The sequence below is a fragment of the Liolophura sinensis genome, chromosome 6 (assembly GCF_032854445.1).
Source record: "Liolophura sinensis isolate JHLJ2023 chromosome 6, CUHK_Ljap_v2, whole genome shotgun sequence".
Classification (NCBI taxonomy): Eukaryota; Metazoa; Mollusca; class Polyplacophora; order Chitonida; family Chitonidae; genus Liolophura; species Liolophura sinensis.
The window spans coordinates 76,042,412-76,114,500 of record NC_088300.1 but is presented as its reverse complement, the minus strand read 5'-3'; the positions used below and the strand labels follow the sequence as shown (position 1 = coordinate 76,114,500).

Sequence of the window (72,089 nt, the reverse complement as noted above, 5' to 3'; positions counted from 1 at the left end):
ATTGTGAATTGGGGCATGTCTGATCAGATTTCCCACCACTGTCTCAGCACAGCCCACTGCCCATCCCTATTATATTTGATTAAGTCCTGCAGTGAGATGAAACTTCATAAGCTTGATGCGATGATTTGGATGACATTTTTGATGGGATGATTAAGATGATAAGAATGAGCTCAATAATTGTGGTAAAAGGACAGTTTCTGGATGATGTCCTCTCATTGATGAGTTGATATGAGAAGATGAAAACACAATGGCAGATTGCCCGTCTGGCCAGTCCAGCGAGGGTAGCATTTTCCCACCCTACCAGATAATGTCTAATGTCTAGTAGCTGGCTCAGACTAAGTTCTCATGGGCACTTCCTCTCCACACAGCCTTTCCCACCCTCCTCGTACTCCTGCTTGGATATCCACATCTGCTGGAAGGATCCCTACAACACAACCAAGATACATTAGTGTGATGTTTAGGACTTATCCAACAGGGAGTACCAGTAATGTTAACACATCACCAGAGGAAGACTGGTGAAATCACTAGTGATGTTGAGTATACAGGAATTAAGGCCAATACAACAGTCAGACCCACTCGGCTTAGAACACCTAGGTTTGTCTGCATGTAAAGTCAATATGATGTTTTACTATTCTTGTATGCTAGCCTATACTCATACTGCAAAGTACCAGCACTCTGAGCAGTACAGAGAGAAAACTCCCGGGATGAATCGCTAATGGTGGCAGTCCCAAGGAATTGGGGACAATACAGCAGTCAGACCCACTCAGCTTAGAGCACAAATGGGCTTGTCTGCATTCAAGGTCAAGATGATGTTTTACTATTCTAGTACTCTATACTGTATACTCTTAAATACCACCAGTCTGCATAGTAGAGTGCAAACCCCTGTGATAAAACACAATGGTGCCAGTGCAGAATCATAGCAAAGACTCAACCCTACACAGACTAGAACATAGGTGTTGGTCTGGTATACACAGGTTTATAAAATGCAAATAATGCTCTCTTTACTTGCGTGATACACTGTATACCCATAGAGAGTTCCCACAGTAGGGCACTCACTTGGCAAACTCCTCCAGATGAACTCATCAATGATTTGAGCAGTGACGAACTCGAAAAAATAAAAACAGTGAAACACACACATACTAGAACACATTACATGGGTTGTTCAAGATAATGCTTTAACTACTGGCATGCTATGTACGGCCAATCTGCTCCTAGGACCAGCACACCTGTGAGAAACTCACCAATGATGCGAGAATAGAGCCTCCAATCCAACTGCTGAACCGCCTCTCTGTGCTACCACTGGCTGAGATGATCTTTAAACGCATATTCTATCAAATCAACAAAATAGAAATAAAGCCAATGAAGGCCATAACATAAGGTGAATATCTGTCCTCCAAATTTTTGACTAAACCAGACAAAAACATAAATGCTCATTGGATGAAATAAGAAGCATCAAAAAAAAAAAAATTCCTACAGAAGTGGACACAGATGTTTACTTCTTATTAGCTTGGTGTTGTTATTATCTCTGGCAGACATAACCAGAATCTGACAGAATTACAAGCTACAGCAGGTACCATATTTAAAGTCTTTGGTATTACTCAACCTGAGTTTGATCCCGGGGTGTCCCAACTTGGAGGGAGTGAGTGAGTGATTGGGGTTTAACGTCGTGCTCAACAAATTTTCAGTCATATGACGACCAAGGAATCCTTAGGGTGTATGTAATGTACCTCTTTGTTGCAGGACGGATTTCCACCGCTCTTTTAACAAGTGCTGCTTCAGTGAAACGACTTACCGAAGGCAAGTAAGCTGCCCCACCCGAGCCATTATACTGATACGGGTCAACCAGTCGTTGCACTATCCCCTTCACGCTGAACACCAAGCGAGGAAGCCACAACTTCCTCTTTTAAAGTCTTAGGTGTGACTCGACCCAGGATTGATCCTGGATCTACCGCTCCCGACGCTCTACCAACTGTGCTATCCGGGCCGGTCCCAACTTAGAGGTGGACGCTCTAACCACTTGTCCACCAAAGCAGTTAGGGTATTATACTAACGTGACTACTTCTACGATCACAGACCAAGTTAGCCAGACAAGCAAGCTTACAAATTACGGGGCATATTCTAAGTTGTTTATTTACAAAGGGGTAGATTAAATATTGCATTTATCAATGCTTCATTTCCAACTTGTCAAAGACAAACTAAGAAGTAGGCAATACTCACGGGTGGTGTTTTCGTACTCAAGTCTCTATTAACACGGTCTGTGAAGCCACTGAGTAAAGAATTTCCTCCTACAACTATAACACTGCTGTAGAGGCTCTACAACAACAACAATATTTCACTGTTAACACTTCAAATAATATCTGGGGCAAAAATGATGACAAAATATATTGGGAAGGAAATATCATAACTAAATGCGATGTTTTACAGATGACAAGCAGTAGATTTTCAAGTTTGAAAAAAAACTATTTGACACACAACCATCTGTGCATAGCTACATGTTATATGCTATACATATATATATATACATACATGATGTGTATATATTAAATTTATATTATTCTGTGTTAAGTGATAAAATTATACTTTTGTGAAGCCCTGAAATTGGCCAATCCAACCAATCTAGTTTTGTCTCCAAAATTAAATTAAAAATGCACATAAATTGCACTGAAATTTGATCTTTCATATGCGACCAGGTTGAGGTATTAGGGTAGGCCTACTTACTGGTCTGACATCAATATCACACATGCCCACGCTTGTAGTGGCCACATGACCAACACCCAACATCGTATTGTTTCCAGAAATATCCTGCCAAAAAATCAACATGTTTGTACAGTAACACATTTGTAAATCAACACATACATAAATATACCAAGGGCTCACTTCATTGAGAACTATTTGACTGAAATTCTTACGTTTATGCAACAAAAGTCACTCACTGACATAAACTGAAGTAAATTAAGTGAAGTAAAGTCCTGCCTCACATTTAAGGCAAAACACAGTCAAATGAGTGTGAATACAAAGGAATTTATGAGCACTAAACTGCATGAGTACAGTTTTGAAGTGATGATGTATAACAGAAGTAAGGAGAAATCAATTGTCAAATTCCATCTGAATTACCCGTATGTAGGATGGGTCAAATAAACCTTCACATATTTTGAACCTCTCCTCACTAAAGTCCTTGTTATAACCATTTGGGAACTCGAAGTGAACAGTGGGCATGGACTCGGCAGTACTGAAATGAAAACACAATGTCAACATGAGTCTGACAGATATCACTTCCGAAGTTTGAAGTTTACATGGAACAGAGTGGAAGGACAATATTACGATTACCAGCTGTGAAGTTTGAGTGAAGGGGCATACCTACAAGCTGCCAAGAGTTTGGTAACATCCGTTGAGTTGTCATCCAAAACCAATATGACAAAATGAAGCAATATTTGGCAATAAGCACAGCTGCAAAGGCCAGTGTTTACATGACAATAGAGGCACAGGCCCAACTACCTTAAAAACAGAGGTCAAGGTAAATGGAAAAACAGGTTTCTTCATCACTACTAGTGTTACAGATTTGATTAAAAATGCTTGAAGAGTTCAAAAAATATCATGTTTACCAGAAAGACAAAATATGACTTAAATGATGCCAATGACCTCCAAACAAATTGGCCAAGGTCACAAAATATCATTAGAGTTCTTCCCAATGCCAAAGTATACATGGGGTATGAATTTGATAACCCTAGCAACAAGTATATAAAGCGTTCACAAGGATATGCACAGACGGTTGGAAGGACAAATGATGACTTCTATGACAATACCCCGAGGTGCTAAACAGATGAGCAGAGATAACAGCTGCTGTACCTTTGATCATAGGGAGTATCTGAAACCTGAAGAACTGACGCCGCAAAGTCCTGTAAGACATCCTAAAAACAAAGAAGATGGCCATGAGACACCAAAATACACAAGAATACCCAGTATACTAGTACAACGAAAGGCACTCATAATGCCGTACTCAATAATATTTCACTTATATAACAGCCGCCAGCATTATGCCGAGAGGAAACCCATGGCCATCAGCAGGCTGCTGTCAGATCTTCCCACGTACAGCGACCGCTTTGGTGAGAGGCTCCTGAATCATTGCCTCGCGCTGAGGTGCTAACCACCTCAGTTACAGAGGCCCCTCTCATAACCAAAGATTACTATACACTAACACAGACGAGAAATACAGAAATAAAGACAATGTATGGAAATTAATAGGAAAACCTGCTATCAGGTTACTTCCCCCTCTTTGTATGTATGTATATATGTATGCTTGGGTTTTAACTTCGTACTTAACAATTTTATGTCATATGATGACGAGGGGTCATTAGGTGCATGTGTATATATAGCGCGTCTTCTTGTGGCAGAGCGAGTCCATGCTGCAAAAGTGTTGCTGTCACTGAAGTATCATGCCGAAGACACCAGACATAACATCCCACCCAGTAATATTATACTGGCACTGGGCCAACAACAAGTACCATTTTTAAAGTCTTTGGTTTGACTCAATGTAGGTTTGATCCCGGTTCTCCTGACTTTGGCAGAGACGTTCCAACTCTTGGGCCCCTGAAGCGGTCTCTCCCTTCATGATATACTACTTACTTTGACCATAAGGTTGTGAAAAGATTTAGGAAGCTCAGGAAGGTCTTTCTTCTTCCATTTCGGCATGTCTCCATCCTTTACAGCCTCCTGAAATGATCATCATAATCTATGCAAATTACCGTATTAATACAATTTCATTTTTCTGAACATTTTAGCTGTTTTATACTGACTCAATAATTGCCAATTATTGAGAAGAGCTGTCAGAGTTACTAAAATATAAAGCAATCATGTCAAAAAAAAAGTTAATCTGGAAGTATGTGTATGAAACTGTAGACGTACCTTGCTCTGTATCTGGTAAGCTGGCACCACCTCCACTCCAGCTTCTTCCATCAGCTTACGGCATTCTATTGTGATAAAATCTCCTGCTAATGGAGACTTAACAATGGCTAGAAGAAAAAACACCACAAAGTTGATAAGCAATAGTAATCACATTTTTAAAAAGGATGTATTGTAATGTAAATACATGTACAGCACAGCATTGCAATACTGATTTTGGTCTTGCAATTTGATTTCTGTGCATGTTCTTGTAAGTACATTATACTGTAATTCTTCAACCATTTCGCATGTTTGCAGGAAGTTTATTCAAGCCTATTCTGAAGCCATTATTCTTTGTAGACTAATAAAATTATACCTTTGCATAAGCTCTGTATTTGGCCAATCAAACCTAAACCAAAAAACCAAAATCTATAAATAAATGTGCATAAATTGCACTGAAATTTGCTCTTTCAGAAGGGAAAAGGTTGAGGAATTAGGGTACATATATATCCTTGTTACAGGAAAATGATGTGGAATACAAGACCTTTCTCCCTGAGCCCTATCCGAGGCAGAACCAAAGGAAATGCTTACCTTGCTGGAAGACATAGCCGTCATACACCGGAATGGCAGACGTGTGGGTGGCTCCGCTGTCCAGGATGAGGCCTGTGGAGCGGCCATTAGCAAAACTAATACAGGTCAAGGTTAACACAAAGTGAGAGTGTACCATGGAAGCGAATGCTTATAGAGCAGACATTCCAGAGATAGTATGCGTTACATCAAGGAGTAACACCTGGCACTAAGAAAAAAAGCAAAACAAAGGAATGTGTATGTTTCTTTTTTGTTGTTTAATAATTAAAACAGTACTCAAGAATGTTTCACTAATATGACAGCTGTCATGTTTACAGGTGGAATTGTGTTTAAAGTTGTAAAAAAAATCCATAAAGTCTGCTACTATATATTTATAGAAAAAATGGTATAGGGCACTGGTGTCACAGAAAAATACATAAAAAATTCTATAAAGTTTTGAAAGCCAAGAAGAGCAGAACTAGCACAGATATGGCACTGACGAACAATCCAGTCCGAGTAGCCCTGTTGTAGAAGCTCTTATGACCTTGAAAACCTATTAGCTCTCGCTTGTCAGTATGGTTTCTTATAGCGGATAAACAGGTATCGATGTAATAAACTGGATTTTGCCGTTAGTGTAAGTGTTCAACTGATGCATTTTGAACAACACATTTATGAGCAGGGAACTGAGAATGGCTGTCCTTGTTACAATGGGTACATGTTGGGCAGGATACTGCAGTAACATGTCATGGCGAGCTGGCAAGAAAACCGCCTTGAGAGAGTCATAACTTGAAGAAAAATATTGTGACTTTGTAGTACATTTCCTCAGAAATGTCAGATTTATTACGAAAATATCTTCCCAAAATCTGAATAAAAGAGTCTGTTATCAATCAGAAGGTCCTGCTATGTTCGGTACAGTCAGCTAGGGCAAATACCTACACCCACGCAGAACAAGAAAGAGCAGGGCCCTTAAAACACAATGCTTGTGTCCATAAACATCGCCCTGACCAAACGCCTAACTAAAAGCAACATCGGCCCGTTGAACATGGAACAGAGCTAATACTCTTTGGTTGGGTATCAGGTGTTTTTGTTTGTATTTTCCCAATGTCACATTGTTTAATATCAATGGTAGGGCAGAGCTCCTAGGTTTTGTGACTTCACTCTAGATAGCTATAACATAGCAAAATGGCGTCACCAAATGAGTGCCTAGGTACTGACAATTGTTTGCTATTTATTTTGTTAACAAGCTATGTAGAATTTTGAAAATATTTTTACAACATTTTTGGAATACTACTTTATTATTTAATTCAGCATCAGTGGCTGACTTTATGTTTACTTTAACATCCACATTTACATTTAACAAGACCAACAAAGGATACGCAGACAACACTGCATTCTTGCACAAGAAGAAAGCTGGTACATTGTACCTTTCAAACATATATTCTGTCAATTTCTCTCTTTTCCCTCGCACATTCCACTGAAAAGAAAAGCAAGACTTTATCTACATATTTCTGGGACACATATATGAAAGTATTTTATCTTCTGTGAAATGTATTTCCCAGTACCATATTAATCAATGCAGAGGCCTTTTTCAGAGAAAGTTACAACATTAGAATTTAATTTCATCTTTTCTGCAGAGCTGAGACACAACTGAAGACTCTCATTCTATTCCCTAATAAACACATGTACATTGCACTAATACATTGTGATACAAAATGCCATACATCAGATTTATCTAAACTAGCTCTGAAACTTATATGACTGCACCATAAATGATGTGATTTACTTGACTAGTGTTTATACGCTGTACGCAAAAACATGCATTGTAAATGAATATCCCTTGACGAGATGTATGATGAACAATTATTACCACAAACAAAACTGAGCAGATTAATAAGTAAACATCTTTTCAGCTTGAAGTCGCTAATATGTGGCTTTATAAGAACTTATTACCACACGCAGGTATCTGATTGACTTTACAAACACGATTTTACTTACTGTCACTTCATGGCATGATTCACTTCTGTATATATTTAAAGCCCTAAATTCAGGGCCATTTGATCTTCATACTTGACCTACACATGTACGTGCTCATATCTGCTAACATGGAAGGTATCCACATTTTGACATAATGCCATATATCTCACACCAATACTTACGGCCGGTTCTGACATCATCACAGGGTGTAGTTGTGATTCTGACTTGATCTGTTTGGCAAACGAGTAATCCATTACCTTCTCAAATATTTCCCAGTTTTCAACTGAAACAAAATATACATGTACACAGCTTCACTCATTTATTTATTTTGTAAACTGAGAAATGGGTTAGGAAAGTTTATGTCTGGAAATGATTTAGGATGGTTAAAAAGTCTGTATTCTTTTACTTCTTTTTATCCCTGAACATTTATAACTGATTACATGAGAATATGATTAATTCTACACGATGTATACACAAGAAGGGTGTTGATCTCATGTCAGATCCCAGCACTTTAGCTTGCATTACTGAAAAAACAAAAGCATAGTGTTCAAAACTGTATGTAAGACTACATGTACATGGTGATCTAAACAGAGCTGTACAGCGATTGGATACACATTATGGCTGCAATGGGATCAACACTATTTTACATTTTGTTCTTTTCTAACATCTATGTCAATAATCAAGTCTCAATGCGTTTTTGCAGACCAGACAACGTCCTATCAGATACATTTACTTCCAAAGTAGAACTAAAACAACATAACTAAACTAAAATTTTCAAACGGCATAGCTTTTTCATCCTCACAACTGGCAGAACCATTAACTCACTCATTCCATCATTGAGAAAGCTAGAGATCTCCATCCCCTTGCGGGCGACTTTCATGGTGGGTGTGTCAATGTAGTACTTCTTCTCTGGTTGTTTGCCAATGCTAGACTCATCCATGTCCATGGAAATCTCAATGTCCTCCACGATGCCCACCTGGGAGGGCATCTCAAACTGTAACAGATTCACAAATATACATGAATGGAAGGTAATAACCTCTCTGTAATCTAACCCTCCATGAAAACCACCCATTTATAGACTCACCCAGTAATCTAACCCTCCATGAAAACCAACCATTTATACACTCACTCAGTAAAATAACCCTCCATTAAAACCACTCATTCAGAGACTCTCTCCGTAAACTAACCCTCCATGAAAACCACCCATTTATACACTCACTCAGTAAACTAACCCTCCATTAAAACCACTTATTCAGAGACTCTCTCCGTAAACTAACCCTCCATGAAAACCACTCATTTATACACTCACTCAGTAAACTAACCCTCCATGAAAACCACTGATTTGTGCACTCAGTAAAATAACCCTCCATTAAAACCACTCATTTAGAGACTCTCTCCGTAAACTAACCCTCCATGAAAACCACTCATTTATACTCAGTAAACTAACCCTTCATGAAAACCACCCATTTATAGACTCACCCAGTAATCTAACCCTCCATGAAAACCAACCATTTATACACTCACTCAGTAAACTAACCCTCCATTAAAACCACTGATTTATAGATTCTCTCCATAAACTAACCCTCAATGAAAACCACCCATTTATACACTCACTCATTCATGCAGTAATGTGATCTTCCACGAGTCCCTCCCATTCACTCATTCACACAGTAAACAGATCATTCAAGAGGCCCTCCCATTCACTCACTGACTGTAAACTGATCATTCAAGAGACCCTCCCATTCACTCATTTACTCAGTAAACTGATCATCCATGAGGCCCTACCACTCACTCATTCACTCGGAAAACTCTCTCACCTATTCCCCCTTCCATTAAATTGATCCGTCCTTGTGTTTAATGCTTTACTCAACAATTTTTCATACATGATTACAGCCTGGATCCAAGTTTTGATGAAATATCCACGTAAACACATTTCCCTTTCCATCCATCATGTAGCAACAACTACACCGAATAGTCATAATCCCATACCTTAGGACAATCCTCTCCTGCATAGCCAGCTCGAATGGAGTGAGACCCTAAATCATACACCAGCGCTCCAACCTCGTCTACAACAATAAAATCCAATAAAATATCAATATCACATAACACTTGTGCTATTTAACCTATTTAAATAGAATTAGTCTAAAAAACAATTACTTTCCCAATACCACTGATATGTCAACTGCAAAATCTCCAAATTATAAGGCAGTAAAGAATTAATAAAAATAAAATCAGGGTTTATTCAAGGTCAGTAGCACTGTCTGCAAAGATACCATGGCTTTGTATTGTTAGCAGTGTAGGCTGTTGTGAGTGAAAAATGATAGGAGCCATATGAGAGCTGGGCATGGATCTGTTACACTGCAGGCATCAATATGGCACTTACCCATGATGGGGTTGTAGTGATAATTTTAAGCTGTGGCAAGTTGAACATGGCTAGCATAAATTTTTATTCTCTCGATTAGAAACTTTAAGCAGCTGAAAGTGGACTTTGTTGCACCTCTGTGAATTGGGTTTTGTAAAGGTGAGGTTGCTGTCCATTATTGATCATAAAGACACTTCTCTCATGCTTCAATATTGTGAAAAACGTGTTCTTCAAAACCTTTGCTGTGTGATGTGCAAAGAAATCCCAGTTTTACAAATCCAAAATAAATTTTTTGCATAGCTGGAAACATGATAACTTGTTGACAGAAACTGTGCCAAAAAGGTAAGACAAAATTCACCCCGGGGGTTGGTGGAGATGATGGCATTCGTCCCTGGTTTCCGCTATCAAGTTAAGGAGAGACAGGCAAGATGGACTTAGCCCTATGGGGGTATGTTTATGTATAACATATACATATGTATAAATGTATCCCCGTATGCAAGCACTCACTTAACTGGCAATCTTCGGTTTTCACCGTGCTGTCCTCAACATTCTGATGTTGTCCACTGTATGACTTGGTTGTCTGTAATCCCTGTGTCCTATACATGTCAGTTTACCAATGTGCTCGGATTTTTAAACGTTAACTGGACAAAAACTTCACCAGGTGCATAACTAAGACAGATCATCAGCCATGTCTGACAGTGTTTGAACGTTGTGGATGTTCACTCACCAATACTCAGAGACAGGCAGTCACGCCTTCTGCTTTTTCCCATTGGGTCTCCATAACGCGGAGAGAGGGAAATAGAAAAGTTCCGAGCATTCCCGACTGATGATTTGGAGAAATCAAATATGGCATGTGAATGAGCGACAAGGTGTAAATGTCACGTACACTGAGTAGTTTTAGTGCTGTGTAGACTTGCCAGGTGGAGCACATCACCAAACTGATATGTATCGTGTGCAGAAATAGACAGGGATTAGAGACAACCATATCATTGAGCAGACAACATATTTATATTGAGGGCAGCACACTAAGAACTGAGGAGTGCAGGGTAAGTTTATGTATTTATTTATTTCATGGATGTTTTTTGCAGTACTTAAGGATATTTCACTTATATGACGGCGGCCAGCATAATGGTGGGAAGAAACCAGCAAGAGCCTGGGTGCAGATATGAGATAGTTTGAATTTTCTGACTTCACTAGAACTTCAAGGAGATATTGTGATAGGCCTGATGGCATGCTGCAGTTAGAGTCAGATGTCACTCCATTTGAAAAAAATTAAGAGTTTCAAAACAATGTTGCTGACACTAGATTACCCACCTTATTCTCTTGTTTCAGCTACATTGGAGCATGTACAGTCCTTCTCTCCTAGTCTACAGTCTTATTTCTCCCTTTTTTGTCCACTGTCAATGATATTTTGATGAACAATGTCTCCCACAACTCTTCTCTGTTCACGCTTTCACTCGGTGATGGCCGCTAATGTGTACACATGAACTGTTTACGTCACGTGTCGTAGACATTGCCCCGAGGACATCTGGAAAACATGAGCCTGCCCCGCTTTATCTTTCTTGGAGTTGCTGGTGGTGATTTGTTACATTTCAATAGTTTGCCTGTGTCCATCAGCGGTTTTTTATAGGGCAGTGCTCGTGTTTGTCAGAATGTTCTCAGGGCAATCTCTATGACGTGTGTGACGTAAAAATAAGTGTGTACAGTTGCTAATGTTTTTTACATAGGTAGTGACTAAAGGTATAAAGGGACCATTGGCTGCCATCCCTCTAAGAGTAAAACCACGAACAGAGAAGAGGTGTGGGAGACTTTGTGCGTCAAAATATCGTTGACAATGGACAAACAAGGCAGAAATAAGATTGTATACAAGGAGAGAGAGATTGTGGAATGTTACTCTTAAATCGAGAAGCACAAAGTGTTGGGAGAGTTACAGAGAGAAACAGCTTCAAATGTGTCAGATCAATGGTAAACAACAATTATCGCATCTTCACACGTGCATTAAAACTTCCCTAGGGTAAATCGATGTCATCAAATCAATTAACCTATTCTGAGTCTTGCACAATCAAAAACAATCCATCACAACCACATGAATTCACAAAATAAATACATTTTCAGACATTAAATCCACAGTGGCCATAAACCACCTGTCACTATTTTGATCACTTACGAGAATGATAGAGACTGAAGCAATTAGTGCCATTGATGTCAGCGCAGGGTGAACGAGTAAAATGGATGACTAGACTTGTCTGGTGTTACTATAATGATTGCCATGGTGTTACCTCCCTTGAACGATCTTACTTTTTTACTGCGCTAACATCGATCACATGACTTATATGTAAGACTATCAGAACAAGCTGGCAGGCATATCTCCCGCAAGTTCTAGTCAGAAAATTCTAACCACTTAAGACATTTATATTATTTATTTAATTGGTGTTTTACAACGTACTCGGTGGGCAGCATTATGGTGGGAGGAAACCGGGCAGATCCGCATGTTGCTGGCAGACCTTCCCACGTACAGCTGGAGAGAAAGCCAACATGAGCTGGTCTTGAACCCACAGTGAGCGCACTGGTGAGAGGCTCCTGGGTCATTACGCTGCGCTAGTGCGCTAACCAACTGAGCCACAGAGTCTTCCCAACCTAGTTAAATGAGTGCTTGCATTATTGCTAGGTTTCTACATGAACATAGCCCCACAGTGCTAAGACAGACTTGGACTAACCAAATTAATGTCTGCGCCATAGTCATTTCTTTTTTCTCCCAGAACTAGAAGTTTAAAGATTAAACCTAACTAGTACGAGAGTTTCACTCGAAGGGAGGTGACTGGGATAATCAAAATGTTACGCATTTTCAAAACGCCGATTTTCTGATCTCTTTTTTGTGACACCATTTACCGGGTGGGAATTAAAATGACCGCAGTCAATTTTGTTTACCTCCGCCATACACCCCGCCACTCATTTTCACAAACCGTCACAGCAAGTTTTCGGGAAACAATAGTTTACCGCTATAAACAATACAACAAAGCCCACGCTTTCACTCCCTGGATTCTCAAACCGGAAGTACTCGACGAGTTAGTGCCCGGAAGTGGAGCAGGCTTGTAAAATTTTCAGACTTGAAACCTCACTGGGAAAAGATCTCCACCAAAATTTCATACCAGACCCCACAAACTAATGTACGGACGTGTTATCAAGTTTCATCAATAACTGACAAGAATTATCCTGCATATTAAACAACTGTCTTTTATTTTGACACATTTTTCTTCCCTCTTCCAGATCTAAAAAATAGCTTCGTTTTACAACTGCTCGTTGTTCAAACCAAACATCACATCGATTCAATCCAACCAATCGGTAATGATTTTAGCAGTCAGGAAAGAATTCAATCACCATTTTAGGCCACTGTGGACCTTGGTGTTCTCATGGTTTATATCTGAAATGCCTGAAATTGTGGGCATTTTGAGCTATCCTATCGGGAAAGCCATTGGGTCGATCTCGAAATATGGAGTTCTCATAATACCGGTAGCGGTACGCTCTGTCAGTCTTCCTGTATTTTAAGTTCTGTACTTCCAGGAACAATTTTATGATCCCAATAGTCTTCAGTTTATGACAAGCGCTAACGAGAAAAAAGTGACAGATGCAGCTGCTTTGAATAGCTCCTTGGTTAAATACAATAATGCACAATAAACGTATTCATGGTACCATTTTTTTCTGGCGATGTTAATTATGTTAGCTAATGCTACAATGATAGAATTCCAAAGAATGTTTTATTTTGTGGAGAAAACTTTTAGTTCACAAGGAATTTGCTCAATGTCTAGCACAGCTAGGCTCTTTGGATACAATTCTTGAATCCATTGATAATTTTTTTTATTTGTGTTACTTTGAAATTGAGGTGAGGGTGGAGTTGTTTGATGTATGAAACAAACAAAGCTGTTGGAAATTGAGCATAGTTCAGTCATGGATTCAGTGTCATTTTTAAAGTATTCAGTTCATAGTTTCAAGCATCCAGCTTTCTTGCAGAGAGGTCATAAATAACAGGGAGCCAAGCAGGTGAAATGCGAATTTCAACAGTTTCCAGAAGGTTAAAGTTCTATAGAATGCTGAAACTATCTGTATTTTAATTTTTTTTCATTTCATGGTAAAATCTTTAATATTCAAGGTGAATCACACCCTAGTTAAATTCATTTTGTTTTGACCTCCAGTACTCTAGTCACATGCTCAAAGAGAGTGCTGATGATTAGCTCAGAGCTGCCATGAAATCATTGTAACACTGAGCATCACATCTCCTCATGATCTTTACACTATTCTGCAGTGGGATGATTGTTATATTTAGTATATCACACTCGTAATGAATCATCATGTTTTAATAAAAGCATGTTTTTTTCATGCATACTGACACAATGTTGTTAAGCTTCAATATTTCTTGGTTATTAGATGACAACATATGAAGATGATGCAGGACCTGTAGCAACTGAGTATTTCACTTGAAAGCAGATATGGCAGGAGGCAGTCATTGATTTTCATGAGAGAATTACAATAGATACACATAATATTGTGTACAATGGAGAATGCCACGAAAACCTCATTCCATTTGCAGGAAGAGAGCACTTCTTTTTCATCCAGAAGTAAGGATGTGTTTGGAAGTTTGGATGTACTAGAGAAAAAACATGATGCAAAGCAAAAAGAGCTAGATGATCAGCCAGACTCCAGGAGAGAACAAAAACAACTGTGGAAAACTGATCCAGATGAAGAGAGCATCACGGGAAGGAATTCTCATTTTAAGCGGCCTTCCAGTCGGCCTCCATCTCATAGAGGATCTAAGTATCGTCGTCTGGCCAATCAAAGCCCGGATTTCAAGGTGCATCCAAACAAGTGGACCAAGTACAGCCTGGAGGATGTAGCGTCTGGGGACCTGAGCGAATCCTCAAATACCAGAGCAGCCTTTGCTTTCCTAGAAGAAAGGCGCAAACTGAGAGAAGCGGCAGAAAAGATAGATCATCCTGAAGATGAAGGTGGAGATGGAAAATTTGTCTTTAAAAAGCCATCAAAAGCATCTGTTGGAGTAAATATGTTTTCCTCAAGGAAATCCAAGAGTTCTAAAGCTGATAAAGTAAACATTAAACATCTAGGGGTAGAGGAGGTTAATGAGGAGGCCGATGATGTTAGAGTGAAGAAGGAGTCTGATGGTGACATTTCCACCAAACATGTGGAAGTAGATTCTTCAGATAAAGAAACCTCGCTGTCTAGCTTTAGGAAGAGCTCAAAGAAACGCAGCATTCGTGCAAGGAATGTTGATGACGATTCTTGAAAAGCGAAGTGGCATTTTATCTGCAAACAGCTTTTTGGTTTGCTTATATGCACAGGATGTACATACACAGATCTAATTCTGCACAGCAGTTTAACACATTGTTCTGCTTCTCAAGCTCTTTGTTACTGTTCGTGTATGTGGAGGCATACAGCAGAGGAACGTCCATTGTCAATATACCCCATTGTGATTGCAGTTAAAACTCGAAAGCTGTTATAAGCAATAATAATATAAATTTTACTGTACCGGTACACAGATTCTTTTTAAATTACTTGAACAGGCAAATTTTTAATACCAGGAGAGGGTTGTATGTTGATCTGTACTGAGTTACAACTTAAGAAATTGAACAGAAGGTACAGGTATGGAAGAATCTGTGTTTCAAAATATTGTGCTTGTTTTGATCTTGATTTTTTGTTGTTGTAACATGTACTTGAATATGTTATTGGAACACTGTTATAATGAATTGTGAAACAAATAAAATAACACAGTATTAAGAATGGCTATATTGTACTATACAAGAAGAATGGATGTGAAATCTTTCATCTTGGTTAGTAAGCTGGTTTTATCACGGCCTGTCCTCCTGCCTCGATTCTTAATCAGCTCTCCTCGTAGTTGTCTGGTGCATGGAGGATTATTTCACTGCAAAATTTTTGGAGAATACTGAATGTGTGAATTATTAGATAACCTAATTGAATGTCAGATGAAATGGCCTGTTTAATGAAGCTATTGTAATTGTCAATGTCTGCATTTCCTCATGCCTCAGCCTTGTATCACAATTATAATTGAGCACAGCAGTAAACACAGTTAAGCAAGCAAAGTTATTTGTGTTCTGCTATCATGCCTTCCTATTCATCATTTCGGCCAAGATGATGATTTATTGGCTTGCCACACTTGTTTTTTTGGAGTATAATGCTTTGGTTTTTGTATCAAAGAATGTTTCATTCCTATGATGTAGAGAAATTCTTCCTTAGATGTGCTGGATGTGAATGTGAGCTCATGCATTTGTTTAATACAGTTAATCCAACAAGGTTAACAATTTTGCTATTATTATCTATAATTCAGTCATTTTATAATAGGTCAAAGCTGTGGTAAGAGATAGAGATCTACAGGAGACTTTTTGTGTCGCCTGGAAAATGCAATAGTAGGCTACTTTAGTGACAGAGTTATGGTTTCCATTTATCTGTGATTTGACTAGCACATAACCAAGCTGTATACTTTGCTTATCTCCTTATGCATCATGAAAGGAAGTACAAAGTCACAGTTTTGGTAGTCCCACCCAAACATGTTCTCCCAGTTGTTTAAACATAAAGGCAGAGAGGTTTAAGGTGGATTTGATCACTCAAAGTTTGTCTGTACATTAAAATATTTGAGAAACAAATATTGAATGTATAAACAATTATACATGTAGAGAAACATGCCTCTTTGACTCCTCACACTGTCACAATACAGTGCATGGTCTTTTCCTTCATACTGATGGTTATGAGTGCCACATATGTCTACATATGTTTAAATCCCAGTTGGGATTGAACGCTCACCACCACAGCTTATGTCTTCCCAATACAGTTCAGGACAGAAAATGTTCCAACATTTATTGGTCTCCTTTAGACCCACTGGTAAAATTATAAAATTCGAAATTATTTGTCATAAGGAACAGGATATGCCTCAAGGGTACGGAGCGCCGTGTTCCCAGCTGACGGATCGCAAGATGTTGCTTCACTCATGGCCGTGGACAGAGATTTTCTAGATTTCTGCTACAATAAGAGGTCAATGGCACTGTTAGTTCAATTGGCACAGTTCTGCTTTTGTTATATACTAATAATATCTTGATTTATCAAAGGTGACTTGGTCAATTTACAATGAAACTGCTCTTCCCCAAGGCTTTCACAGAGAAAACAATACGTAGGAAACCTGTACTTCAGAGTTCAATCAAAAAATACATCAATATATATAAAACGAGATAAAGCATTGTGTGGTTTGAAAAGTGAAAATACATATATTCATACATATAAAAAGCAAAAAACAAAACCAACAGGGCAGTCCCAACAAATGTCCCAACCAGCAGAAGCAGGGTAGTGTGAAATGGCCCATTACCAACCTCTTCCTGTCCATTGATGTCTGGAACCCCCTATTCACATGTACAGAGAACAAACCAAGTGAGTGAGAGATGGCCCCTTTCCCATCCCCTGTTTGGTTTGAACAATGCACATGTGTGTAAGAGTGTTAAAGGGACCTAGCCTTATGAAAAGGTTTGCTATAATAATACATCTAAGTATAAACAAATATATATATATATATATATATATATATATATATATATATATATGTGCGTATATATATTAGGTTTTAACATATCACATTTAGATTCTGAACAAGGTTAATGGAGATTGGAAATTATCTAGATGGTTGATACAGTGAAAACATACATGCATACATGTACATTTCAGTTGTCTGGAGATAACTATAAGAAGCGTGATTGAAAGCTCGATAAGAAAGGGGCTTCTTTTATGTGTATTGGGAAGCAGTTCCTTAAATTAGTTTGATGCCTAAAGGTGTAAAACTTTCTGTCGTAATTTATCCTTGCTTTAGGGCAATAGATATTATGTTGTGTCGATCTAAGAACAATATTGTGCAGCTGTTTATTTGGATGGAAAAGTTGTTTTATATAATTTATACAGAGATTATGTAATGCTTTATAGATGATACAAAGAATTTCGTAGTTTACCCTATTATTATGCGAGTATTTTAGTGTTGAAAGTAAAGTTTTTCTAGGTGTGTTTATGCTTTGTTGTATAACTAAACAAGCAGCTTTTTTCTGTAACGTGACTATCTTTTCTTTATTTTTAACTGAACAGTTCCCCATACTGTTGGTATGGAGAATAATGGTAGATCATTTATTTATAGTATAGCAGCGTAATGACCAAGGAGTCTCTCACCAATGCGGTCGCTGTGAGTTCAAGTCCAGCTCATGCTGGCTTCCTCTCCGGCCGTATGTGGGAAGGTTTGTCAGCAACCTGCGGATGGTCGTGGGTTTCCCCCAAGCTCTGCCCGGTTTCCACCCACCACAATGCTGGTGACCGTCGTATAAGTGAAATATTCTTGAGTACGACGTAAAACGCCAATCAAATAAATAAATATATATGCTATAAAAGGTAAAGATCCCAATATGGAGCCTTGTGGGACACCGGTTTTAATATCTATAGCATTAGACATTTCTTCTTCAACAACAACCTTTTGCTGTCAGTTAGATAGGTAAAACTGGAAAAAAGCAAGAGCACTTGAGTGAAATTTGTATAGTTTAAGTTTTTTAAGTAATATATCATGATTAACAGTATCAAATGCCTTAATTCTTGAAGTCTACAAGCACGGTTCTAATGACTTCCCCATTATCCATGGCCCTATGGCAGTGCATCCATTTTCAGAAATGCAGTTTCACAACAGTGTAAGAAGTAAAAACCAGATTGATTTTCATGCAATAATTAAAAATTTGAGAGATACTCGTATAAACTGTTATGAACATGTCGTTCAGTGATTTTGAAACAATGGGTAGGACAGATATTGGGCAATAGTTTTCAATTTCGTCCTTTGGACCCTCTTGTGAATAGGGATAACTTGGGCAATTTTCCAGATCTGGAAAACAACTGGTCCTAAGACTTTTGTTTATTAGTGTGGTCAAAGGTTTTGCAACAATAGGGGCAACTGATGAAAGAAATTTAGTATTAATATTGTCTACACCACTGGACTTATTTTTATCAAGGTTTAAAAAGTATCGTAAAACAGAAACATACGAGACATGTTGAATATGATGGAGAGTGAGGGTGTACGTCGGTTTGGTGGTTTTCTTGGGTTCCAGTTACCTTTACCTACAATATCTCATATTGTATCCCACCCATAAAACTGACCACCATTGTATAAGTGAATAATTTTCATGTGCAGGAATAAACAGCTATCAAATTAATCAATCTTTTCCCAGAAAACAGATATTGCAGGTCTAGTTGTGTACATGTAATGTCCGAATGGTACAAAACTGTGTGTGTGAGAGCTTTAAAAGAAGAATAGTAGAATTTTACTTCAATTGGTGTTTTGATCGGTTATAGAGAAAGCTGCTTGCATGAACACGGCCTAAATTTGTTACATGTAACATAAATAATCTTACTGATTTTCAACATGTAAACTTTAGTTTGCTAAATATCCATGGATAAAGTTTGCATTCAGATGGCTTAGTAGGCCCTGTTAAATCAAAAGAGCAAATGTTGGAGATGTGGCAATCAGTATAGCAGGCCAAACTGTGCATGCCAGATACATGCAGGTATGAAAATAAGAAATAATGAAACAAAGTACACAACAAAATAACTTACCGAAAATTCATTTCGGAACACTCCTGATATCAGCTGCCCAGAAAAGGTGTAAGAAGTTCAGAACATCGAAACACCCAAAACTCCCCATACTCCTTCACTCGGTGCGAAAAAAAAAATATAACCATAGCGCAGGGTATGTAAAAGACACACATTTAATCATATATGTACGTGATTCATAGCTACTGATAGACCACTAACACAAAAACAGGGATGCTACTTATTAATACGCACCATCATAAAATAGCAGTGTCTAAATAATAGAAAGTAGGTTCGTTTAAAATTTTATGGTAAACTTTTTCGCTTTTTATTTAGGACTTATTTGCTTTCTCGCTCAGTTGTTATTTTACATACAACCCTCAAGTCGGATTTACTGGTTTTGTAGTTTGATTATTGTATATTTATGGGCGAAAAAGTGGGTGAAAAACCATCATGGCAGCACGAAAGACGCCAAAGAAGACGACGAACAGCTCCTCAACAGATCGCAACGGACAAACAAAAGCGCAAAAAACGATCGCAAGTTGTCATATGGGACTGCGGTTGGCTGAGTGAACCTCGCTCTGAATCGGAGTCGCCTGTTTCGCAGGCAAGGTGTCAAAATGTAAACAGAAGACCTTAAATGGTTTGTTGGTTTCACGGTTTTGTTTGTCTCCAGCATAACTGTTTGAAGGCCCTGTTTTGCCCCAATGTTCAGTGTTTTGTTCGCAAACCCAAAGCGCTTGAATTTCACCTTAGCTTTTAAGAGAAAATGAGGATAGTCTTGTGTCACATGGCGAAAAATGGCGCCAAAACAGGATTATTTTACCCTAACAGCTGGGTGAGATGAAAATGGCACTGTGAAATTACAGCACGAAGAGTTGTGGGGTTTTTAGTGAAATGCTGTCATCATAATTAAAAATATAGCGAAATGTCAAAGTGATATATATATAATATATATATATATATATATATATATATATATATATATATAGGCCTATATATATATATATAAAATATATATATATACAATGATTTACAAAGAATATGGTATTACAACACTGTTATAAGCCTACAGATGTTGATTTACAATAGATTTATTGTAATCATAAAGGCTTCCATGGTATACACGCCTTCGCGAATGCAGCCATCTTCCCTCTGCTCCACTATAAAGCGCGTAGCTGCTCAATATGGCGGCAGTCGCAGAGGAGCGTTATGCGTGGAAGCCTTCATGGCTATAATAAATCTATTCTAAATTGATTTAGGATGTATGGTGGCGGTGTGGTGGGTGCGGAAAGCAGGTCTTTATGTTGGTGTCTTTTATTTGCGCAAAACTTGTTTCATAATGAAGACAATTGGCCTGGACCTTCGTTGGTACGAAATAAATGTTGTAAGAGTCAAGACTCCAACAATACTAGGCCAGTATAAGAAAAGGAGTTTGAGTCTTTTGGGGTAGTGGTGCAATGAGGCTAAACTATAGGTTTTATTTGACATGGACATGAAAGTTTTCTTAAGATTTTGTTAACTAGTCAGAGTATCTGTTAGCTGGGTTTGTTGTATTGGCTGAACAAATTTTGCTAATGTCAAAGCAATCTCAAGCTAAATTAAATTTGATTTGAGTGAGATTGTAGTGTCAAATAAAGCACTGGCATCAATCTAACCTACATCATACATGTACACTGGTGACAACTATTCAAGATACATTTACTGTGAGCACTTCACTTGCTTGTGACAACGGCAAGCAGAAGACAGTGTGACAGTTTTCACCTTCAGTACTCCAGTCATTTGACCAGAGTTTGCTGTGATTGATTCAGGACAGCTATGACATCACTGCAAAACTATGAATAAAGAAGTGAACAACAGTTGATATTATGAGAACTAGGCCTGATAATAACTGAAAATATACAGTATGTTTACAAAGAACAGAGCAATTGCCACAGCATATATTGTTAACATCAACAAAGCACATTTAAGATCATTTGTTCCTGTGAAGCAGAGATTGTATTAACTTTTATGTTATTTGAACAATATTGTCACTGCCGTTCATACACCAGTAAGGATATAGATGCTAAGTAAAATGCCATGATGTCAGTAGTCTCAAATACCCAACATGCTCGCACAGATAATGTTACTGGGTGGCAAATTTTTTCTCAAAAAGTGCATTTTTACTGGCAAATATTGTCTGGAATATATTGCTTGTCATTTATTCCAGTGAGATATCTTACCTTCCAAACAAAGCCAAACACATACTGGCTAAAGTCAGTAGAAGTTTCATAATTTGTCAAAATGAATAACTTAGTCATGGACATAATTTTAGGTCATATGCAGTAGGCTTATTTGTGTGGGGGAATGGTTGCCAACCTCCTTACGTCACTGCATAGGTGAGAGAAGGGGGTGGACGCACACTTCTTGTTTACAAGAACAAAAATGAAAAGACAACAACACAACGGGAGAAATATATTTTCTCAACCAGAGTGAAACTTCATGTCTTGTCTGAGCAGTGTAAGGGGCAGAGCAGAAAAAATAACCCTCAGGGTAAACTATTTCGGTTGTGTTCAAGATAACATGTTAAAACCTCTGCTGTCCTGACAGAAGTATAATAATAAATTTTTCACATAGCCTAGCAAAGAGATAAGGTGTGTTCAAAACTGCAGCAGAGTGGAAACCCTTTAAGATTGACACCAGTTTAGAGTTAAAAAAGGTATTCCAAGCTAAAGTTTGGTCTAGTAAAGAGTAAAGCCAAAATGTGTTGGTCAGACATACCACCATGCAGTAAGTCCACTATAAACCAAAAAGTTGACGTTAGTCTTCAAGCCTAGCCTTTAGTCTTCAAGCCTAGCCTTTATGAATGGATTTTTTTACATGCCTTGCCATTAGGCGGAGGGAATTACGTTATAGTGATTTTGTCTGTCTGTCCATATTTGTGTCCGAGCAATATCTTCAATTCTTTTCTTTAGAGAGTTTTACTTTTTGGTGGATACATAGATGCACAGATTACAATGAGTCGCAACTCACATATGGTCATTTCTACGTTTGTCATGGTAATCGCATAACCATTTTCCTTATATACACTCCATAAATAGTCTTGATTTCATGTCCAGGCAAAAACTTAGAGTTTTAATTTTTGGTGAATACATAGATACACGGATGAGAAGGTGTTGAGACTCACATTTGCCCATTTTTGCAGTTGTCATGGTAACCAGATAGCCATTTCCCTTATATATACTGCATAAATAGATACGTATGTCTCTGTGTCAAGGCTACAACTCCAACTGTTTTCCATGTAGACTCTTACTTTTTGGTAGATTCATATATACACACATGACGATGTGTCACAACTTACATTTGTCCACAGTTAGTCATACTAACTAGTTAGTTAGTTTTCTTTACCTATACTGTATAAAGAGAAATGATTTCGTGTCAGGGGCTACAACTCCAACTGTTTTACGCATAAAGTTTTAATATTTGGCACTTCCTTGATTGTCATGGTAACCACATAGCTATCATCAATGCCCATGAAGACTCCTCTCAAGGGTTATTCTCACCGTAATGCTGATGGTATTCCTTTATACATTTCGAATAAATGTTGTGTATGTTGTGTTCACCTGAACTCTTCTTCTATTATGATACAATACCATGTATATGTTATTTGTGACTTATAACATAATGACCTAATGCTGGCTGCCGTTGTATGAGTGAAATATTCTTGAGTACAGTGTAAAACACCAATCAAATAAATAAATAAATAAATGACTAATGACCCAGGAGCCTCTTACCGATGTGGTTGCTGTGAGCTGGGCTCATCTCATGCTGGCGTAATCTGGAAAGAGCGTGTGGAAAGATCTTGTAGATGGTCCTGGGTTTGCCCTGGGCTGTGCTTGATTTCCTCCCACCATAATGCCGGCAACCATCGGAAATGTTCATGAGCATGGCATAAAACACCAATCGAATAAATATTATATGCGACTTTTCACCTGAATCCGAGAACTACAGTTAACCAAAATGTCTTTAATTTATCAGTACTTGTTCTTCATGTACATGTGTGACAGGTAAGCCTACGGGAGATTCACAGTTATTGGACTGGAGCATTTCACCTGTGCGGAGATCTACAGTGAAAAAGCGTGCCAGAAAGTTGGTCCTTAAAGAGACGGGTGTAGCAGCTTCAGCTGGCACGAATAAAGGTGAATGTTAAGTATGTATAAAGTTCATTTAACTGCATAGTAGCTGAAGTTTTGTGGTCCACCTAAAAATGCCCCCGTTAAAAGCAGTCATTTTTTATACTTATTTCTAGAGATACAATTAAGATTAGAGCTTGCTTCTGTTTCAAGTTTGAGTTCAAAAAATGAGCTTCTTGAGGCTTGCTCTTCCTAGGCTAGCTGCAAAAGATCCATGTGCTGTAATTCTTCAAACTTTTTGCATGTTTGCAAAGTGTTTATTAAAGCATATTCTGAGCCATTAGGCTGTGTAGAGTGATAAAATTATACTTTTTGTGTAGCCCTGATATTAGCCAATCCAACCAATGAAGTTTTGTCTCCAAAATCGTATGAAAAAGGTGCAAAAATTGCACTGAAATTTGCTCTTTAGTTTGTGAGACGGTCGAGGAATTAGGGTAGGTTAAATTCAGTTGTTGCAATTTAATTCATTTGCACTGAATTTTAGTTCAAAATAAAATCATAATCTGTCAGGTGGTCATTAAGGCAACTTTGAAATGGAAGAAGTTTTCCATCATGACTTATTGTTATATTAAGGGTGTAACTGCCTTCAAATTGTAGATGTTCTACACCAGTGTAATTCTTAACCTTTTCTCATGTTTGCATGGTGTTTATAGTCAAACCTGTTGCATGTGGCCAGCACAGGGAGACAAATTAGGCGGCCGCTTGGGGCAGGTAGCCACATGACACAGGCTGCGCAACAGATAGAGCCAACACATAACTAATGCTTCTGAATATAACCTATTGGTATTAATTTCAAATATGATCAACGTTTATGCTTACATAAATTTATTCAGCTCATGCTGGCTTCTTCTCCGGTCCTACGCAGGAAGGTCTGTTAGCAACCTGCGGATGGTCGTGGGTTTCCCCCGGGCTCTGTCCGGTTTTCCGCCCACTATAATGCTGGCTGCTGTCGTATAAGTGAAATATTCTTGAGTACGGTGTAAAACACCAATCAAATAGATAAATAAATACTTACATTTAGTAGATATATAAAAACAGTATACTAATATTATATCTCAAATAAACTTTAGGACTGTGAATTGCAGCTAGACGGATGAGCTGTACTAAAATAAAAGTGTCACCAGTAAGCATAAAAATTGTGAGGAAACGTCCAAATTTTGTAGATTTACGCCTTAAACTATAAATTCGTTTATGCCGCGGACGCGCGGTCAAGGTACCAGTCTTCACTTTAATATCTAAATACATGTGTCGGTCGCTGCAAAAAAACCAACTATCACATCACATTCCTGTGAACTTAACAACTAGTAAGAAGGCATTTTTACATCTGTTATTTGATATTTAGACTTACTTTTGATAACTTTCGAGACGTGAGTTGCAGATTAGGCTGTAATTATCAGCTTTTGTAAGTTACGTCAAAATATGCTTGTTGGCTGATGGGCCCTTAACATCAGGAATCAACTTGCTGTTGGTTAAATCTAATAGATGTGGGTTAAACAATGGGGCAAGTCATTGTTTCACGCTAAGTTCAGTGGCTTAGTGAATCATGTGTTACAACTTGACCTGGTCTGTCTTTTCAGTGTTGCATGAAGGTGGTGTGAAGGCTCTGAGATTTAATGATGGCCCCGTGCGAAAAGTTATAAAGTTGCGGTCCAGGAAAATGTCATCCACTCCAAAACCCAAAGAGGGTAAACGATGGAGGACAAAGTGTACCAAATCCACTGCCAAAAAGAAAGGACTGCTGTCAAGGCTGAAGATTTCATCTTCAGATATAACCATGTCTCCAGCAGAAAAGACCAAGGCCAAGTCAGGTAGTTCACTTGATGAAGTCACTGTGACTGTGGCTAAAATTGTAGACATTACAGAGGATGGTGTGGAAATGAACTGTGCACCAGCTGCTTGTAGACCGTATAAACCACATCCTGTGTTAAGACGGGGTCCTAGAACAAAAAGGCCTTTGACAAGAATGCAGAACGAGAGTGACAAGCATCTATCAGCTGGTCTTGCCACATGTACGCCTAATGCAGAGTCATACAGTGGAAAAACAAATGAATTTTCCAAGACAGGCTTAATTGTGGAAAATGTAAAACCATTAACATTAAACCAACCAAACACACCTGGATTGATTTGTAAGCATGTATTATCAAACCATGAAAAGCGGATCTCACCTCGTGTATCTAAGAGAGGAAAACAAAAGGCCTCTGTAAGCAATGGTGCAGATAAAAATGTGATTGTAGAAGTATCAGTTAACAGTGATGCATCTCCTGTGCCAGATATTAACAAGCCTGTTGCAGCAGGTTCCTGTGACCCGTCAAAGCCCAGATCTCTGGACGTTTGTACTCTGCCAGTGCCCAAAGCTGTATTGGAGCATGGAGAAAGAGGGGAAGATGGCAAGTGTGCCAACTCTCTTAATGCTGTGCAGCATGTGCGCTGTGATGAAGAAAGTCCAGCAATACCACAGTGTCCAAATAAGTCAATATCACTGGTTCTGGAGCCTAATGAAGATTGTCCTGCTCCAGATAGAAACAATCCCGACCAGTCAAATGAAACATGGGAAAACATACCTGTCTTATCATGTGTGTCAAACAAACTGAAAGCTAAAACTAACTTCCAACAGACCTTGTCAGCTGGGATTCCAGTTATTCTGGATAAGGAGAGGACTCAGTTTCGGGAGCCAAAGTTGTGTGCAGCAAAAAGGAAAAATAAGCCCTCAACTAAGACCAATAAATCCTTTTTAGTTAAAGAAGCCCCAGTAAAATCCCCATTTCTTGTAGACAGCTATTCTGGCCCAGGGGACAAGTCAGAGTCACTTGAGCATGATAACTTTATCTTTGCTAAGTCTTTAGATGGTGACATTTCGGATAGTTTGGTGTCTACGATTAATGCTTTTGAATCTTGTTTTTCTAAAGTAGATGATTGTACAATCTTGGACTCCGGAGACCGGGTGAACATTTCTTTTACATATGCATTGAAGAACTTTGAGCACGAGAAACTACTTGTGGACTACCCTTCCAATGAGGACAGCGGTACTACATTGTGCTTTGGAGGAGAGTCCTATGAAGCAGCAAACACATGTATTTCTGACCAGGAACTTGAGAATATATTGGAAGGAATTATATCTCAGGTTGAAGATAAGCTTGCTTCTCCCAAATCCACAACTGCATCATTACTTGAACGACAAAAATGTCTACCATCTGTTGAAAATATGCCAAACTGTTCTAGTCACAGCATGCATGTAACCTTACCCAGCCATTCACATCATGGCAAGGGATTTCAGCTTCGTATTAGTGATCGTAGAGCGACATGTTTTCTTCCAAACAGAAAAAGGAAAATTTGTAAGATATCTAGAGGTGTTAAGGAAGAGGAAGTGCAACAGCCGCCATGTAAAAGGCTGAAATTGGATTATGTGTGTATTGACCTTGAGAATGATTCAGACATCACATTTATGTTGCCATCCCCATTGACTGGGAGGACACTGGGAGCAACAGGTAGTGAAAGTAGGTTGGATTTTGCTCCAGAGCATTCTTTCTCACCGGAGGGTTACTGTGATGTTAGCTTTTCCACTCCAGAGCACGACCTTGACCAGGACGAAATGAAATTATCTGGTGACTGTTCAGACAAACCAGCAACCTATGTCACAGTCTTACCAAATACCTGCCCATCATATGGGGATTCCTCTGTGGCAATAAAACAGATGAAATCTCAGGGTTACAAAAAGATGCATGTTTGTTCAGAGAATATTGTAGGGGATTGTCCAGAATGTGAAAATAACTATGAAGAGCCAGCAGGGACTGGAAAGAGCGCTATAGAGCCAAAAGTTGCTGGAAAGGGAAGTTCAGCAGAGGTAGCTGGAAATACGTCTGGAGAGGTAGCAGGTACTGGAAAGAGCAAGTCTGCAAAAATACTTCGTTCAGGAAAGAAGAAATCTTCAAAAACACTACAGTCTGAAAGTTGTTTTGTTGCAAAGTCAAGTCCACCAACAAGCAGATGTAAAATTTATGAAAGAAAGTCATGTAGAACTAACAATTGTGAGGAGATAACCACTGAAATTTCCCAGAAAAATGATGTCTTGAACAACTTTTCTGAAACTTTAGTCACAGAAAGGCCTGTAGTTTGTGAGATGTTAGCACAGTCGGCATGTCGCAGCCGTCTGACCAGCCCATTAGTCACATCCGACTCCTCACATACAAACAGTATTGAGGAGGTCATAACTGACCAGGTTTGTTCCCTTGAGGATCAAAGTGATCAGCGTAGAATTGAGGTAGAATCGGTCTATCCAGCTTCTGGAGCTAAAACTAAAAAGAAGAAACTAAAGGTGAAAAAATCTCAAAGGCGAATTAACAAATCTCTTGATGTGACAGATGGTGCTGGAAGTTACACGCCTGATGTTCTCAATCCTGAAATTACTCTGGTTGACAGACTGATCTCCTGTCATGCCAGTCTGTCCAGTGCCAGCGATACAGGCTCACCAAAAGTTATTCCTTCTTCTTGCAGTACAGCTGGACGAAAGAAACGTACAGTTGACTCTGCAGATGTGAGTGAACATATTACCAGTACAGACTTCAGCCCTCTTCTGGAAAACATTAACTGGAACAGTCAGAAGAGAACAATAGGCAAACACAAGAAATGTAAGCCAAAGGAGGTTGACAAGAAAGTGTCACAGGCAGGTCTCACTAATAGTGCCTCTAAGAATTGTGCACAAAGGATGGTGGTGATTGATGCTGCTGTCCTTCCTCAGGCATCCCCAGGTGTTTTAAATCTTAGTGCAAGCCCTGGCTCATTTGCCAGTCCTAGTCATTGTATATCAGAAGAGGTAGAAGATGTTTTCTCTCCAGGTGGTCTAGGCGAAGTTCAGGTCTCTGAAACAATCAGAAAGGAAGCTGGCATCAATTTAAAAGCTTGTGTCATCCTAGACAGAGTACCAACGAAGAAGAAAATTAAGATTGGAAATTTGATTCTGATTCGGAAAGGCAGAGTAGGTAATTTCTACTGGCGAATAAAGTCCAAGAAAGTAAAGTCTCTAGACTTGTCCGGTAAAAGTGATGAAAGGTGTGTAATAGATACTAAAAGCGCAAACCATGGTCATGACTGTGCAGCAGATCAGAAGTCTTCCTCAGACAGTGAGGATATTATACAAAACAATGTCTACTCTGTTGAACATTATAGCAATGTGTCAGAGAATGACCAGCCTGTAGTTTCAGCTACACGCAGTGCAGATATTGTGCAACATGTTATTAGTCCAATGCCCGAGAGGGCATTATCTCCAGAAACAGAGACAACAGAAAACAATTTCTCAAATAGCCCAATTGTAAGAACAAACACAGTGTGTGATTTTGAGATAGTTAAAGGGCTCCAGAGGAAACGGGGGAAGTCTTCTAAGAAGAAATCCCCTAAAAATAAGTTTCCCAGAAAGAAATCACCCAAGAAGACAACCCCTAAGAAGAACACACAGGTCCTCACTGATTTTGAATTAGCCATTAGTAAACCTGTAAGTGAAGGAAAGAAGAAAAAATCTAAAGAAGCTGCTAAAAGGTCGAGGAGGAAAAGCTCAGAGGAAAGTAACCCCGGAGAGAATTGTTTAAAGCTAAAAAGGAAACAAGACATAGATGAAAATAACCCTGTGATTACGGGTGTGATACCTACATGTAGATTCTCTGCTCCAGTGAAATCAAAAATAGCTCAAAACATTTTACGAAAAAAAGCCGAGGATGAATTGGAAAAGACCAAACCTCAACAGTTTGAAGTTGATAAACCTTTATCGTTTCTTGAAATTCTTCACGGAAATCCATTGAAAGAAAATAATGATCTTTCTGCTAAATGTGACGCTGCCAATGTCTCTGCTAGTGGGGAAAATGTACCAACTTTAGAGTTGGAACAGTCAGAGGGTGGAAATGCTCCCACTCAGAAGATGGTTACAGTTGTCAACATGGTACCAGATCTTCCATTGCCCTCTTCCCCATTATCACTGGAAATTGATTTAGACTGCAACTATTCAGGCCAAACTGAGGAAATCTTTTTCTCAAACTTCATGAGGCCAAATAATGTTTGGCATCCCAAACAGACCAAGCTCTTGCCAAAAATCACCAAATCCGATAGTTCTGCTTCAAAGGAACAATCAGCAGTACCAAATGGATGTAAAATAAAACCTTTTGCATCTTCGACTCTATCAACAAGGAAGCTGACTTTTGGTTCAGCTAAAGGGTCAAAGCAATCGGTATTATTTGGGAAAGGTGAAGTGTTGAAGTCAAAGAAAACTGTTTCAAAAGAAAAAGTTCTACAGGCATTTGAAGATGTTTTGGAAGAGATGGACTTCACCCCTGTGTATGAGCTGGATTCTGATGAAGAATCTGTACAGAGTACAATGGGAGGACTTAGTACATGTAGTTCTCCAGAAACAGCTGTCCTCATGCTCCCCAAACCAGCCACAATCTCATTTGGAAATTCACAACCATCCTGTAAACCACCGCTCCTTGGCATGAAAGAAAACTCACTGAACCAATCCCAGGGACCGTTTATTAGCCTTCTTAATGTTTCTTCTAGTAATTCTTCAACCTACACTGCTTTAGAAGAAGAATGCTGGGATATGGGTAATGGAAATGCAGCTAAAGCAGACACCTGTAATCAGCCATGGACTATGGAGAACCCTTGCCGCATGCAGTTGAATGAAACTGAGAAAGGACCATCACACTGTGATAATATATCAGATAAGTATGAAGACGGGAGGATTATGGAGGACTCTGATACAGATAACTGTTTAGAAGGACCAAATGAGGAAAGTGTGGATATTGATAGAACATATATGACTGTGGATGAAGCAGATTGTGGGACTAGTTTTCTTTGTGCTACCATGGATGAAACCGGTGAATGTGAGCCTTCAGGAAGGATGTGTTTTGGTCCAGCTGACAATACATCTTTGACGGAGGAAAGTGGTTTAGTTGTCGGAGGAACCGCTGACATTGAAGAGCTTGAGGAATGCGAGGATGATGAAAAGTCTGCTGATGTGGCGGTGATCTCATCAGAGGGCTCCAGTCCTGCTCAGGGCGTTAAGACTGGTATAGACACTGACCCGACTATAGAAGACATATTGGCTTCTGTAGACACTGACCCGACTATAGGAGACAGATTGGCTTCTGTAGACACTGACCCGACTATAGAAGACATATTGGCTTCTGTTGACACTGACCCGACTATAGGAGACAGATTGGCTTCTGTAGACACTGACCCTACCATAGAAAACAGATTGGCTTCTGTAGACACTGACCCGACTATAGAAGGCAGATTGGCCTGTGTAGGCACTGACCCGACTATAGGAGACAGATTGGCTTCTGTAGACACTGACCCTACCATAGAAAACAGATTGGCTTCTGTAGACACTGACCCGACTATAGAAGGCAGATTGGCCTGTGTAGGCACTGACCCGACTATAGGAGACAGATTGGCTTCTGTAGACACTGACCCTACCATAGAAAACAGATTGGCTTCTGTAGACACTGACCCGACTATAGAAGGCAGATTGGCCTGTGTAGACACTGACCCGACTATAGAAGGCAGATTGGCCTGTGTAGGCACTGACCCGACTATAGAAAACAGATTGGCTTCTGTAGACTCTGACCCTACTATAGAAGACAGAATGGCTGCAGAGCCAGATTCCCACCAGGCAGAGCTTACTACATCAGCTAAGCGCATGGTGAGTATGCTGACTCTTCTCACAAGGCGTCTGTAACATTAACTTAGCACTGAAATTTAAACTCCCGTAATGGTTATATTTCCCCTACAGTAGATCTATGCTTAAAGGGGAAGAAAATTTAAAAATCAATCAAATACTATTGAAAAGAGTATGCTTTTTCTTGCAGATGCATGCCATAAAAAATTCTGATTAATACCTCAAGTTGATAAATTATAAATAAAGTCAGCGCCAAAATCTGCTGTGGGCGATACTATATTGCCTAAGGCGTAGTCCTGAAGTCTTCTGTGTTAGGAGGAGAATTGCTGTTTGAAACTGCGGAAGTGCAGTTCGTACATTTCAGGTAGAATATTTCTTCCCAGAAGGTAGTGGTCAGTACAGTTTGTTTTCCGCTTGACAATCGGGAAATCAAAATGTTGGACGTAGGTTCCGAGTTTACACGAACAAACCTTTAGTTTTAACGACTCTCATTGGCTGAGAGGCAACACTCCCCCAGCATAAATTACAAGATGGAGGACGGGATAGACTCGGCGATTTATGCCAGCTTCGCCGTTTTCAGGCTTTACATGTATGGCGAGGAAAAATGGCAAAATTATGCAGCAGGCATCACCAGATAGAAAAAAAATGCTCTTTTCAGCCTATAGTGTCATGTTTTTTTTTCTCCTTTAATGAGGAAGGCCAACCATGTTTGTGTAGTTTGTGTCTATGGTGTGCAACACTAGTTCTTCGTGTACATTTACTTACTGTGTTTGACCTCAGATTCATGGCTAAGTTATTTCATTTTGTCTGATGTGTGAGTGGAAGGAAGTTTCACCCCCAAAAGTAATGTTTTGTGACATTTATTTCCTCCAAAAAAAAACAAAGTCCAGATACAGCTGTGATACACATGCTTCATTCCTACTGTATAAGCAAATAGTTTCTGAGTAGACCGAGTAGGTACAGTACCTGCAGTTCCTCAGCTCAGATAGGTACCTATAGTGCCTCGGCTCAGATAGGTACCTATAGTGCCTCAGCTCAGATAGGTGTGTGTAGTTCTTCAGTTCAGGTAGGTACCTGCAGTTCCTCAGCTCAGATAGGTACCTATAGTGCCTCAGCTCAGATAGGTGTGTGTGTAGTTCTTCAGTTCAGGTAGGTACCTGCAGTTCCTCAGCTCAGATAGGTACCTATAGTGCCTCAGCTCAGATAGGTGTGTGTGTAGTTCTTCAGTTCAGATAGGTACCTGCAGTTCCTCAGCTCAGATAGGTATGTGTAGTTCTTCAGTTCAGGTAGGTACCTATAGTGCCTCGGCTCAGATAGGTGTGTGTAGTTCTTCAGTTCAGATAGGTACCTATAGTGCCTCAGCTCAGATAGGTGTGTGTGTAGTTCTTCAGTTCAGATAGGTACCTGCAGTTCCTCAGCTCAGATAGGTATGTGCAGTTCCTCAGCTCAGATAGGTATGTGTAGTTCTTCAGTTCAGGTAGGTACCTATAGTGCCTCGGCTCAGATAGGTGTGTGTAGTTCTTCAAGTTCAGATAGGTACCTATAGTGCCTCAGCTCAGATAGGTCTGTGTAGTTCTTCAGTTCAGATAGGTACCTATAGTGCCTCAGCTCAGATAGATCTGTGTAGTTCTTCAGTTGAAGTAGCTAGTTGCTCAGTGCATGTGTTTCATTAATCATTTACATGCACTTAGTTTTTCATGTTCATGTGCTTTGTTACTAATGCTGACCAACTAACTTCCTCATGTACACAAACTTGGTTTCCCATGTACAGAAAGTTAATACAATTAAACAACAGCTGTATACCAGCTTAGTGCGCACTCTTTGTTTCTGGTAAGATAAAACTTGCAAACCTTTTTTATACCCTACATCTTCTTTTAAATGCACTTCTTTGGCTATTTCTGTACAAATTTGACATTGTTATAACATTCAAGGTCCAGCAAAATATACCAAGATCTCCAGTTTTTCCTGCTCGAGAAAAAACCCCTAAGCCAAGACGAAAATGGATGTGGCAGACAAGGGAGATATGTTATGAGAGCTCTGATTCAGATGACGATGATGTGGTTTCTATTCTTGCTCCGTCAGAGGCCAGCTTCCTCCAGGAAGAAGGAGAGTAAGTTATTTATTTATTTTTTTGATAGATGTTTTAAGCCGTACTCAAGAATATTTCACTTATATCACGGCGGCCTGGTGGGAGGAAACCGGGCACAGCCTGGGGGAAACACACAAACATCTACAGGCTGCTGGCAGACTTTCCCACGTATGGCTGGAGAGGAAGCCAGCATGAGCTGGACTTGAACTGACAGCGACTGCATTGGTGAGAGACTCCTGGCTCATTACGCTGCGCTAGCGCACTAACCGAGCCACGGAGGCCCCAGGAGAGTAAGTACTGCAGCTGCTACATTCAGATGTGACATTAGGCCCTACTGTGGGGTTTTTGGATCTGTTCTGTTTATTCAACTGTTCAAGACATTGTGTCTCTTTTGTGCCTGTGGAATCAAATTTTAGGGAATAATCCAAAATCTTCACCCTTCCATGGACAAACTGGTTTATAAATGTTCTTCAGGACCTTACTATACAGCTGTCCAATGAGGCAATATTAAACAACTGTATAAAACCCACAGAGTATTTGCACTGTGAGCATGGATTTAACAGACCAGGGATCACAGTTGGGTCATTTATCTGAATCACAGTTGGCATGAAATTTTAAATTTGGCTTTGGCTTTTATTTTTGCAGTCTATCTCAGCCATTTTGGAATGAGGATGTGACAGACATGGATGCATTCAACAATGATATACCAGACTTAGCTACCAGTCAAACCACACCACCCTTAACCCATTCCAAACTCACAAGTGATCAGTCTCCCTTTAGAGATTTCAAAATACCTGTGAAGACAACCAAGGCCGTCATGGGACCGCCAGCCAAAGTGCCAAAGTCTCCGATCACCTTGGGTGCTGTCCAAAGTGTGGTGATGGGGAAAATAGTGAAGAAGAGCTTGCTTGGAGAAAAGGCAAAGGTATAATATGTTAATAGCAAAGATAACATCAGTTTGGCCTTTATGGTTCAAATATATTCAAACCAGTTTGAAATTTATACAGTGTTACTACTCCGTGAGAAGGTTTTTGTAGTTTTTGTCTTCTTAAATAAAAGCTAGCTTGACCAATGAGGACCACTGATCCCTTGTTCATCTTGTGACCACTGATCCTTTGTTCATCTTGTGACCACTGATTCTCTGTTCATTGTGTTACCACTGATCCCTTGTTTATCTTGTGACTACTGATCCCTTGTTCATTGTGTTACCAATGATCCCTTGTTTATCTTGTGACCACTGATTCTCTGTTAATTCTGTTACCACTGATCCCTTGTTCATCTTGTGACCACTGATCCCTTGTTCATTGTGTTACCACTGATCCCTTGTTTATCTAGTGACCACTCATTCTCTGTTAATTGTGTTACCACTGATCCCTCGTTCATCTTGTGACCACTGATTCTCTGTTAATTGTGTTACCACTGATCCCTTGTTCATCTTGTGACACTGATTCTCTGTTAATTGTGTTACCACTGATCCCTTGTTCATCTTGTGACACTGATTCTCTGTTAATTGTGTTACCACTGATCCCTTGTTCATCTTGTGACCACTGATCCCTTGTTCATCTTGTGACCACTAATTCTCTGTTCATTGTGTTACCACTGATCCCTTGTTCATCTTGTGACTACTGATCCCTTGTTCATTGTGTTACCACTGATCCCTTGTTTATCTTGTGACCACTGATTCTCTGTTAATTCTGTTACCACTGATCCGTTGTTCATCTTGTGACCACTGATCCCTTGTTCATCTTGTGACCACTGATCCCTTGTTCATCTTGTGACCACTGATTCTCTGTTTTTGTAATTTTTGGTGATGTTTAATGCTGTACCCTAGAATTTTTCAGTCATACAACATTGGTCAGGTTAATCAGGTGGAGTGAACAAGCTATCACCTTTAGTCCTGTATCTGAGTAACCTCAAGACCTAATAACAGTCTGTTAATAACAGGGTTATACATGGCCAAGGTGGTTAGCATGCCAGCACAGCGCAATGTCCTTGGAGTCTCGAACCATTGCAGTCACTGTGAGTTTAAGTCCAGGTCTGCCATTAATCTGGAGATGATTGTGGGTTTCCCCTGCGATCTTTTGTCCCCCATTAATGCTGGCCGCTGTCGTATAAGTGAAATATTCATGACAACGGCATAAAACACCAATGAAATAAATAAGTAAATATTCTGTCCAATTAGCTAGAGCAACACACAGACTTTTGTTCTGATTGGTCAAGGGCTGATACCACTACAGTGATTTACAACTCAGTAACATATGAGGTCACTGCTCTGCAATCCTTGCGCATATGGTGAACATAGTTGTGACATTATAATAATTTTGGTCTTTCTTGTCGATTTAATGGCAAGATCTTAGACAATATAATTAGAAGATAATATCTGTGTATGATAGTGTCAATCATTCTACGTTGTTTTTGGTTTAGAGGTCAATATTTTAATGTATCACATGACTTGAACATTATGCAGTTTTACAAACGAATCAATCAGGTGAGCTACCAGTATTCTCTGATGTCTTGTTTGATGTTTGTGCTGTCTGGCTTGAATATTTATTTGCATTATATCTTTGTCTTCTGTTTTTTCAGGTGCCTCCTCAAGTTTGCCCGCCAGAGTTCTTCAACTTTCCGAACTGCTTTCCACCAAATCACTGCATTGAATATTTGCTGAATGGCGAGTGTAAAGCAGGAACAGGCTGCAAATTTCAAAAGCACACATTCATCAGCAAGGTGATAATAATGTGACAAATTTAGCAAATATTCGATAACATATTTTTTTTAGCACTTAAAATTATGCATTGTTTGATAGTTAATTTGATAGCTTGTATTGAGTTTTATGTTATGTAATAATCAACAACCATTTATATTTATGAGTTGAATAGTTTGCAAAGAATAAACTTTGAATGTTCAGATACAAATTCGTCTAGGGTATGATTCATTTTAAATGTAATTTTGAAAGACATGAATAATTAAACAATAACTAGTTGATTTTTTGTTAAGTCTTATATGTCAGTTTTGGTATTGTAGAACGATGGTGTTAAAATGGCTATAAAGGGAATTGAAGCTTACCAGAAGGGCGAGCTAAAGAAGTAAGTAATTCACTTAAATATTATAAATGTGAGTATTTCAAAAGAAATCTTCAAAATGTTGGGAAGATGATTACTTGTATGAATATGTGCGTTTTGAGGTAAGATGTTATGACATGGTGACCTCCTTTTATGATTTTGCTCACCTTTTCATGCAAAAATGCACTGGTGTGGGGGAGTTATATCATAATTGCTTCCCATTCCAGTTTGAGCCTTCAGAGCCTTAAAGTGAACATATGGTGATAAAACTAATGGATTGAATCCAAACTCTGATGGAGTATTACATTCTTCTCTTTCATGTACTCGGACTCACAAGCAATCAAAAATTGAATCTCTTGGAAACCTAAAGGACAATTACACAAGTGTTTGGTTTTTGTCACTACACTAATTATTTATGATTACATGTTGCAGTGCATTACTGGCCTATCGGAGCTTGATGCTGTTGGATGTGGCCCCACCCGCTGAGGGCATTATTCTGAGCCTACTTCACCACTGTTGTAAGCAAGGAGCTGCGTCCGAGGCTTTGGCTATCCTCACAGATATTTGTTTTGGTCGTTATCTCAGGGCCAGGTAAGTCAAAGGTCACAAAGGTAAAGAATATTTGATGTTTGATGGATGCCATTAAAAACTATTTTTCCAATTGCGGCAAACATTAAAACCCCAGGCATACATCCAATTGCAGCAGGGGTATTTCTGATGAAAAAAAAGGTTTTCGTTTAGTTATTATCTGCAGTTGTGAGAGGCAAATCTGTAACCCCTGCAATTTAAGAACTGACTTTGTATGGGAAAATGTTCATGAATTTAGGTATGAGGGCCATTATGTACATGTACAGTTTGAATAGTTGATAAATTTATAGTTTGTTGGATTCACTGCTTGTTTGTTCTTTACTATTTCTGTATTCTTCACACAGAAGAATTCTGATTGAGAACTTACTAATTTACCATTATAATAATAACACACAAGTTCATGTTCACAGGCATAAATACAGTATGTTGTGTTTATTATTTGAAGTTCAGAAACATTTCATTTTACATACTTGTGTGTAACTTGATCAGGGACTCTGTGGCCTAGTGGTTTACGTGCTAAGCGCAGCACATTGACCCCTTGGCTTCGCATCAGTGCTAGCTTCCTCTCTGGTCTTACATGTGAAGGTCTGCCAGCAACCTGAAGATGGTTGTTGGTTACCCTTGGCTTTGCCTGGTTTTTCGGACTATAATGCTGGCCGCTGTCACATAAGTGAAATATTCTTGAGTATTGCGTAAAACTCCAAACTGTGACGTGTGATTGATGTTTTATGGTATGAAGAATATTTCACTTATACGATGGCAACCAGCATTATTATGGGTGGAAATCGAGTCCAGTCAAATCAGTAAATAGATAAATGATTCTATATCTGACTTCACATGATTAACATTCTGTTTTAGTATGTGGACCAAACTATACCAGCTGTTTGCAGAAGACAAAATGAAATACAGAGAACATATCAGTCTACTATTAAAGGCAATGATCAGCTTCCAGTTGCGACCAGAACACAACTGTATGTTAGACATACTAAGGTTTGTTCATTTTGCTGTTGATGGCTGCTTTAGGAGATCTTAAAATTTCACCCTAAAAAGTGCATTTTCAGGGGTAAATAAATGTTGTAAAGTATTACTTCTGTTGTACACACACACCTATAAAACATCAAACCATTTTTCCAGGGAAATATTACATGTAATCTCGGAATCAGACAAAATGTGCGACTTAACTTAAGCGAAATTTTAGGTCATTTACATAAACATGTTGAAACCATGCGTTTGAGTTTCTTTTCTACAGCTTTGGTAGTTTAATGCTTGCCATCCACCCTAAAAGAACACATCAGCTGTGTCTCTGCACAAACCCTCAGTGTTAGTTTTTTTTGCATTGGTTAAAATTTTATGCAGTGGTCTAAAAGTTGATGATAGAAAATCTTGGAATCACACATATTGATCATCCTGGGGTAAAGCTTGCGTGGTCTGTGTATGAATGCTGTACTGTGGATTTGACTTTTGTTTTCTCAGGTGTTGTATGGATGGTTTATTATGGGAGGACCTGTGGAAAGCACTGACCTACTGCCATGAGTGGTTCCAGGTCTCCCTAAACATGAAGACCAGTGCCCTACAGGCTCTCAAGAATGACCCCAAGCACCTGTTACCCTTAGCAGCGCCATGGATCAAGGCTCAAGACGTTACCAGCCTGACCTTGATACGCAAAGATGTGAGCAGCAAATAGTGTTTACAAGTGTCAAGGTTGTGCTTGAATGGCACATCAATGTAGGTCATAAATACAACTACAGTACATCTTGGCATTGGACCACTTTGTTGGCCTTACTGTTAGAGCGGCTGCCTCAGAACGACCGCTTTGTTGGCCTTACTGTTAGAGCGGCTGCCTCAGAGCGACCGCTTTGTTGGCCTGACTGTTAGAGCGGCTGCCTCAGAGCGACCGCTTTGTTGGCCTTACTGTTAGAGCGGTTGCCTCAGAGTTGCCACAAAGTCATCATATGACTGGAAAATTGCTATGGTACTATAGTACCCTGTAGCATAAAGTGTAATATGACCTGTAACATGTTTTAATTTTGCAACAAATGGACGATGCTGTAAGCCTGTATCTCAAGGTAAACTTTGATTGTAGTGGCTTTCAAGCCGCAAGAGTAATGACCCAGAAGCCTTTCACCAATGTGGTTGCTGTGAATTCAAGTCCAGCTCATGCTGGCTTCCTCTCTGGCCGTACGTGGGAAGGTCTGCCAGCAACATGCGGATGGTTGTGGCCTCTGCCTGGTTTCCTCCCTGCATAATGCATGCAGCTGTTGTGTAAATGAAATATAGTATGGCGTAAAACACCAGTCAAGTAAAAAAATAAATTCAAGCCACAAGATCTGTTCTGTTTTATGTTTAATGTATTTTCATTGAATATGTTGCTTCATTATATATTATATATATAGTTAGATATCCATGCTTATTATGAGACTTTCTGTTACCCACAGCTTTTGAGGACATTGACTTCAGAATGCCATAGCCTTGGACTCCCAATCTGTGCCCAGATTTTCTCCAAGGCCTTCACAGCATCACTAGACCCCAGGAGAGATTTGGTAACTTCAACATCTTTTACAACAGTTACACTCAGAATGCTAACTGTACTGTTCCCTTCAGAGTGTGAATTAACACCATAATGTCATGAGTTTAAGGTGACATTTTATTGTAAAAGTGCTGAGATGTGTGTGGATAATTTCAGTGTGTTTCTGTTCCAGGCCTCAAGGTATGGGAAGTCTGCTTTGGAAGGTGCCACTGACATTACCTGTCATGAGCAGATCTCTGGTCTGGCAAATAGTGACAGTATTCTTAGCAGGATAAAGGTATGATCTGCTTTATTATTATACATTTAATATAGAATAACTGGAATTTGATCAGAGGAAAGAGATCTGAAGAGCCAACTGGTGGTTGTGGATTTGGACTAGATGCTGATGTTCTGTCTTAAAGCAAATATAAAGTTAAATAAAAGGCCTTGATATGTCTGCATTACTACATTGATCAAAATTTTGACCTTTGTGTGTTCACAACATTGGGTTTGATTAAGTATGGGTCAAGCTTTGTGGCGTGTTTGTGGGCAGTATGCTTAATATCGATATCATACAATTTCATTTATATTTTATCTCGCCCTCATTGTGAACAGCGCTACACGTTTGTGTCTCTGCACTGGACATATGGTTGGTGGTTGTGTCCATGTGTTTGTCGGTAGAGTAATGTGAAAAAGATACGTCAAAATCTGATGAACTAAGACTGAGTATGTGTTATGCAGGGCTGTGGAGTGACCTGTAATTGGCTGTACCTGGGTGAGCTGTTTGTGGAGGTGTGCCAGGAAGAGGTAAACGCCTTTGATCCAGTCCTGCACAAGGCTTTCCTGGACACACTATTAAAGGACCAACCTGCAGCTACAACAACAACAGGTTATAAGACCTTTGTGGAGACTGCATTGAAGGCTGGTGGGTGGTTTTATAGTAGTTTGAACTATGTAATAAGCAAATTCTCTGTCTGATGTGACCTTACCAGTACCTGTTCTGGCACACTCCTCCTGACTTTTTTTTACTTCATGTTGTTGAACCAGGTGACCAACCTCACCATTTTTATATACCATGTCTATCTGCTTGATATGAGATGAGCCCGGCAGGAGTGATGCGTGACCATGAGATGTTGTCTGACAATGGGTAGCCATGAACAGAACTGGTTTCTGCATCAACAACTCATGGATTGCAATGTCTTTGCTCAGAGTTGTTGCTCTCTGACAATGGGCAGCCATGAGCAGAACTAGTTTCTGCATCAACAACTCATGGATTGTAATGTCTTTGCTCAGAGTTGTTGCTCTCTGACAATGGGTAGCCATGAGCAGAACAGGTTTCTGCATCAACAACTCATGGATTGCAATGTCTTTGCTCAGAGTTGTTGCTCTCTGACAATGGGCAGCCATGAGCAGAACTGGTTTCTGCATCAACAACTCATGGATTGCAATGTCTTTGCTCAGAGTTGTTGCTCTCTGACAATGGGTAGCCATGAGCAGAACTGGTTTCTGCATCAACAACTCATGGATTGTAATGTCTTTGCTCAGAGTTGTTGCTCTCTGACAATGGGCAGCCATGAGGAGAACTGGTGTCTGCATCAACAACTCATGGATTGTAATGTCTTTGCTCAGAGTTGTTGCTCTCTGACAATGGGCAGCCATGAGCAGAACTAGTTTCTGCATCAACAACTCATGAATTGCAGTGTCTTTGCTCAGAGTTGTTGCTCTCTGTCAATGGTGCAGCCATGCTGGCTTCCTCTCCGGCAGTACGTGGGAAGGTCTGCCAGCAACCTGCGGATGGTTGTGGGTTTCCCCTGGGCTCTGCCCAGTTTCCACCCACCATAATGCTGGTCGCCATCGTATTAGTGAAATATTCCTGAGTACGGCGTAAAACACCAATCAAATAAATAAATAAAATGAACAGAACTAGTGTCTGCTTCAACAATGTTTTATTAAGATTTCTTAATAACTCGAGTCAGACGTGGATTAGATTACTTGCCCTAAGTCTTTAATCCATTTTTAATTATCTGATAAAATATTTTTGTTTTCAGTATATCAGTATGTCAACACTAATTTTTTTTCAACAAAATATTAAAATAATATAAGCTTGTGAAAGGTTTGTGTATGTTAATCTGTGGTAATTCATGACACCTGACTATACAAATGAGGTTGTTGTCTACAGCTCTTACGGAGGATGCCCAAGGTTGTCTGAACAAGGAATTCTTGGCTAAGATAGGTGTGGAGCTGTTAGCCTTCTTCTACTCACACAATGGCTGGAAGCATGGGATGGACATTCTGTTCGCACTGGAAGAAAATCAGCTCAACAGTTATCTGACCATGAAGCTTGATGACCAGGCCATGGATGTCAGCATCATGGCTGTGGAAACCGCCCTCTACAAGATGCATCCTTCATTTGCCATCAGCATTTTGAATAGTAAGGGTTCTTTGTCTGATACTTTTCTTGAAGGTGTCTTAAGTAAGTTTTTACCCCTTGTGGAATCATTTAAGTTATGTTTTGTCACAAACAGTTTTAACCCAACTGCTAACATGTGCACTAATTCTTCCAGGACAGATAGTAGTAGTGCTGAAAGCAGTATGCTGTATTACATTCCTTTCCCAACTTTTTGGAAAAGTAAAGATATGAGGATGTTGTTCATTAGATGATCTAACCATGTGAGAAACAAAGAAGCTAAATATTCCTGCTACAATTACATACAGTATATTGGATAAAAGGAGCAGACCAGGTGACCCCAAATGAAATAGGGTAGAATTGTTGAAGAACTGTATTTTTTTTAAACTCACTGTATTTGCTCCAGGCTGTTAGGCCTGTGCCTGCATTGTCTTGTAAACATGCTGTCTCTTGCAGTTGTGCTCATGGCCAAGGGGTATTAAATTGCCCGGTATTAACGTTCTTTTAATCATTCACACACTGATAATTAAATTCATCATTTTCATTTGTTGTCTTCTTATTCAGGGTGTTTTTCTGGTCAGATTTGCGGTGCCATGTTCCTCTCCTCTTCCCTGCCAGTGAAGAAGTTCAAACACTGCCTACATCTGTTCAGAGTGCTTGTGGACCAGCTGTTAAATAAGAATATGAGAGAGGAAATACTGGAGCTGATGAGAGTCACTTTAGGTGAGGTGTGCCAAGTAAGAGGTTGTGACACAGAGGGTGACTGGTTCACTACATACTGCCTGTGTATATGCAGTACTGTCACTTTGACTCCAGCGTCATATGGCCTCTAATGCGGACAAAACTTGAACTGATCTTGTGTATAGGTTAAATTAACAATGAAAATAGTAAACAAATTATTGACTTTACTGACCTGCATTGTCATCATTTGTTGGTATTTAGTAGTAATTACCAAATGGATTGTTTTTCAGAGAAGTGTCCTGGACTGAGGGATTCACTACAGGAAACAGGAGGTAGGTTTTTGTAAAATTGCCATCATGTCTGTGCCCACCTCTCTTTCTGCCTGTATTTTAAAGTCTGTAACCACTTTGTGCACATACTGGTTTCTTCAATGTATGCATCACTTCGGTGACCTAAAGGTTAGAGTTTTCACACTTACTGGCTTAGCAGCACTGTTTTGGCAGAAAGTGAGACCAGTATGTGTCAAGATTCCATCTGTCCTGTAGCTTTTGGCTAGATTCCTCTAGCTCACAACTCATTCGTGTGCCTCCCACCCCCACACCCCAACTACAGATAAAGGGACAGTACTCTACATTTGTGGCCTACATTTAGGCAAGATAGGTGAAGAATCATTTCGAACATTCCTGGATCCAGACCTAGATGATCCTAGCTGAGAAGAGGATTTTCTCCAAGTTGGTCCATATGCTTTTCTTGCCAATTGACTGATCAATGAAAAAGTAAACACCTTGGCAGTGGTGATCAAACTAAGTCAGTAAAATTAGTGATTTTAATTCTGTAGCAACTTTCCTTGAAAAAAGAACCCATCTGATTAACTTTTACAGATTTGGCCAGCAGCACTATTTGTCGTATATTAAATGACAAAGAAGTGAAGATAGCTGAAGAATTGTTCAAGCTGTCATGTGACTACAGACTGCCAGTCCAGCCCTTAGTGGTGCGTGCCCTGCTCGTGGGCTGCAGCGAGGTGCGCTGGTCTACCAAGGTGGCCGATCTCTTCACATTCTGCCAGCGGAACATTTACAGTAAACAAAACGTGGAAGAGCTGCCCAGGTCAGTTCAGATCGATGCTCTCCTGAGTGAGGTGGAGATGAGGCTGATCATAGAGGACTACCTGTATCAGGTGTACAGGATCCTATGTGACAAGAGAGCTAGGCAGATACCATATGATGAGGGAGAATTCCACCTGCACATCATGGTGACCAGTAGTATAGACCCCTACACTGAGCACACTTACCTGCCCGCCTGCAGGCCCAACGCAGTCCACCGGGCTAAGGAGTCCTTACTCTCCATCCTTCATGAGCATTTCAAGTTCCAGGCTCATGTGGCAATGCCGAGAGTGATCCGCGTCTCACCAGAGTCAGTGCAGCAGTATTTCATAGTGCTTGATGGCTCCCGTGCAGGTAAAATCACATCTACAAAATGGGAAGAATTGAGAAAGATCAGGTTGTACTGTCACTATTGATTTCTTACTGTTACATGTACCTATACAGCAGGCTTTAATGTCATGCCCTGAGTGTTGTTGTCAGTATCCAGTAACAGGTTAACTGTCCTAAGCGGCTACTCTCAGCTGCGACTGAAAGATTTTCCATATTAAACAACCTGTAACATGTGGACACCTGTCCAATGTGGCCAGTGGCCAGTACATATTGTAACAAAGTCAAATATCAACCTGCGCTATGCGGCCAAGATTTTTAAAAGTAAAATTCGAAAATTTCAGAGTGGTGGCCTCAAACTTCGGTAGCATTGATAGTCACTGGAAATTTACATTGTTGTAACTTACCACTTTGTCTTGATCAGTGAATTTCATCGTTAGCAGTAAAGCCTGTTGTTTTCATGCCCAGCTGGTTATTGTCGGGACACCCAGGCAGTGGGATTAGCTCCATGTAGAAGTCATCTGAGGTGTGAAAGCATTACAGTCACAGTGGGCAAACCAGAATACAATCCTGTGGTTCCCTCCCTGGATGGTTTGTTCGACAAAGCATCTGGCTGGCCTGGCCATTATCTTTGTAGGCACCTAAAGTTGTGTCTTCCTTTTGGTTTGTCAAAATATGATCTTTCACAAACACATGTTGAACTTCCCTGATCTGTATACAATATACATGTAGGCTATGTTGTTGTTGTTGCTTCACCGACAATAGCAAACCGGATTGAATGAATTTTCATACAGCTCATCGGTCTAGCTGCAATTGACAGTCCAAAGGTTGGAGTATTAATTATCCATGTTGTCCCAACTGGCCCCAGAGCTTTCAAGGCCATGGAAATGTTGGGGGGAAAAGTGCTCAAGTCACACGTGCGCTGACTTGAAACTCGGGTTGTAGGCGCTTGTTTATTTACACTGTGTGTGAACACCATATCTGAAATTAATATCAGTTAGTTATATTAAGAAGTATAAGTCATGTGTTGGTTCAGTCTTTTACCCAGCCTGTGTTATGTGGCCACCTGCATTAAGCGGCCACTACTTTTGTCTCCCTTCACTGGTCACATACAACAGGTTTGACTGTACGTGTATAGCCTGATAAAACCAGCCATCCTTGATGTGCTGTTTTCATGTTAATTACCGTAAATTACAAATGTCTTTTGTGTATTGCAATCCGTATCAAGGTATATGTTAAAAATTACTCAATGTATTGAGCTGACTAGGCAAGGCTACCAAATTGGTTTTCTTCCCCAATCTTCTGACCCAATCTTTATCAAACAAAACCCATCATCAAAGGATGAGAATTTTGTAAATTTGGCTTAGCCTTATTCAGTTAAACTACTAACGGTACATGGAGCCAGTTGAAGTTGAAGACTGTCATTTAAAGTTAAAGAGCGAGTTGCATTGTGGTCAGCTTGATGAGATTTGACCTACTTTTGTTAGGTAGAGTTCATTTTTTGCTTCAGAGCATTGATTCCGAAATTATGAAGTTGAGTTTAATTGAATTGCATATTTGGATTTACTGCTGATTTCCTGAGATTGTGGTCAGACCTATACCAACTTTCTCATGTGTCAGGCATATTTGCCTTTGCTACCATTATATTTTCAAACTACTAAGTCAAATACTGTAACACTGGTGTATTTCCAAAACCTAATAGTCTGTGGTTTGCACAAATGACATTTGCCCTTCTTTTTCAGGACATGAGTTATTTAGCTCTTCAGGACATGAGTTATTTAGCTTTTCAGGACATGAGTTATTTAGCTTTTCAGGACATGAGTTATTTAGCTTTTCAGGACATGAGTTATTTAGCTCTTCAGGACATGAGTTATTTAGCTTTTCAGGACATGAGATATTTAGCTCTGCAGCTCTTGTTGAGCAGTAATGTAGTCAGGTTAGCGCAGCCTCATGTTTTATCTAGTCGGCCTTTGTGTTTCAGCTCCCCAGAGGCCAGTTCCCCTGCACCCAGTTGCTCCGCACCCACTTCCTCCACATCCAGCAGTTCCGCCCATTCAGGGACGAGTGCCAATGGGCCGGGCACATGGAGAAATGGCTGGGTACCCAGGAGGTGTACGGCCAGGTCGGAGAAGGCCACGCTCACTTCATCCCAGGGGGCGGGGACCGGGATACATCAGACCACATGAAAAGCCCAGGTACCCTCCAGCTGGCAATAACTAACCCACACTGGTCAGTGGTTGTCTCATTGTGTTCATGACGACCTCTGACGGGGCTAGATACCTTCCAGCTGGCAGTAACTAACCCACACAGGTCAGCGGTTGACTCTGTTTTCATGACAACCTCAGACAGGTCCTGACACCTTCCAGCTGGCAGTAATTTACCCACACAGGTCAGTGGTTGTCTTAGTGTTTTCATGTCAAGCTCAGACAGGTCCAGATACCTTTCAGCTGGTAATAATTACTAATTTGAAAAATCATGTTATGTTTTTTAATTATTGCAAATTATGATTAATATTTTCAGGTTCATAATGTCAGAATGAGTCTTCATCCAAATCTCTGTATTGCTGTCACATAATATGCGTATTTCAGTTGTCTGTAAATATAGCTTGGACAGACAGGGAGTCATGTCATCAAAAGGAATTATGTAATATACATTTTTGTGTGTGAGATTATCCTGTCTTCATGTACATGCAGTTGTTTGATCATTCATGGAAGAACATTTGAAGGTACATGTAGGTAACACTACTGTGGAGATCTGGATTTACATACAGTCCTTGTATCATTTGTCTTGACGTTTTTATCTGAAACGCGTTGATCGTGTCCAGAACATAGGAGCAGGCTCTGAAGAAATCAAACCTCAGGAGAGTCCTGGACACAAGTTGGGTTCAGTTTACATCGTATTGTAGGATTTATGTCAGTATTACACAAATGCAATCTTTGTTCATTCCAGAGAACAAAGAACAAATGAAATTTAAGATCAAATTCATGTGTTATATCAGATAGTTACAAAGAAGGGTAAAACTATGACTTTGATGTCAGAGTTTAATAAACTTAAATTTTCCAATAATTTATGTTATATGATCCAGTGATTGTTATTGGATCTGCATTTTTGTTTTTATTTTCAGTATTTTCAAAGGATTTGAAAAATGATACGGTTTTATGAAATACTGTTGTTGATGCAGAGTAGTGCATAACATGTAAATAGGAAGATGTTTTATGCATTTAAAAGTTACTTCATCTTTCTCTATGGAAGTGGCAGATGGCTACTCTGGTAATACATTGCTTTCTTTTCTTCAGCCACTTTTGGTAATTTCTTAATTACATGATACTCTACTCAGTTTTTTAGTGGCAACTTTTTTAGATATTTTGTTCTGCAGATGACCTGCAACGTAACCACTGTGATACGCAGGAATTGTGTTCAATCTGAACATGGTGTATACGTTTGAATGTAACAACATGTGTAGATTTGTAGGTGTATTATTCCGACAATCACTGCTACCTTGGGGGATCACCTTGTTGATCCCCCAAGTGGTTTAATTATCAAGTGGTTTAATGGGCAATTACATTGCCTAAGAATGTCATCATGTAGTATTTATAGTTACTGCAATAGGTCTTCTTCTTAAGTTGATTATAATCATTTTAAAGCAAGTGTTTTACCATGCAAATTTACCATGCATTTCTTAACAGACATCAGTTTTGCGTTGTTGATGAAGCTCACATTTTAGGTATGTTGGGGTTACTTTGCATTGTGATATTAGATCCCCATAAACGTATCATCACTTGTTATTGTTCATTGATGTGGCCAGCTCAGGTGTTAAGTAATCAGATTCTGCCATGGATGTTAGATCAGTACAGTTTCACCCAGGGGAATGTATGATGTTAACCCTGTTTGTGTCAGATTCTGTTGTGTGTCATACTCTTCAGCAGAAAGCAGAGTGTACCATAGGGTGTGTTGTGTACATTAGTGTATGGCAGCATCACTGGTATGTGGTGTGGTGGACATTGCTGTACAAGTTACCATTAGTTTACACTGCTTCGTTGTTGAACACCATTGAAGATCAGTGTAATGTAAGGTTAGTCACAAGCGCATTTGTAAGAACTCACTTTGTACAAATCTTTTATATTTTGCATTCACTTTTCACCAAGACGTGATGTCAGATGTTTAGGTCATCAAAGTAAAGTATGGAGCCATGCTCATTGCTGTGAAAAATACTCCCGGGATGTACTCAACTTCCACAAAGACACGCTGTGTGTATTGGCAGGCTAATAAGAGAGAGGAAGAGAGAACTAAGAACTCCGAAGTGCATTTATCAAATGATCAAGTTTAGTACAAACCTGTGCCTTCCAATGTAGCATAGCGTTCATTGTTCTCTGTTTAGGAGATGCTTGCAGAGTGTGCATATTTTGTATTCATAAGTGTGCAGCTGTTTGCATTTAATTATGTTTTCTTGTTTGAGACTTAACAGTTGACATTAAACTCCATGTTTTTCAGAAAGTTTTGCCTTTGTTCATTCATTGTCTTTTAATGGTGCCAAAAGGGGAGGAATGCTGTAGTATTGGCCCTGTCCTCCAGCTGTAGTAATTTGGCCATGTCCTCCGGCTGTAGTATTGGCCATGTCCTCCAGCTGTAGTACAGTGGCCATGTCCTCCAGCTGTAGTATTAGCCATGTGCTCCAGCTGTAGTGCAGAGGCCACGTCCTTCAGCTGTGGTATTTTCCATGTCCTCCCACTGTAGTGCATTGGCCTTGTCCTCCGGCTGTAGTATTAGCCATGTCCTCCAGCTGTAATGCAGAGGCCATGTCCGCCAACTGTAGTATTGACCATGTCCTCCAACTGTAGTACAATGGCCATGTCCTCAAGCTGTAGTATTAGTCATGTCCTCCAGCCGTAGTGCAGAGGCCATGTCCTTCAGCTGTGGTATTTTCCATGTCCTCCAGCTATAGTACATTGGCCTTGTCCTCCAGCTGTAGTATTGGCCTTGTCCTCCAGCTGTAGTATTAGCCATGTCCTCCAGCTGTAATGCAGAGGCCATGTCCTCCAGCTGGAGTATTGGCCATGTCCTCCAACTGTAGTACATTGGCCATGTCCTCCAGCTGTAGTAGAGGCCATGCCCTCCAGTTGTGGGACATGGGCCATGTCCTCCAGCTGTAGTACAGAGGTCATGTCCTCCAGCTGTGGTATTGGCCATGTCCACCACCTGTAGTACAGAGGCCATGTCCTCCAGCTTTAGTACATGGTCCATGACATCCAGCTGTAGTACAGAGGCCATGTCGTCCAGCTGTAGTACAGAGGCCATGTCGTCCAGCTGTAGTACAGAGGCCATGTCGTCCAGCTGTAGTACAGAGGCCATGTCCCCCAACTGTAGTATTGGCCATGTCGTCCAGCTGTAGTACAGAGGCCATGTCCCCCAACTGTAGTATTGGCCATGTCGTCCAGCTGTAGTACAGAGGCCATGTCGTCCAGCTGTAGTACAGAGGCCATGTCCCCCAACTGTAGTATTGGCCATGTCGTCCAGCTGTAGTACAGAGGCCATGTCCCCCAGCTGTAGTATTGGCCATGTCGTCCAGCTGTAGTACAGAGGCCATGTCCCCCAACTGTAGTATTGGCCATGTCGTCCAGCTGTAGTACAGAGGCCATGTCCCCCAACTGTAGTATTGGCCATGTCCCCCAACTGTAGTATTGGCCATGTCCCCCAACTGTAGTATTGGCCATGTCCCCCATGTCCCCCAACTGTAGTATTGGCCATGTCCCCCAACTGTAGTATTGGCCATGTCCCCCAACTGTAGTATTGGCCATGTCCCCCAACTGTAGTATTGGCCATGTTGTCCAGCTGTAGTACAGAGGCCACGTCCTTCAGCTGTGGTATTGGCCATGTCGTCCAGCTGTAGTACAGAGGCCACGTCCTTCAGCTGTGGTATTGGCCATGTCGTCCAGCTGTAGTACAGAGGCCATGTCCCCCAACTGTAGTATTGGCCCTGTCCTCCAGCTGTAGTACAGAGGCCACGTCCCCCAACTGTAGTATTGGCCATGTCGTCCAGCTGTAGTACAGAGGCCACGTCCTTCAGCTGTGGTATTGGCCATGTCGTCCAGCTGTAGCACAGAGGCCATGTCCCCCAACTGTAGTATTGGCCATGTCGTCCAGCTGTAGTACAGAGGCCATGTCCCCCAACTGTAGTATTGGCCATGTCGTCCAGCTGTAGTACAGAGGCCATGTCGTCCAGCTGTAGTACAGAGGCCATGTCCCCCAACTGTAGTATTGGCCATGTCCTCCAGCTGTAGCACAAAGAATTTTTCATTTATGAGATGGTCATTTTTTGGGTGGAGGAAACCGGAGTGCCCTTTGGCATGTCGTTGACAAATTTTCCCTTGTGTGACGTACAGATGTGAAATAATTCTATAGCTGCTACCAGTTCCAGTTGGTTGCCATTACTGAGTGGAATGTACTTGGGATGTTGCGTGTGCGGGTGAGCCACAGAAGACATCTGTTTTGCACGGCAGACATCATTTAAAAAGAACTTATTCAACATGGTGGGACACATGGTTTACCACTGGTTGCCCCCATGGCTATAATACTCCACTCGCCCAGTATAAAGAAAGGGGCTACTGTAAATCCATAGGTTACTCACTAATCACTGGATGAACTCATATGCTGTTGAGGGGCGTTCAGTGTAGTAGGTAGCCACTTGGAAAGCTAACAAGCAGAAGAATGTCAAAGTTCCGGGACTTGTCAGTTGTATCCAACTCTTTATTTACACTTCTTAGATGAATGCACGATTCACATGATTCTGCTTCATTATACCTCTATTCATAATCAACATTAACCACGTACATGGCTAAGGGCATGAATAAAAATAGACAAAGCCTGATGCTATATAGTATCAATACAAAAGAAAGTGCCAAGACAGTTGAATGCATTAATGCAACCTATTCAGCAGGTGTGTTTTACAGTAGATTTTCACATGAACAGTTTTCATGATTTTTCCAAAATAACATTGGTGAGGTTGAAGGGTGGTGATTCAACCACAAGAAATGGTCCGTGCTTGAAACATACATGTATAGAACCTTTCCTGTGTTGGGGATATCCCAAACACCTGCTGTGTGTGATCTGCCTCACACAGGTACTCCTCCACATATAGCAGTTGTATTCCACAAACATCTTATGTAGCTAAATCAAATGGTCTATATAATGGTAAGCCTGCTAAGACTGAAGAGTTGCACGCGGTGTGCATATTTTGAGGAAGTGGAAATGCACACAGGAAGCTTCTGAGCTGAATGTACCCACATGACAAATGCTCACTCCTACTGACAACAACAAGAAATGTTTTATTCCTTTGTTTAAATAGTTTGATATAGTTTTATAACATCATCTGATATACACATATACATCTCACATTGAATAATAATTTTATATTTTGATACATGTATAAAACACATTTACAACTTACAGGATGAACAGTGCAGTGTGCAGTCAAAAATGCATAAATGGAGATATGTGAATACATCAGCTATGATTTGATGGAGAATTTTCCACAGTAAGAATCATGGTCTACAATGTATGCAATTGTATGCCAATGTATATAAGGTATGCCAGTGTATACAAGGTATGCTATGGTATCACATGGTTTAGGAAGGATGGTAAAGTAAATGACAAACAGAACATTTACCACTGGCATATTTCCTTCTGACATCCATTCATACACACACTTTATAAAATCCATCTAATCCTTCAGAAAGCTTTCGAGAGTTTCTTTGTCACAAACATAAAAATATTAATATACATAAATATATTTTCCACACACTTAATGAGGCAAAGATTCTAATTTACATATTAAGTTGCAAAAAAAAAAAAAAAATGTGACAGGCATAAATAAAGAGATAAAAAAAATATACATACAATATGAAAGCACAAGGACAGGCTTGAGCTGGAAAAGTCTCACACACATTGTACCTATCACAGTTCAGGTGGACAGACTAATACAGTATAGGGATTGTGGGTGGCATGAGTCACAGGAGACGTGCAGACTGTCAAGAGTACTACCAAGGGAGACTACTCAGACGGGAATATCATCTGTCGTATTGTCCGGGGACTCGGCTGGTTGTCAATATGCTGTCCTGTTTGTAATGTTGATCATATCTTCTGTTCTGTAAACAAAAATCACATCTAATTTACAGAGACAATACATACATTAAATATTTTGTTTGGACACTTAGACGATAAAACCCATACAAGAGGATATCACTCCCACATAAAACAGAACAGAGGGTACGCTGATAACTCAAACTCAACATATTCCATGACTTTAATTGTAAGGTTGCTCATATCAAAAACATAGCACAAAAACAGTGAATAAAAAACATGTGCATCATTAAAAAAGGGCAAAAACAGTTAAGCTGTTTATAAGGATAAATCAATGTAGTCAAAACACCAGATCACAATTTTAGCCTCGGCAAAGGACTCTGGTCCAGTTTGATAGGCATTATTAGCCTGTACATATAATCAGGCAAGAGAACAGATTGCTACACAGTTATCTGTGTGATCCCTGCGCAATCAGCTGGGTGATATCTACACCACTGGATAGGTGATCCCTGTACAATCAGCTGGGTGATATCTACACCATTAGATGGGTGATCCCTGTACAATAAGCCAGGTGATCCCAGTACAATTAGCTGGGTGATCCTTGTACAATCAGCTGGGTGATCCTTGTATAATTATTTGGGTGATCCTTGTACAATCAGCTGGGTGATCCTTGCACAATTAGCTGGGTGATCCTTGTACAATCAGCTGGGTGATCCTTGTATAATTATTTGGGTGATCCTTGTACAATCAGCTGGGTGATCCTTGCACAATCAGCTGGGTGATTCCTGTACAATTATCTGGGTGATCCTTATACAATCAGATGGGTGATGCTTGTGCAATTAGCTGGGAGATCCCTGTATAATGAGCTGGGTGATCCCTGTACAATGAGCTGGGTGATTCCTGCACAATTAGCTGGGTGATTCCTGCACAATTAGCTGGGGGACTAAACAACTATCCGTGTGATCGCTACCCAACTGCACCTATCTGGGTGACAGCTACACAATGATCTGAGTGCGTGCAAGTGAGTGCTTGGGGTTTAATGTCGTACTCAACGATTTTCAGTCATATGACGACGAAGGAATCCTGGATCTACCGCTCCCGAAGCATACGCCCTATGAATTGTGCTATCCAGGCCGGTTACAATGATCTGAGTGATCACCACACATGTATGTATCTGGGTGGTTGCTACACAATTATCTGCGTGATTACCACACAATGATTTGGGAGGATGCTACACATTTATCTGGGTGATTACTACACAATGATCTGGGTGATTACTACACAATGATCTGGGTATTACTACACAATGATTTGGGTGATTGCTACACAATGATTTGGGTGATTGCCACACATTTATCTGGGTGATTGCTACATAATGATCTGAGTGATTGCTACACAATGATCTGGGTGGTTGCCACACATTTATCTGGATGATTGCTACACAATGGTCTGGGTGGTTGCTACACATTCATCTGGGTGATTGCCACACATTCATCTGGGTGATTGCTACACAATGATCTGGGTGGTTGCTACACATTCATCTGGGTGATTGCTACACAATGATCTGGGTGATTACTACACAATGATTTGGGTGATTGCCACACATTTATCTGGGTGATTGCTACATAATGATCTGGGTAATTGCTACACAATGATCTGGGTGGTTGCTACACATTCATCTGGGTGATTGCTACACAATGATCTGGGTGATTGCTACACAATGATCTGGGTGAGGTGCTACACAATGATCTGGGTGATTGCTACACAATGATCTGGGTGATTGCTACACAATGATCTGGGTGGTTGCTACACAATGATCTGGGTGGTTGCTACACATTCATCTGGGTGATTGCTACACAATGATCTGGGTGATAACTACACAATGATTTGGGTGATTGCCACACAATGATCTGGTGATTGCTACACAATGATCTGAGTGATTGCTACGCAATGATCTGGGTGGTTGCTACACATTCATCTGGGTGATTGCTACACAATGATCTGGGTGATTGCTACACAATGATCTGGGTGGTTGCCACACATTCATCTGGGTGATTGCTACACAATGATCTGGGTGATTACTACACAATGATTTGGGTGATTGCTACACAATGATCTGGGTGATTGCTACACAATGATCTGGGTGGTTGCTACACATTCATCTGGGTGATTGCTACACAATGATCTGGGTGATTACTACACAATGATTTGGGTGATTGCCACACATTCATCTGGGTGATTGCTACACAATGATCTGGGTGATTGCTACACAATGATCTGGGTGATTGCTACACAATGATCTTGGTGGTTATCTGGATGATTGCCACACTATTAACATCTGGGTGATAGTCATACAAATACTTGTCCCATATCAGTAACTTACTTTTTTCCCACTTTTACATGAATGATCAAGAAGACAACTCCAAGGACAATGCAGAGAGATCCAACAACCAGGTATGCTATTCCCAGGAATGGATTTTTTCCTCCCATCCATGACGTGGTTGTCAGCACAATTCTTTTCTTACCTTCAAAATCTATAACAGGGTAGTCTGGGGGCAAAGGTCAAGGAATTCACAACTCCTGCTTGATGGGGTATAAACTATCATGTGATTCATTGAAAATAGAAAGCCAATATATACTGATTGCTGGTTGACTAAAGACGCTATTTATCACAACGTACATTTATTCTTGATTGTAGTTTAATTACAAACTGCGGACTTTTTCACTTTTAGTGTTATGGGTGGCAGAAAGCAGAGTGCCTGTAGTATAGTACCTGCTTTTGGCAAGTTGCCTTCCCATGTTTGACATACAGGTATGTACACGATACTAGTGGAAATTATGACAGTGCCAATGGCAACAGAAGCATCACCAAGGCCCAACATGTAGACAGAGAGGAAAGCCACCAATTTCCAGTCAAAGGTCATGATGCAGATCATGATGCAGGAAGATGTGTATAATCAAATCTCAATGTTCATCATCGACACAGCTCAAAACCTTAGTAGCTTTAGCATCAGTACTACAGGCTTCATATATACAAATCTCAAGGGTCTTGCATGAGTAATGCGTTGGAATGTGGTACCCTAATTCCTCAACCTTTGAAATAGCAATTTTCAGTGTAATTATGCATGCTTTTAAGCTGATTTTGGAGACAAAACCACGTTGGTTGGATTGGCCAGTTTCGGGGCTTCAGTTGACGAGTTACTGTAATGTATTTTCTTGTGATCAAGGATACTGTACTTGACTTCTACCAGGTACTGGCCTTTAGGCAGGCCTTTGCTGAAGTTAGTGTCAGAGTTCCTGTCCACAATGCGGTGAAGTTTGCGGAAGGTGGGCAGGGCGGCGGTTCTCATCCACACGATCAGATCCTCATTCTCATAGCCGTTGTTTGTGGATGAGTTACCATTCAGATGCCAAACGTCTTTCTGCCAGTACTGAGGCTTTGTGTACATGCTTCTGGAGGATTCTGAGGAAAGAAATACCATCAATTTTATCTTCTGACTTTCTGCCAGTACTGAGGCTTTGTGTACATGCTTCTGGAGGATTCTGACGAAAGAAATACCATCAATTTTATCTTCTGACTTTCTGCCAGTACTGAGGCTTTGTGTACATGCTTCTGGAGGATTCTGACGAAAGAAATACCATCAATTTTATCTTCTGACTTTCTGCCAGTACTGAGGCTTTGTGTACATGCTTCTGGAGGATTCTGACGAAAGAAATACCATCAATTTTATCTTCTGACTTTCTGCCAGTACTGAGGCTTTGTGTACATGCTTCTGGAGGATTTTGAGGAAAGAAATACCATCAATTTTATCTTCTGACTTTCTGCCAGTACTGAGGCTTTGTGTACATGGTTTTGGAGGATTCTGAGGAAAGAAATACCATCAATTTTATCTTCTGACTTTCTGCCAGTACTGAGGCTTTGTGTACATGGTTTTGGAGGATTCTGAGGAAAGAAATACCATCAATTTTATCTTCTGACTTTCTGCCAGTACTGAGGCTTTGTGTACATGGTTTTGGAGGATTCTGAGGAAAGAAATACCATCAATTTCAAATAAAACCACTACATGCCCCTGAAAGACATTAACTGTTTCCACATGAGGGCTACTTTCTAGGTAACATGGCTGCTAGGAAACAAGCATTCAGAGTTTGTCGTTAATGGGCACTGTTTTTTTTTGGAAGCAGATGAACATATCTTGCAGGAAAACATGACTAGGTGTATACACAAACACCAAAGTCTACTACTCTACTACAAAACTAAGAGTTTGAGGAACTTCCCTGGCCCACATAGAAATGCACCAAATATTAGAATGACATGCTAAAGAGATAAGAAATTGGCAAGCATCAGTAAAGATAAGAAATAAATGATTTTGGATACTACTAAAGATAACACTCTCATTTTGAAAGTGTGCACTTCAAAATCTGTGAGTTTTAGAAGCTTTGCATGCTCAATGTAACATGCTAAAATAAAAAGAAATTGCCAGTACCAGTAAAAAAACATTTGTTGCTCAAACTGAATATATCATGCACATCTTGGAACTGTCTGTTACAAACTGTGAGTTTCAGGAGCTTTCCTTGTTTAATGTACGTGTTGAATAAGGTATCTACACTAGTGTCTGTGACAAATTAGGTATCTACAATAGTGTCTGTGACAAATAAGGTATCTACAATAGCATCTGTGACAAATAAGATATCTACAATAGTGTCTGGGACAAATAGGGTGTCTACAATAGTGTCTGGCAAATAAGGTATATACAACAGCGTCTGTGACAAATAAGGTTACTACAATAGTGTCTGTGACAAATAGGTATCTACAATAGTGTCTGTGACAAATAAGGTATCTACAATAGTGTCTGTGACAAATAAGGTATCTACAATAGTGTCTGGGACAAATAAGGTATCTACAATAGTGTCTGTGACAAATAAGATATCTACAATAGTGTCTGGGACAAACAGGGTGTCTACAATAGTGTCTGGCAAATAAGGTATATACAATAGCGTCTGAGGCAAATAAGGTTACTACAATAGTGTCTGTGACAAATAGGTATCTACAATAGTGTCTGGGACAAATAAGGTATCTACAATAGTGTCTGTGACAAGTAAGGTATCTACAATAGTGTCTGTGACAAATAAGGTATCAACAATAGTGTCTGTGACAAATAGGGTATCTACAATAGTGTCTGTGACAAATAAGGTATCTACAATAGCGTCTGTGGCAAATAAGGTATCTACAATAGCGCCTGTGGCAAATAAGGTATCTACAATAGCATCTGTGACAAATAAGGTATCTACATTAGCGTCTGTTTCAAATAAGGTATCTACAATAGCGTCTGTGGCAAATAAGGTATCTACAATAGTGTCTGTGGCAAATAAGGTATCTACAATAGCGCCTGTGGCAAATAAGGTATCTACAATAGCATCTGTGACAAATAAGGTATCTACATTAGCGTCTGTTTCAAATAAGGTATCTACAATAGCGTCTGTGGCAAATAAGGTATCTACAATAGTGTCTGTGACAAATAAGGTATCTACAATAGTGTCTGTGACAAATACGGTATCTACAATAGTGTCTGACAAATAAGGTATCTACAATAGCATCTGTGACAAATAAGGTATCTACAATAGTGTCTGTGACAAATAAGATATCTACAATAGTGTCTGGGACAAACAGGGTGTCTACAATAGTGTCTGGCAAATAAGGTATCTACAATAACATTGTGGCAAATAAGGTATCTACAATAGTGTCTGTGACAAATAGGGTGTCTACAATAGTGTCTGTGACAAGTAAGGTATCTACAATAATGTCTGTGACAAATAAGGTATCTACAATAGTGTCTGGGACAAATAGGGTGTCTACAATAGTGTCTGTGACAAATAAGGTTACTACAATAGTGTTTGTGACAAATAAGGTATCTACAATAGCGTCTGTTTCAAATAAGGTATCTACAATAGCGCCTGTGGCAAATAAGGTATCTACAATAGCGTCTGTGACAAATAAGGTATCTACAATAGTGTCTGTGGCAAATAAATATCCATGTGCAAGGATGAAATACTGTAAAATATCATGCTGAAAAATCTGGTCTTTCATTCTTTCATTTGTTATATAGATAATGGTTGTAGTTTTTAGACAAATGAATTAAGGTAAACTGCCCTTTTCCCCTCTGATAGTTGACCTGGGAAGTCTATGAATGTTTCTTTAAGGGATTTGCTACCACAAGTATAGCAATCAATCTCTGCACTGTGTTTTTTACCCTTCTCCAGGGATGCCTGTAAAACTTGCAGATTCATGAGTGTTTATGTATTTATGCTGAATGTCAAACATGTAACAAATAATTGTCAATATTAAAAAAAGTTTCAATTAAATCTTCAACAAACTTTAGTGGGTGCTGGCAATATTTATTTTTGCATGTGACAGGAGGTTGCTTACACTGCAACCCGGCAGGTAACTGACAAACCCCTAATGGGAGGCCACAGTTGAGTCAGGACGAGCGGGTGTTGTACACCTGGCCTTGTCAGGCAATAACATATAATTTACCTGGAGGATTCTTGAACTTCACTTCTTTATCAGACACCCAGGCAATACCCGTTGACTTCAGGCCTACTAGTATATCTCCCTGTTCCCTTTTGTATGTGATGGTAAAAGTATCTGTCACATAAACAAAAACACAACAATAACCAGAACATTATAACCTCATTCTTTGTAATATGTACTAGTGGTAGTCTAACAACCTTAGATTTGATTCATTTATTTATTGGATTGGTGTTCTACTTCATACTAAAGAATATTTTACTTATATGGCAGGGACCAACATTTTGGTGGAAGGAAATTATCTGTAAACTACTGGTGTATGACAAGTAACAACTGTATGAGTGCTATTGACTGCTTAATGGTCAAGCCACACAACAGTGGATTTTTAAAGAATTTTCAAGATGCCTCATCTGAGGCATACTAAACATTGATACAATAAACTAAATATCAGACATGAAGCTGTTACTACTGCTGTGCTGACCGTTGAACATGCTGTTGGCAATGGCTCCACAAGGGGCATAACCCTTGACTTCAGAGGAATTTGAGGAGGTCGTTTTGAAGGGTTCACAGTCTGTGTTCAAGTTGCCAGGGTCTATCACATCTCCCTTCAGTTGACTATCATCTCGGGAGCGCACATATCTACGGTGGTTCTGGTAGAAGTTTGACAGGCCATAGTACATGTAAACATCACCCTGTTGTAAGAACAGCACATATATATATATAAACATGTGGAAATGAAACATGGTGAAGAATGTTGGAACTGCTTTTATAGTGTCAAGAAATTCACACTTCTCCATCAGGTTAACATTTCTATGGAATATATCAAAACTTCTAATACACATTTATCACATGTATTAGGTTTGTTAATGGAACACTGTTGTTTACATTTCCTCCTGAAATTTATGATCAAAGTGATCATAATGACATCAGCTGCAGAACATGCAGATTTTCTTGGTCAGGAGCCTCATCCATGATCTTAACATGCGATTGCTATGTGAAACTGCTGTCAGAACATCATACCCCGTACAACTTACCTGAAAGTCCTCAGTTAACTCAATAGACACTTCACAGGTACAAGAAGCTCCAGTTTTATTAAAGCTTTTTAACACGTCAGCACAGGAAACATTGGTTCCTTTCTCTTTGCAGAATGTGTAATCAGCAGTCACTTCTTTTATCTAAAAGAAAAAATGCAAAAAAAATATTTGATTTATTTTTTTTGCTGTATTTGAGTATCTTAAAATAAATTCTCATTCACTTTACAAGGACTATTGTAATTTTATCCAATTTTTTTTATGAAGTATATTTAAATGTTCTGAATATGAGGCAAGGAAGAGTTTTTGTCATGCACTAGTGGTTTGGTCACTTAAAACTTTCATTGTTACTGCCTAAACTCTGAAGAAATCTAAATAAAAACATGTACAACATACATGTACATCTGACTGGTAAGAACCTAGCTAGTCCTGGTCAACACACTGGGCTACCAGGTTATGCTTTATGGACACCCCAAATTTAAAACATTACAAATTTCTGATACCTGGAGCCTGAGCTAAACCAGTTTAACCCACAAGCTCACTAGTCAGGGGCTAGTAGACATTTATTTCATAAACACTTGTTTTATAAATAAAACATTTATTTATTTGATTGGTCTTTTACGTCTAACTCAAAAGTGACCGGCATTATGGTGGGGTGAAACTGAGCAGGTCCCAGAGGAAACACATAACCATCTGCAGGCTGCTGGCAGAGCTTCCCACGTACAACTGGAGTGGAAGTGATCATATTGGTGAGGGGCTTCTGAGTCATTGTGCTGTGCTAACATGCAAACCACTCAGCCACGGATGCCTTGTTAGTGCACACGAAACGTTCTTTTAGTCAGGCGGTATGCTTAGGAGTGAACAGCACCATAAGTCTGCTTACATTGTTTGAGGTAACCAGTAAAGCTACTCCTAATGGAATGAAGGCTATTCCAATGGCAAAGAAGGCAGGCAGGACTGTACTGGCTGTGAGGATAGGCTGCCAGGCAGGTAACTTCTGCTGCTTAAATCTCGTCTCTGAAAAAAAAAGTGGAAAACAATGATGACCTTCTCTTACTATCACACTCAAAAATATTTCATTTATACATCTCTGGTCACTGGTCAGGTCCTGACCTAGGGTTTTGTGTAGAAGTTAAACAGAATGAGTACATGATTAGCTTGACAGATTTTAAAATACAGGTCTTCTATGACCCATCTATATGTACAAAATAATCCCCTGAACATTAAACAGCATTAAGTAAATGATGTAAGCCTAGAGAATCTGGATGGAGCCAACACGTTGTTTCAAAACTCTGGCCATTTATTTAGCAAGATAAATTTATCTAACAAGACCCTAATTCACCTAGATGAACTCAGTGTGCTATTTTAAAATTCCCTCGCTGCCTCTCGAAAAAATCGCTGCACATTTCCAACTCAATGACACCGATCTCAAAGAAGTCTGCTCTTACGGCACCTGAAGTTACCTGCACTAAAAATACAAGTTCTTCTTTATCCCTTTTTGGGTTGAATTAAGAAGGCTGAAGTTGTTCTTGTAGACATTGATGGGAATGTAATAGTTTTTTCAAGGAGTCCAATACTAAAACTCAGTTGCATTTCAAACCCAGAAGTAGGTCATGTGACACCTCAAAGTAGCTGTCGATGGCAAGAAACTCGGTACCACCAAAGTTCTAGAAGTCAATGTGACCACAATGCAGCGAGTTAATTAGTTTAATTCGTGAAGATTGCAAATTCAGAGGACTGTATTAAAGATTCCACTGTAAAGAGCAGAGGAGGTGAGATAGATTGCCATGAGTGGGAAGGAGATGGGAGTTTGGCCATGTTTGTTGAGAGGTGGCAATGGACTTGGTGTTGCGATGAATGTCAGAATTTTAAACTAGCACACTCCTTCTAGATGTCAGAATCATCATTCACCACACAAAACCGTAGCCAAGGATCTCAGCTGTGATCTTTTAATATGAGGTTAGGCGTAGATCACAGTCGAGGAGTCTTCCAGGTTGGAATATTGGTATTTAAGGAGGGCAACAAAAATCTGTGTAAAATGAGCCAATACATGAATTAACCCCACAAAAATCCAATAAATTATTTTCACCAAGACATTCTCTATTCCTCTGCCAATATTTTTCACATTCTGTAGCCTTTAATTTATTAATAAATCGGGTTGTTCCTCCCTGCACATGTGTGGTTAACCTTTCACCACGTCTCTATGTTTTGGTCAGCTGGATGTTAGTTTTGACATACAGAAAAGCATGTTACTGTAGAGGCGCGAATTTGCAATTACTTGGAGCAGAATGACAGACCCCACAGTTTGTGTGAACTGTCAAAGTAAGTTTGCAGTAGAAAAGAGGGGTTATCTTCCTCATCCATTTCCATTTTAAATTTCACAGACAGGTCAACCGCTGCTGCGCATGCGCGCCTTGCTGACTCAGATTTTGAAAACATGGCAGCGCATGGCAACTAGCTAAATATGAGCCTATTTTCCACTTCGGCTAAGATTTACAGGAGAATGGTGATGTAAAAGCAAGTAGCGATTGTGGCAAAAAGTGTGTAAATATTTTGCATATTTTTGCAATATTTTCCATGCATGGAAATTCAACGAAGTGGTAGCTCTTTGTAAGCCAACAGGTGACCAGCAGTCCCTGCGTATCAGTATGTATATGCCATCCTTACACCGAGGTCTTGGGCTAGCAAAAGCAGACCACTACCATGACATGGGCTTTTTTTTTTGTAGGGCTTACCGGTAGAACAAACAATTTTAACTGTTGTAAAAGAGTAAAGTAGTTTACGGTGAATACACTAGACCAAGCCTGAAGCCAAAGTCACTAACACACATGCCACCATAAATTATATATCCACATTATGTCAAGACGACAACGACAACAACAACATCGATATTTGTCACTAAACCACAAGGCTAAACATGACCAGAATCCCATAGACTGCCATTACAGAATGTCACAAACACAGACAATACATTCATAAACACATTAAATAAACACTAGACATGAATATTACCTCTAGGTTTCTTGCTTTTAGATTTCTCATCTGTCGCACTTCCTGGAGTAGTTGTCGCCATCTTTCAGCCTGAACAAAAATGACGTACCACCCGGAATATTACCCTAGGATAAAATGTTATCACCATACACATAAAGGTTGGTCTATTTGAGTTCCATGGAAATCTCGCGAGATTCACAGGAATTCGTTAGTAGATGTAACAGATTGCGGGAAGGTCCATCACTTTACCCAAGCTTTGCAGTCATGGGCATTTATCATTTATTTTAACCATCTACCACTGCATTCCTACTTAAAACTCACTGGTTAGACTACGCCCACTTTGCTGACATGCATGGCAGGAAAACGGTTGATTTAACATATTCCGATGTCATTTCATCCATGTTGAGTATAATCCTGTCAAAGCGTTGCTGATGTCATAGGCGGGCCTTTCCGCAATCTGTTACATGGTTGTTACGTAATCACGTCGCTCTCACGCAGTATCCGTGGTGCTTGAATATCGCTTGTTGGTACGGTAGTTTTAAATATATATTATATGTATTTAAATATATACCAGACATGACTCCCCACCCAGTCACATTATACGGACACCGGGCCAACCGGTTTCCGTGCTCTAACCTCTCTGCTGAGCGCCAAACGAGGCAAGGAAGTACCGTTTTGCAAGTCTTTGTTATGACCCAACCCGGGTTTGATCCTGGCACGGGCGTGGTTGACCGCTTATTGTCACCAAGCGATCACAAATAACATTCGAAGACAGGAAAATCTACCTATTTCTTGTCCAAGGTGGTAGTTTCAAAGGCACATATCATCTATGTAGTGGAGCAGCACTCTGTAGCGGAATGGACTCGCCCTGCCTCAAGAAGACACAGTATTTGTACACACACCTAATGACCGCTTGTCGTCATATGACCGAAACATTGTTAACTACGACGTTAAACCTTAATCACATTTACATCCATACATACAACAGGGATGTATATATACCGTTGATTTGTAATCGTCTTCTGTATAATTATCGTAAAAACACCTCTATCTTATAATAACAGGTATATGTAAACCCCCATTGAAGGTTACATCAACTCAGATATGGGTATTTTGATTATATTAAGAGCTTTGTCTTCTCCTGATACTGAGTCTAAAGCCCCGTCTGATGACTATATCTAACATCACACAACTTTTGTTGATTCAGCAAGAGTCAACTTCTAGTTGAGTCGATAAGTTGAGTCGTGTTGAGTGGCCTGGACTGGTTCTTCGATTCCCTTCAACAACATTCAACACCATCCAACTTCGTTGAATCGGAAATGTGCATGTGTATTTTTTATCAGCAACTTGAGTCAAGTTGAGTGAATGTAGCCAATCAGCGGGCGTGTAGAAATAACGTGACCGTCTTAAGGTACGTGACCTGGGCAAAACGGCCGCGCCAAAGGCGAAAGAGAGAAACTGGTCTCACGGTGAGACGGTTTCATTGATACAGGAGTAGGCCTATGCCCATGGCAATAAACGCAGCCGACAAACCCATGACACGATTCTTCCGGCTACTCGTCATTGTGCCTCATGCATTGGAGAGAAAGATGGAAATTTCACAAATAACATAAATGTATCTGTTACATCGGCAACAAGCCAAACTTCACTGACCGCCATTTTCAAATAGAGTCGGTCGCACTCTGCATCTTCCGGAAGAAGATAAACCCATGGAATGATTTGATTGAAACCAATGATATGTACACCGTATAAAGGCTGATTGACAAATTGTGTGGGAGTGTTAACTTTAATATGTGTGTTAATAATGAACAGAAATGAAGTATAATCAATTATGTTGAGAAAACAGATGATCTTAATTTTGGGAAGAGCAATCGAGACACGTGCTTTAAAAATGGCGACTTGCGAAGTTCTGATGCCGTCCGAGTGGATGCGTCGGTTACAGTTGTTTTCTTTGTGGTGTTATGGTCTTTATTATTCCCACATAATGAGGTGATATGAATTCAGAATGACTTTAAGATCACGGGACACATCTTTTTATGGCGTACAGCGTTGGCAGTGGTTAATGTGGAAGCCAAGTAGGAATATGGCCAACCGATCTTAGAGCTAGGTTCACATGTACATACCGTGTGAAGAGCGGGCAGACTTGGTGTGTGCAGACATATATTTAGTTCTGTACTAGAAAAATACCGTTCTACGCAATGTCCGACTCTACGTCTACATTTGGTAGGCTACCGCTGTAAATCTCGTGCCGGTGGAATATGACGTCTGTTAGAGGACTACAGTATTGATACTACAGCCAGTTTATCGTATTTCATGTGTCACGCACCAGGCAAGTAGGCTAGGTATAGGGGCTTATTGACACCACCTACATATATGCAGTGTGTTTTCTGGTGAAAACAACAAATAACATGTTTTAATCCCGCACATTTTCAACTTGGGGAATTACCAATGTAATTGTACTTCCAAACAGCTGTAAATACTGATTGTGCGGAATGATTCTCTGTATATATTGTTTTATGCACCGCACCGTGACAGAGTGTAACAGATTTAAATCAGTACGGTGTTCAGATGATTGGAGTATAATGCTTGTACAATAAAAACTATAGACTACACTTTACTTATACAGTCATACCTTTTAATTACTTTTGAATAATTTTAGGGGGCCTCCGTGGCCGACAGGGTTAGCACGCTAGCGCGGCGCAACAGCCGAAGAGCTGTGAGTTCAAGTATAGCTCACGCTGGCTTCCTCTGCGGACGTACGTGGGAAAGTCTTCCAACAATCTGCGGATGGTCGTGGGTTTCCCCATGGCTCTGCCAGGTTTCCTCCCCCCATAATACTGACCATGGTCTTATAAGTGAAATATTCTTGAATACTGCGTAAAACACCAACCAAATAAATAAATAGGAATTTTTATGCGTAGGACTGTTTTTACATAAGTATCCCCGAGTTCCGGAAAACACACACGGCCTCGCGAGATGCTGGAACGTATTACGTATATCGTGACGTACCTATTGCTAGGTTCAACTTTCACAGTTTAATAGGTTACAGGACTTCATTGATCAAAGGGAATTTACTATTTATGTTGTAAAATTGTCAGTTTAAACTCAAAAATATAGATCATATGATCGCTTGGTAGGCGTAGTACACGTTCGGGCTATCACGCAAAGCTTGCACTTTTCTGTACAGCCTGAATCAACTTGTCCCTCGGGGTGTGTCAACTTACCTCATACATGGGGCAACAGGTGTATGAGTTACACCTGGACTTTCATGCTCTAAGACTGGTTTGTTGACCACGCCCGGGCTATAGATAGCTTGGTGTTATAGCACCGAGGCATATAATAAACACTTCACTTTGGACTATAGCCTATATATATCTACATGTAGGCTTACATCCATACAATCTGGTCGCAATTTATTTTTCTGCTCAAAAAATTCTTCCAGTCCGAGTTGAAACAAGAGCGCAAGGTAAATTCCCAGTTTATATAGTTGTCCGTCGCAGAGATTCGGCATAGGCATGATTATAGCCCCATGCAAGGTAAAATCCGAGTTAATACCACTGTCCCTTGTAGAGATATACGGCATATATAGCTATCACCCAGTGCAAGGAAACTTCTGAGTATTTTTTTTTACACCATGTATCTTAGGGAGTATTGGATAAAAAATTTTTTATTTCTCTTTTCAGTTTGTTGAGAGCCTATTTTGCAAACCTCGGAGGCCTATTGATAGAGCAACGTGAATGTAGGCCTGTCAGAAAATGGAACAGGTCCGACATTTTCCATACATGTTCTGAATATAGGCCTAAAAAACCCAAACTTTATATAGTTTAGATAAACCACCATATCAATTTGGAAAGCCGTTGGAACATTCAGTGACCCGCATATACGGCTAGTTAGTATACGCCGCGCTATGTCTATACAGGCCTATGTCCGGGAGAGCAAGGGTTTGATAACAGTTTTTTATCGATATCCTGGTGTGGACAATACCCTACAAACAGTACTTGTAGGGTAAAATATACACCGTACGTAGTACCTGAAAATGTTTAGTATGTACCGTTGTGTCTGAAAACATTTACCGTGTATCGTTCTGCCTGAAAATATTAACCGTGTATCGTTCTGCCTGAAAACATTAGCCGTGTTCCCTTCTCCCTGAAAACATTAGCCGTGAACCGTTCTGTCTACAAACATTAGCCGTGTACCGATCTGTCTGAAAACATTAGCTGTGTACCGTTCTGCCTCAAAACATTCACCGTGTACCATTCTGTCTGCAGCATTAATAATTTACCATTCTGCCTGAAAAAATTCATCACGCACGGTTCTGCTTACTTGAAAATTTTAATAATGTACCGCCTTGTCTGAAAACATTAATTAATGTCCCGTTCTTACTGAAAACATGGATCATGTATCTTTCTGTCTGAATACATTAATAATGTCCTGCTCTGCCTACAAACATTATTAATTTATGAACCATTCTGTCGGAAAAAAATTGGTCGAGTACCGCCCTGTATGAAAACATGAAAAAAGTGCCATTCCGCCTGAAAACATTGACCATGTACCCTTCGGCCTGAAAACATTAATAGTGTACTGTTGTGCATATAACATTAAAACTGTATTGTTCTGCCTAAAAACATTAACAATTTGCCATTCTACTGAAAAAAGTTGATCATGTATCGTTCTGCCTGCAAACACTGATCATATACCGCCGTGCTTGAAAATATTAATCCTGTACCTCATTCCGTCTGAAACATTAAAGAAAGACAACACATAACATACTCTTAGTTATCTCAGGAGAAAGGTGGAAGCACACCTTAACAACCGGAACCATTTTGTTCTGACGTGATTGGTAATTCTGTATGTCAACTTTTAATCTGGAATTCTTGATAGCCCAAATGGTACACGACATGCTGAAGAAATTATTACGATCTTATTGTTTATTGTCCTAATTTCAACCAGAAGCGGTACACAATTAATGTTTTCAAGGCAGACCGGTAAACTATTATTTTTTCATGCGCGCAGAACGGTTCATGATCAATCTTTGCAGGCAGAACGATATCTACATGATCAATCTTTGCAGGCAGAACGATATATACATGATCAATCTTTGCAGGCAGAACGATATCTACATGATCAATCTTTGCAGGCAGAACGATATATACATGATCAATTTTTTTTCAGTACAATCTTCATTATCAATGTTTTCAGAGAGAACGGTATATTATCAATGTTACCTGGTAGTTCCGTAGATTATTGAAAAAAAAAAATAAAACTACGCCAAATGTATATAAGGTATCCCACATAAGGTTTACAAACATACATCTTAACTGAGATATTGCGAAGAAGTAAGCAAAATCGCGCAATGTGAAAATCGAGAGCGCCGGTATCTATTTTAAACATAAGCGGTGTACCGTTCTGCCTGATACCACTGATCATGTAACATTCTTACTGACAACATTAATCTTGCAAAAACAAAACACACTGGACATCAACCGTTATAGGCACTCTAAAATCTCGTCGCGTTTTGTGGTAATATCGATCCTTAAGAAGGCATGGAGCATGGCGGTATCAATTCCTACGATTTTCATTGGTTAAATCACTGTCGTCAATGTTCTTGTTTAAACAACATGCTACAGTGTTTCATAATGGAACGAAGCGCATAAAGTGTAAAGGCTGTCCTGATGCCTACCCAAACTGATAAACATGTTGCCTTGCACTTCAAAACTAAAAAAAACTAAAACAAACTTAAAATCTGGTAGGCTTCCTACATACATATTATTCTTTATTTTATATGCCTGTAATGTGACAGTTGGTCATAGGTATACATTCATTAGGGGATATTTATTGATTTTCGATCACCAATTCTGAACTTCTGCCACATTTCTCGTGGCGTATAAAATTATAAAATTATTAACTAGTAACTGAAATGTGTAAAACGATGCATGCATCACAATATTGGAATCTGGAGAGAATCTAAACAGAACACAAAATTATGCATTTATGAACCATAATGATATCATCCTGGCAGTTTGCGCTTGGGAACTGAATACCTTTGCCAGGCCTTCGTGTAGAGATGAACATATGTGCGACCTAAATACATATTATCACGTGAGATAAAGAAAATCGATAAGGTAGAAAGCTCGCCTCGACCAGGATTGCACGAGGCCAGCGTACGTGGGACGTCAGACACCGAGGTGCGGGGAAACTGAAGGCGTCATTCTCAGAGAACACGCCAGTCTTTGCCGGATGTACCTTAGCGAAACTTGGGATTTTTACCTGTGCCAGACAAATACTCATTTTACAAAAGCGTTTGTGTTGTCGGTGAATTTTCAGTAAGTTTTCTATGTCCATATTACTGGGGGTGGTGATGCTGGTAATGGTGACATTGTATAGGCCTAGAGCCACGGTGGTGGGAATGGTGACAATAATTCACGCTCAAGGCACTGTATTTATAGGGTGAACAGCTGAAATTGAGAAAAAAAAAGAGGTTTAATTATTCACGCTAGGCCGCCACCGCTTTTCAGGAAGCCTTGCGCGTTATTGTGCAAATGTTAGTCTGAATTTCACACTCTTTCCATGTAATTAAGAAAGTGTTAACGGATTAAAAGAGTAAAATGACGTGTTTTTTCCCCGAAGAAATGTTCGAAAGAGAAATGATGTTTGTGCTGATGATGATTCTGGAATGTTCCTGCTAGCTCCCTGTTTAAGTAATGTTGTAGTTTCTAAACAGTTGCATTTACACTGTTGCACTGCACTTCTTTAAAGTCTTGTTTCTACCAGGGTGTTGTTCCAAAACTGTGGCTTCTACAGCTCTCGGTAACATTATCAAATACTGCGTCTAGCAAAAACATATTGCTCCTTGGGTTTGAACCTTTGTGGACAAACGCTTTTTTCGGAGACGGTGCAATTGTGTCATTGTGCAAAAAGCGTGCACCACTGCAGCGAAAAAATGGAAATATAGCAGTAATGGATGACTGTAGTTGAGACGACGACTCTTAGCCAACATTGCTTCTTATAAATCACCAAAGCTAGCTGAAAGATAATGTACGTAAATGTACAACTGCATGATCTGCAGCAGATCCTTTGTGGTGGGTAAATAAAGATTTGTAAAGGAGCATTTAGCTGTGTCTTTATGGATTATAATCAAGTTTTTTGTAAGAGAATACGGCTGTGTAATTATGGCATATGTTACTTCCGTAATATATACAGATTACCCTTACTAATACCAATCGTCCGCACAATGAGCGTCTGGTCGTGTATATGACGTGTTATCTGTATATATAGATGGAAATTAAACAGGTGTCCACTTGTCACCATAATCTCAATGGTACAAACCACAAACAGAAAAGCCTTGGTTAAATACACCAGCACACGAGTCGGCTATGTAAAATCGAAGGACTGACCCAAATACTTTTCGAAACAAAAAATTTTAAATATGAAACACACCCACGTCGGTCTTCAAACAATACAAAATAATCCGTTCAATGAAAACCGTTTGGAGAGACCTTAATCTTTTTCAGGTTATAACAACTTTTGCTGGTGCGAAAAAGAACAATTAGGCCTTTGACCCTTTTTATAAGGAAAAGCAAATTTTTGGCTAAATCAATTGACTTTATGTGTTGAGATAAAGGAGATCAAACAGATTGGAGCAAACAACGTGGCTGTTCAAGACAGACAAGTGTGTTGAAGGTGAATGAGACTGTGAACTAGCTTCTGTATTTCCTGGAAAAATAGCTTCAATCTGATCAGCAGATAATCAATGTAAAATTATCCATTTAAGATCAGAACTGTATCACTGAACACTGACACAATTTTTTATGTTTATATAGGTCTGCACTTGACAACACTTGCACATGTTCCAGTTTCAATTTTCATATGCACCAGTAATGTTAGACACTAGGTTCAATGAAGCGTTCACATAAATATTGTATGTAAGTTTAAAGTATTTTATCAACAGTATGATTTTAATTGTTGAATTCGTTTGACACTCGTAATCTTAACACTAACGACATATTTTCATAGCAACATGTTTTCTTTTCACCTGTTTTACCTATATAAGTTAGTCGTAGCTACCTCTTTCAGTTGTTTTGATGTAATAAATGTGCAATGAGTCTCTCACCAATATATGGCATTGGATAATAAATTACAAAATGCAGATCGATGGATGTTGGGAAAAAGAGTGTCACCATGCAGAAAACATCTTCGTTCTCTCAAAACTATGAACTAAGTCGTGGAATTAAAAACAGGATTTCTTCAGCGCATTTCTGAAATACAGCCATGTCGTAAAACCCGAACCATTCAATATCTTCCCACGGTTCACTACCCGATTTCTCATGGAAGAGGACAAATTATTGTATAGCATCTCATAGAACATCGTCCGATTTACGTAACCTGGCCTGCATGAGATAATCTGGCAGCAGAACAGTGTAATATTACCGAAGAGTACAGAATTATCACACGTTTTTTGTTTTTAATGCGAATTTCACCGCGGCATGACATGCGCAAAGCCTTTTCCTGCTCACTATATGTAAAAAGTTGAAGGGCGGAGAACACAAAGCTCATCAGACGTAACTTACATCCAGATTATTAAGTCTTGTTGGTGTAATAGAAACTCTTTCGCTGTTTCATTACCGGATTGCTTGACGCCACGTTTGGCTTGCTTATTCGATACTATATAGTGTATTATGTCTGATTTACCGAGATGATTAAGCAGCACGCGAGCAAATCATCCCATCGTTCCCAATACAACCGGTTAGGTCAATACTGCTCTCGCCGGGTTGTTTTTGAGGCATCACGGATCGGATAGGCAAAATGTTTCCACTAGATTTGTCTGTGGAGAAGATGTTCTTCAAAAATAGATACAGAACGTGTTCATCCAATGACGGCTGACAGGCGTCTTGGCGTTCACCTGTAGGCGGACACAGTCTCGCGTCCATGTACAGGACATGAGGACTCGTAGGCGGCCGTACAAGTATGTTGGGGTCAGATACAACAGCCTGACCAATCGATACACCTGTAATAAGCCGTAGACCTCAACAGGTGACCGAGCGATGTCATGGAAAGATACCACAGCATACAATATCCGTTCCGCCGTACTGCAATAAATATTGATCTCCGATAACATTCGGGCCTTCAGTTTAAGTATTGCACACAATCATGAAGGGATAACATATTGGCAGAGGAAGCCTTCAGCTAGCGTTAAGACAGTCGTGAAAGCCAGTACTTTGGTCGAATCAACAATAAACGAAATGTTCAGCTAAGTCTTTAGGCGTTTGATTAATAGCGAAGGTTACTTTTAGACAAATCACACTAAATATGTCTATATATTACTACACTGCATGACAACAAAATTTTTGATACAATTCGCCTTTTCGTATGCATTTCTAGAGTAAAACTGAAAAAGCAGTGTAAATTCAAAATTATACGTGTGGCATGGTCGCCATTATTGTTGCTATAATCAGTCCGTTAATTGGAAAT

The 72,089-nt window shown here is 39.8% G+C and overlaps 4 protein-coding genes and 1 long non-coding RNA gene across 8 annotated transcripts in view; 3 read left to right on the top strand and 2 right to left on the bottom strand.

Moving 5' to 3' along the window:
* LOC135466864 (actin-like protein 6A) overlaps positions 1–19,475 on the bottom strand; it is a 19,824-nt gene extending 349 nt beyond the window's left edge. The window contains exons 1-14 of one of the 3 annotated variants that reach the window (XM_064744617.1): positions 19,430–19,475; positions 9,409–9,485; positions 8,245–8,413; positions 7,602–7,702; positions 6,822–6,919; positions 5,470–5,564; positions 4,903–5,009; positions 4,624–4,710; positions 3,847–3,908; positions 3,115–3,229; positions 2,719–2,802; positions 2,218–2,313; positions 1,242–1,328; positions 1–424 (exon numbers count right to left, since the gene is read on the bottom strand). The exon at positions 1–424 is cut by the window's left edge and continues 349 nt beyond it. In XM_064744617.1, coding sequence (XP_064600687.1) covers positions 344–424; positions 1,242–1,328; positions 2,218–2,313; positions 2,719–2,802; positions 3,115–3,229; positions 3,847–3,908; positions 4,624–4,710; positions 4,903–5,009; positions 5,470–5,564; positions 6,822–6,919; positions 7,602–7,702; positions 8,245–8,407 — 1,176 coding nt within the window. In that variant the 5' untranslated portion in view covers positions 8,408–8,413; positions 9,409–9,485; positions 19,430–19,475 and the 3' untranslated portion in view covers positions 1–343. Of the gene's footprint in view, positions 425–1,241; positions 1,329–2,217; positions 2,314–2,718; positions 2,803–3,114; positions 3,230–3,846; positions 3,909–4,623; positions 4,711–4,902; positions 5,010–5,469; positions 5,565–6,821; positions 6,920–7,601; positions 7,703–8,244; positions 8,414–9,408; positions 9,486–11,095; positions 11,168–12,709; positions 12,840–19,429 lie in introns of those variants that run through there. The other 2 variants (XM_064744616.1, XM_064744618.1) reach the window with 2 other exon arrangements.
* LOC135468426 (U5 small nuclear ribonucleoprotein TSSC4-like) lies at positions 13,087–15,314 on the top strand. 2 transcript variants are annotated; one of them, XM_064746683.1, is made up of 2 exons: positions 13,087–13,123; positions 14,204–15,314. In XM_064746683.1, the coding sequence occupies exon 2, from the start codon at positions 14,331–14,333 to the stop codon at positions 15,075–15,077; it is 747 nt and encodes a 248-aa protein (XP_064602753.1). In that variant the 5' UTR covers positions 13,087–13,123; positions 14,204–14,330; the 3' UTR covers positions 15,078–15,314. The 2 variants fall into 2 exon arrangements, with proteins under 2 accessions (XP_064602753.1, XP_064602754.1); XM_064746684.1 differs by lacking the exon at positions 13,087–13,123 and adding an exon at positions 13,166–13,297.
* A 330-nt stretch (positions 19,476–19,805) lies between the features above and the next one.
* Positions 19,806–25,692, top strand: LOC135467649 (uncharacterized). Its single transcript, XR_010444169.1, has 3 exons — positions 19,806–20,048; positions 23,452–23,583; positions 25,155–25,692. It is a non-coding gene; the product is annotated as an uncharacterized LOC135467649 (long non-coding RNA).
* A 4,465-nt stretch (positions 25,693–30,157) lies between these two features.
* LOC135467565 (uncharacterized) lies at positions 30,158–48,480 on the top strand. The gene is made up of 16 exons (XM_064745337.1): positions 30,158–31,261; positions 33,169–33,347; positions 33,972–34,251; positions 35,910–36,050; positions 36,348–36,409; positions 36,818–36,976; positions 37,832–37,963; positions 38,447–38,642; positions 39,409–39,513; positions 39,673–39,777; positions 40,221–40,404; positions 41,659–41,910; positions 42,451–42,609; positions 42,858–42,899; positions 43,449–44,024; positions 45,979–48,480. Exons 1-16 carry the CDS (start codon positions 30,158–30,160, stop codon positions 46,215–46,217), a joined length of 3,915 nt encoding a protein of 1,304 aa, XP_064601407.1. The 3' UTR covers positions 46,218–48,480.
* A 2,240-nt stretch (positions 48,481–50,720) lies between these two features.
* On the bottom strand, positions 50,721–62,746 carry LOC135466206 (cell cycle control protein 50A-like). Its single transcript, XM_064743607.1, has 8 exons — positions 62,643–62,746; positions 60,514–60,647; positions 59,634–59,774; positions 59,081–59,291; positions 58,606–58,716; positions 55,306–55,536; positions 54,457–54,622; positions 50,721–52,138 (listed from the first exon to the last, which is right to left on the bottom strand). The coding sequence occupies exons 1-8, from the start codon at positions 62,701–62,703 to the stop codon at positions 52,096–52,098; spliced, it is 1,098 nt and encodes a 365-aa protein (XP_064599677.1). The 5' UTR covers positions 62,704–62,746; the 3' UTR covers positions 50,721–52,095.
* Positions 62,747–72,089: the final 9,343 nt, after the last annotated feature.

What these genes read in the sequence shown, in the direction of transcription:
- LOC135466206 (XM_064743607.1), bottom strand. Translation starts at nt 62,703, where the DNA reads ATGGCGACAACTACTCCAGGAAGTGCGACAGATGAGAAATCTAAAAGC. An exon ending in TACTGGTTACCTCAAACAAT is followed by an intron (nt 59,775 to 60,513) that starts GTAAGCAGACTT and finishes TTTTTCTTTTAG; the next exon opens with ATAAAAGAAGTGACTGCTGA. An exon ending in GAAGTTCAAGAATCCTCCAG is followed by an intron (nt 55,537 to 58,605) that starts GTAAATTATATG and finishes TTCTTTCCTCAG; the next exon opens with AATCCTCCAGAAGCATGTAC.
- LOC135468426 (XM_064746683.1), top strand. Translation starts at nt 14,331, where the DNA reads ATGGAGAATGCCACGAAAACCTCATTCCATTTGCAGGAAGAGAGCACT.
- LOC135467565 (XM_064745337.1), top strand. Translation starts at nt 30,158, where the DNA reads ATGGGTAATGGAAATGCAGCTAAAGCAGACACCTGTAATCAGCCATGG. An exon ending in AGCACACATTCATCAGCAAG is followed by an intron (nt 36,051 to 36,347) that starts GTGATAATAATG and finishes TTGGTATTGTAG; the next exon opens with AACGATGGTGTTAAAATGGC. An exon ending in GCTGATGAGAGTCACTTTAG is followed by an intron (nt 42,610 to 42,857) that starts GTGAGGTGTGCC and finishes ATTGTTTTTCAG; the next exon opens with AGAAGTGTCCTGGACTGAGG.